At 45.5% G+C, this 71,402-nt stretch overlaps 2 protein-coding genes across 2 annotated transcripts; one reads left to right on the top strand and one right to left on the bottom strand.

The window, feature by feature from the left end:
- Positions 1-15,139: 15,139 nt before the first annotated feature.
- Positions 15,140-32,071, top strand: TMEM221 (transmembrane protein 221). Its single transcript, XM_051972310.1, has 3 exons — positions 15,140-16,120; positions 27,152-27,237; positions 31,162-32,071. The coding sequence occupies exons 1-3, from the start codon at positions 15,828-15,830 to the stop codon at positions 31,647-31,649; spliced, it is 867 nt and encodes a 288-aa protein (XP_051828270.1). The 5' UTR covers positions 15,140-15,827; the 3' UTR covers positions 31,650-32,071.
- A 10,696-nt stretch (positions 32,072-42,767) lies between these two features.
- Positions 42,768-66,163, bottom strand: MEX3D (mex-3 RNA binding family member D). Its single transcript, XM_051972281.1, has 2 exons — positions 65,299-66,163; positions 42,768-45,352 (listed from the first exon to the last, which is right to left on the bottom strand). The coding sequence occupies exons 1-2, from the start codon at positions 66,020-66,022 to the stop codon at positions 44,040-44,042; spliced, it is 2,037 nt and encodes a 678-aa protein (XP_051828241.1). The 5' UTR covers positions 66,023-66,163; the 3' UTR covers positions 42,768-44,039.
- Between the last annotated feature and the right edge of the window lie 5,239 nt (positions 66,164-71,402).

The raw sequence follows: 71,402 nt of genomic DNA, 5'->3' as shown, positions 1-71,402 counted from the left end.
ATCCAAAAGATGGTTTTAATCCTAAACATAAACCCTATCAGTTACTTTATGCTTAAATAAAATCCTAAAATGAATCCTAAAAGTATTACAGGGCTGATATCAAGTCCTAATACTAATCCCTAGCTGAATTCCACAATAACCCCATTCCCCCCTCAAAGAACTGATCCTAACCTAGTTCACTTTGAGGTCAAACTCAATGTTTTAGTGTCATCAAATCAAAATCAACCTTAACTCTAACTTTACTTCTACCCAAAGTCCCGACCTTAATTACCAATATAATCAATCAAAGGCTAATTCTGAATGTCCTCATCCTGCCTTTTATTTTGTGACTTTGAATAAATCACTTCTCCTTAAGAGAGTTTAATTTTTCCATCTAAAAATTAGAAGGTGGAATAAATTATTTCTAAGGTCTCTTCCATCTCTGACATTCTGTGTTCTTTGCTCTCAGGGATCTTCTAGCTCTTCTTAAATTCTGTATTAAGGGTTGAGAATGGCCTTAAAATATAGGCTATCAAGGTTAGAATGAGACCTTTGAAAGAGTCTAGTCCAATTTCTGCATTTTACAGATTGGGAAAATGAGGTTCAGAAAGGTGAAATTACTTAACCACTAACTAGAGGTTAATTATAGCAAGGGGAGGGGGGCTGTAGTAACGAGAAGGAGGAGCCCTAGCCAGTGGTTCTCAAACTTTTGTTCTCGGTATCTTCATGTTGTTAAAAAACTATTGAGGATCTGTTCAAAGAGTTTTTGTTCACATGGGTTATATTTATAGCTATTTACTCTATTAGAAATAAAAATGATTTTGAATTTGTAGACCCTCTGAAAGGGTTTCAGAGACCCCAACAATTCTTTGGACTACACTTTGAGGACCACTGCCCTAAACAGTTATTGAAGCTTTGAGGGGGATAGCAGACTTGAATAGAGAGGAGTCCTAGCTCCCATAAAATCTGATTATAATGACTTTAGCCAAGGTCATGGAACTAGTTTATGACAACCAACACTCCAACCCAGTTTTCTTGTCAGTCTGATTTCTTTTTCCCCTTATACTGCCTTCCACCCAATTCTAATTTCTGATAAAACTACCAGACTAGGCCGAGTTCAGTACTTCATTCTCTCCTCAATCTAGGTTCAAAATGTATAAACTATGTGATCTTTGGCAAATCACTTGATTTCTCTGAGGCTGTTTCCTCATCAGCGAAATGTATCTCTGGGATTCTTTAAACAAACTATAATATTGTCTTCAAGTAGAGATGATTTTGCCTTTTCTTTGCCTAAGCTTAGCCCCTTAATTTCCTTTCTTTGTCTTCTTGTTTTCACTAGCATTTCTAGAACTCCATCTGTTTATAACCTGTGTCCAATCCCTATGCCCTCACTCCAGAATCATAGGACTTCATGAAAGGTAGCTCAGTAGTCAGCATCCCCATCTGTGCAATAATCCCCTTCATGGTTTTTCTGTAGGGGATCCTCTAGCTTTTGACCTGACCTCTTCCAGTAATGGAGAATAAGGTCACTCTTAGGTAGTTGGCTCAACAGAGGCTGGTGACCCTCCGTCAGAGAGACTGAAGAGGGGATTCCTGCAGTGGCGGAATGACCTCTGAGAGTCACCTCTGGCTCTGAGAATCTCTGATTCTGAGGGCGGAGGGAGAACGGAGGGAGTTAGGCTAAGCTGGCTGGAGCTGGAGTTGGGACTGGGGAATGAGTGGAGACCCCAGGGAACCCTGGTGTTTACCTCCCACAGCACAGGGCTCTGATGCAACCCACAGGCTCTGGTTACATGAGGGCGGCAGATGGAGAGGCCCAGGGACCAGCTGGGGGACTTGATTGTGAAGGGCCAGATAGGGAAATAGGCCCCAGCACAGATTCTCCACTTTGCTTACAGTCCCTCACCCCTCCATCACCCCATTACCCTAGGTCTTTTCTGTTCTCATTGGAAGGGGATGCTCCCAATTCCATCCCCCCCCCCTTTACCACTCTTCCTCCTCCTTCCCAGTTCTGCTTCCTTTTCTCTTTTATCCCTTTCCACTTGGATGATGAAGATGGATCTGGAAGAAGATTGTCCCAAGGATGGAATCCTGAAGTGCAGAGTGGGTCAGACTACTCAAAAACCTTGTGCACCATTCATAAATAGAGGCAGTAAACACGCCCCAATCTCCTGCAGCATCCTGGGACTAAGCTCTTTTTGTCCCTTACTAGTTATGACTAGTTATGATAGTTAAGACTATCTAGTCTTCTTTGTCCTCACTCCCACCTCATCCCACTCTATTCCTTTCACTTTAGCCCTTCTTTCTCTTTTCCTTTCCCTTCAAACTTCCTCCCACTTTCCTCTTCTTTCATTCACTTCTTCCTATTTCCCCTCCCCCCTTCTTCTTCTTTTAGCCAAGCTCCCATCTTCTTCCTCAAGCTTCTTTCCTTGTACCTTCTTCCTGGTCCCTCTTGCCCTATTGTCCCTGCCTTTTTTCTTCCCTCATAACTTCCTCCCCAATCCTCTCTCTTCTCCTCTTCTCTTGAATTGACCCCTGGAGAAGGAGGGGGAGGGAAATGAAAGTGGGATTTAGGATCTCTCCTCTGGACCCCAGAGAGCCCAGGCTGGAATCTTTTCCCCACCAGGCACAGTGGGATGTGACCCTTTTGGCCCGGAGCCAAAGAGTTCCTTTGAATCTTCTTAGTATTTTCTGGGGCAGTCCTTTTTCATGACCTTTCTTCCTTATGGACTTCAAGATGGAGGACCCTCAAACTCTCCAATGAGATGAAATTCCATACCAGTGAAATAAACCAGAAAGGACTGTTCCCAGATGAAAATCTGGAGTCAACTATTGCCTTTTTCTTAAAAGTTAGAGAGAGAGGAATTTAAGGACCCGAGGATGTTCCCTTGAGTTAATGGGGTTGGGAAGATCCAAAAGCCACCCTGTGACCTCCCTGGTTTAGGATTACTGAGAGGAGGTGCAGCAGGATGCATAAAGCCCTGGCCATGGGATCAAGAGAAATCAGGATTCAAATCCAATCTTTAATATTTACTAGAAATATAATCCTGTATGAATCTATTTATCCCTCTGAGACAGTTTTTTCATCTGTTAAATGGAGCTGATGGTACCTATTCCTACATTACCTCATAAGGCTACCAAAAGGATTAAATGGTGCAATATCTTACGACATCATATATCTTAAACCTAATATAAATAAATACCAGCTCTTTTTTACTATTGTTATTAGAAAAAGTGGGAAGAGCCCTAGACTGAAGGTCAATCGATTAGTCAATCAATAAATATTAATAAACATCTACTATGTGGCAGACAATGCAAAATACTGGGAGTACGAAGACAAAAGGGAAACAGTCTCTTCTGAGGTGCTTACATCCTAGTTTGGTGACACAGGTATATATGGGTGTCCCAGAAGTTTTAGCCTTGTTTTAAGCTATTAAAGTAGATAAAAAATTAAAATAGACCTTAGACTAAAAATTAAAAAATAAGATAAAATAAGCTATTAAAATAGCTATATATTTACTAGGCTACATAATTTATATATTTAACCAATAAAACAAATATAAGAAAAAAATTTGGAGGCAGTGGGGAAGCACTAGCAGCTAGAGAAATCAGAAAAGAAGCACTTTTCTTATTTGATTTGAGACTTAAAGGAAAGTAAGGATTTTCAAAGGCAGAAATAGAAAAGGAGAGTGTCCCAAGCAGGGAGGAAAGCCATAGAGAGAGATAGAATGGTAGTAGGTCACATTAGGATGTAAGGAAGAGCCTTAATTGTAACCCTCTGCGTGACTCTGGACAAGACATTTCCCTCCTCTGGATTTCTATTTTGTCATCTGTGATGTAGGGATAATAATATAGTAGTTATTCAGAAAGTGCTTTAGAAAAAATTTTTTTGGACAAGGTCAATGCAGGACTATACAATAGGGGAGGAGGTTGGAAGGCAAAATGAGAAGGAGAAAAGGCAGATCTTCATTTGAATATAAATATATAAAATATATTTATATGCAATATTTATGTATAAAATAGATATAAAATAAATTTTCATTTAAAAAGGAAAAGTTCTTCATAAATTGTCCCATGGAAATATGCATGATGATTATATTACTTTTATTGTTTCTCCTCTATCATTATTGACATTTCAATTCAGTTCAATACAATAAGTACATATGAACAACTACTAGGTTAGTATTTATTCAGCTTCCTATATGCCAGGCATATATTACATATTAAATATTATATTACTTACTAAACTTAATATATGCCAGACACTGGAAATACAGAAAAAGGCAAAATCAGACCCTGTCCTCAAGGAGCTCCCAGAAGACAATAGGCAAACAACAATAAGTAGATAAAATATGCACATGATAAATTGAAGGTAATCTCAGAAAGAAATCACTAGCAGTGAAGGTTTTGTTGTTGTTGATTTTCTTTTTCTTTTTTGAACTGGAAAAGATCAGGAAAGACTTCTGATAGAAAATGGGATTTGAGGACATCTTGAAGAAAGCTGGATAGTAAATATACATACACACACACACATATGTGTACACCTATATAATTAATGTTAAATAATTGTCTTTACATGTAACTGGAGGAAATCAAATATTATCTTAATAAATTAAAAAATAAAGATAAAAAATTCTAAGAAGAAAGCCAAAATGGAAGAGATAAGAAAGGAGAGGTACATTCCAGGGATGGTGAACAGACAATGAGAATAAAATGGATGGATGTCTTGTCCTAAGAAACAGCAAGAAGGTCAGGATCACTGAATGGCAGATTGTTGAAAGGGGAGGGAGGTATAAGAAGATGGAAAAGTAGGAAGAGCTTTAAAAGCCAAACAAGATTTACATTTGATTCTGGAGATAATAGGGAGCCCACTAGAGTTTGTTGGATAGTGTGATCTGTGCTTTAGGAAGAACATTTTGACACCTGAGTGGAGGACACACTGGAACTGGAAGAGTTTTTTAGCAGGGAGACCAACCAAGAGGATGTAATCATCCAGATGTGAAGGGATGAGAGCCTGTCTCAGGGTAGTATTAGCATCATAGGAGAGAAGAGGCTCTGTGATTGTAAGTGAAAAGTCAAAGAAATAGGGAAGTTGGGAAGAGGAGAGGATTTTGGGGAAAATCAAGAACTCTGAATTGTGTTTTAGACACGTCAGGTAGACAGGCATCTGTGTCCGACTCTACATAAGCCCGTAGCAAAAAGATTTGAGATTCATCTTCAGAGAGAATGAATTTTGGGAAGCTGATGAGATCATCAAAAGAAAGAAGATTTTAGAAGAAGAAAAGAGGGTCCAGGAAAGACCTTTAGGGGTACCCAAAGTTAATAGGTATGACTCAAAGATAGTCCAGAAAAAGAAATCAAAACAAAAAGATCAAACGGGAAGAAGAAAATTTATGTGCCAGCTACATTACTAGATTTTAAAGATATAAAAACTCAAAACAATTCCTGTCCTCAAGGAGCATACAGTGTGTGTGTGTGTGTGTGTGTGTGTGTGTGTGTGTGTGTGTGAGAGAGAGAGAGAGAGAGAGAGAGAGAGAGAGACAGACAGACACAGAGAGACACAGAGAGAAACAGAGAGAGAAAAACAGAGACAGAGACAGAGAAAGAGAGTGAGAGACAGAGAGATGAAGAGAGACAGAGACAGAGAGAGAGAGAGAGACAGAGAAAGAAAAAGAGACAGATAGGCAGAGAGAGACAGAGAGAGAGAAACAGAGACAGAGACAGAGAGACAGAGACAGAGAAAGAGACAGAGAGAAAGAAGGAGGAGAAGGAGAAGAAGGAGAAGGAGAAGGGATGGAAGGAGGGAGAAAAGGAGAGAGAGCACTAATGCAACTGAGAGGTCTAGAAAGGTCTTGTGTATAAGGAAATATCCAAGTAACACTTAATAAAATCATGAAACTATTAGAGTTGGGACAGACCTTAGAAAACCATTTTATCATTGTGCCTTTGAGAGAAAGGCCTGTGTTTTTGTGCCATTCAAAAATTGGGTATACTGTCTCCCTCGGTTGCTAGAACTTTTCCTTCTAAGATAACCTTCCATGCACTCTGTTAAAATGTACATAGAAATCTCTTCAAAAACCTGTGTTGAAGGATTAACTGAACAAGGGATGATTCAGCCTGAAGAGGAGGCACATGATACCTGGTTCCAAGTACTGATAGGATCTCCATGGATATTCTGCTTGGCCCCAGAGGGGAGGATTGGGAGGAACCGACTAGAGACAGAGGCAGCTACATACGGCAACTAAACTTGGTCATTTCCAAGCTATCCAAAAGTGGAATGGGCTTTCTAGGGAATCATTCCTCCCTTCCCCATTCAGAGTTAGTTCTGATAGATGTCGTCTAGAATGTGACTCATGCAGACTCCCCAAGTGTCAGAGTTGGAAGGGGCTGTCCTGGGTTATGCCGTGTGGAGAGACGTTAAATGGATGGAAACCAGTTCCTGCCCTTAATGAATTCCTTACAGCCTGCAGGGAGATGATAGTCATACTCACCTAAGTTGGACGAATGGCAGGATGTTATAAGGGCCAGCTGAGAGGGATAAGCTTAGGATTGTGAGGATGCAGGAGAGATGCTTTCCAGAGAAGGGGATAGGTCTGGAAACCAGACCCCCAGTGTGAGAGCATATGACCACCAAAGGGTCAAAGGGCATCAATCAACATTTTTCAAGAAGGAAAAAATAAATTCTTAATAGTCACTTGGGAAAAATGACTCAACTTCACCAATAATAAATAAAAAGATATAAATTAAAATTATTTTGAGGTGCCACCTCTCATCTATTAAATTGGCAAAAAAATAATTAAAACCTATGAAACTCAATGTGATCCTGCTGATGGAGAAATAAGTATACTTTTAGTTGCTGGCAAATTTGGAAAATCATAGTCTTTCTGGAAAGCAATATAAAAAAGTATGCAGTAAAAGTTACTAAAAAAAATTATAGGGCAGTTCTCAGCTATGTAACTCTGGGCAAGTCACTTAATCTCAATTGCCTCAGCAAAAAAAAAAAAAAAAAAAAAAAAAAGAAGAAGAAGAATTATACCTTATGACAAGAAGAAAAAGAAGAGACGAAGGGAAGAAGAGAAGAAGAAAAAGAGAAGAGGAGAAGAGTAGAAGAAGAAAAGAAAAAAATCCCTCAGTTGTACTGAGTGTGTTCTCTCTTGCACTCTCTCTCTAATTTATATTTAATTTAGATGTGAATTATTACCAAGGAGTTTTAGTTGGTTTTATAGATGTTCAATGTTAAGTTTTACATGATACATTGGAGAGTGCCTGGCTGCTCTGTGTAAGTATTTAACAACTGACATTTAAACAACATTTTTTTTTATTATAGCGTTCTATTTACAAGATATATGCATGGGTAATTTTTCAGCATTGACCCTTGCAAAACCTTTTGTTCCAATTTTCCTCTACTTCTCCCCACCCCCTCCCCTAGATGGCAGGTTGAGCAATACATGTTAAATATGTTAAAGTATAAATTAAATACAATATATGTACATATGTCCAAACAGTTATTATGCTGTACAAAAGAGTCAGACTTTGAAATAGTGTACAATTAACATGTGAAGTTTCTGCCATACTAATTTCCAATTTTCCCAGCAGTTTTTGTCAGTGTCAAACAGTCTTATCCCAAAAGCTGAGGTCTTTGGGTTTGTCAAATACTAGATTATTAAAGTTATTGACTGTTTTGTCCCTTGAACCTAACCTATTGCACTGATCAACTACTCTGTTTCTTAGCCAATACCAGATGGTTTTGGTGATCACTGCTTTATAATATAATATTAGATCTGGTACAGCTAGGCCACCTCCATTTGATTTTTTTTTCATTAGTTCCTTTGAAATTCTTGACCTTTTATTTTTCCATATGAACTTTTAAGCAACATTTTAGAGAGAAGGAAATCAAAAACACAGGTGGACAAAAATAGAGGAATTGGGAATTCTGTGTAGTGGTTCACACTCATTTCCCAGAGTTCTTTCACTGGATGCAACTGGTTCAATTCATTACTAATCTATTGGAACTGACTTGGTTCATCTCATTGTTGAAGAGGGCCACGTCCATCAGAATTGATCATCATATAGTATTGTTGTTGAAGTATATAATGATCTTCTGGTCCTGCTCGTTTCACTCAGCATCAGTTCATGTAAGTCTCTCCAGGCCTTTCTGAAATCATCCTGCTGGTCATTTCTTACAGAACAATAATATTCCATAATATTCATATACCACAATTTACTCAGCCATTCTCCAATTGATGGGCATCCACTCAGTTTCCAGTTTCTGGCCACTACAAAGAGGGCTGCCACAAATATTCCTGCACATACAGGTCCCTTTCCCTTCTTTAAAATCTCTTTGGGGTATAAGCCCAGTAAAAACATTTCTGGATCAAAGGGTATGCACAGTTTGATAACTTTTTGAGCATAGTTCCAAATTGCTCTCCAGAATGGTTGGATGTATTCACAATTCCACTAACAATGTATGAGTGCCCCTGTTTTCCCACATCCCCTCCAACATTATCTTTCCCTGTCATCCCAGTGAATCTGATAGGTGGGTAGTGGTATCTCAGAGTTGTCTTAACTTGCATTTCTCTGATTAATAATGACTTGGAACATCTTTTCATATAGCAATTTCTTCATCTGAGAATTGTCTGTTTATATCCTGTGACCATTTATCAATTGGAGAATGGCTTGATTTCTTATAAATTAGAGTCAATTCTCTATATATTTTGGAAATGAGGCCTTTATCAGAACCTTTGACTGTAAAAATGTTTTCCCAGTTTATTGCTTCCCTTCTAATCTTCTCTGCATAAGTTTTGTTTGTACAAAAACTTTTCAATTTGATATAATCAGAATTTTCTATTTTGTGATCAATAATGATCTCTAGTTCTTCTTTGGTCATAAATTCCTTCCTCTTCCACACGTCTGAGAAGTAAACCATCCTATGCTCTTCTAATTTATTTATAATCTCATTCTTTATGTGTAAGTCATGAATCCAGTATTAAGTCTGATAGGTGAGAGAGGAAGGGAGGGAGGGAGGGGAAGAGATGGAGAGAGGCAAGAGACACAGAGAGAGGAAGGGAGGGAGGGAGGGAGGGGAAGAGATGGAGAGAGGCAGAGACAGACAGAACCAGACAGAGACAGACAGACAGACAGACATAGAAACAAAGAGGGAGGGAAGGGAGAGAGAGAGAGCGATTGTAAGCGTGACAGCCATGTAACCCCCTGAGTCTTTATGCTGTGGTTGTGTGACTGTGTCTATGTGCTGCGGGTCTGAGTGCAGGGGGGGCTGCCTCCTAGACTCTTCATCTCTCAGGTTCCCCCCGCCCAACAGTCCAGCTTCCCTCCTCAGCTTCCCCCTCTCCCCCTCTCCCAGATTCCCAGTCCTCCATCCTCCCGGCCTCCCGGGCCACCTCTGCTGAGCCTCGGGGTCCCTCTGGTGCCGTTTGGAGGCCGCCTGCCAAACGGACGGACAACTTGGCCCCGACGCCCTCGACAAGGAGGAAAAGGGTCAAGGGAACAGCCGAAGGTGCCTTTAGGGAAAGGAAAGTGGATGCGAAATAAGGGAGTGTTCCCCTTTGGGAGACAGCGGGCGCAGAGGGGTGGCTGGAAAGCGGGGAGACATGCCCCCCCATTCCGTGCTGCCAGGGAAAGAGCGAGGATTCGGGAGGAGAAGGGGCAAAAACGAGGGGCTCTGAGCCTTAGAAGGAAGAAGCGCGAGATCTCGGTCCCTTCCACGCGTGGGAACCTGCAAAGAGGCGTGCAGCGGGAGTCAGAGCGGGCTTCCAATGCTGGCTCGCTGTGATTGTGGGCAACCCCTTCAACGGCAAACCTCAGGTCCAGACCTCTTTCCAGCGCACCTGGCGGCACCCCGGCATGCAAATAACATGCAAATAAAGCCCCGCCCCCGGCTTGCTGAGCAGTTTCGGTGGGCAGCTGGTTTTTTTTAAATCCCGCTTTGGGCAGCAGTCCCAGCGCTCCGAAGATCCGCGGTGAAGCAGCGCCTCCCGGTGTCCTAGTCTGGGGAGGAAGCTCCGCGGGCAGCCTCCCCGGCTCCGCCCCTCTCTTCTCCGCTCCGGCCCGCCCTCCCTCCGGACCTGGCCTTAACCCGAGCCGGGTCTCCATAGGAACCGTGAGAGGAAAGAGCGGAGGCAGCCTGCGGAGGGTCACGCGAAGGCAGGGGCGCCCGTTGGGAGCCTGGCGAGACGGTGGGTCGGGGCCCGATTCTCCCCGCCCCCTTCCCGACTCTGCCTCTCAGAACACGGGATCGTGTGATGTAGCACGGGAAGGGACCTGAGACGTCAAGGAGAACAATCCGCTCTTTTATCACGTCCGGAAACTGAGGAACGAGCGGATGAGTTGCCTTGCCCGGGGTCAGTCCGCTAGTAGGGGTCTGACTCGTACTGGAGCCTTCATGCCTCCAAATCCGCCTTCTCTTATCCCATAGCTCCTATCTGCGGCAAGTCTGGCTCGCCAGCTCTCACTCCTCCCATCTGAGACCCTCCGGATCCTAGAATCCGGTCTGTGAGCTTTCTTCTCCCCCTCCCCAGAGTCCAAGTCTGGCCCAGAGGGAGCAGCAAAAGAAGGGGAGGGCAAATGGGGCGGGGGGTGGGGCACTGCCTCCCGGAGCATCCAAGACCCGACTGCCTTCCTCTGGGATCGGGGCCAGGGCTCAGGCTGCCAAGGCAGATAGGGAACCGGCCCCTACCAGGAGAGACGGGCAAGGTTCCTTTCACAGCTTCTAGAGCCCTGAATCGATCAGGAGAAGCTCCTCGCCAGGGGAGCGTCAGGGTGATTAATTTTTCAGCCAGGGCTACCCTCCAGGCCTAGGACTGTCTAGCGAGATGTAGAAAGACAGTAGAAAGTCTTTGTTTTCCTAGGGAGCATTCACATTGATGAAAAATCACACAAATCCCCGAATTTAGTTTGGTTGAGATTATTATTGTTTATAATACAACATATTTATTTTTTAAAAGCTTTTTATTTACAAAACATGCGCGGATAATTTTTCAACATTGACCCTTGCACAGCCTTGTGTTTCAGATCCCCACCCCTCCCCTAGATGGCAAGCAATCCAATATAACAACATATCTATTTTTCTAAATTGAAAGGAGGGAAATTGATTCTTAGGTACCTAAAAATCTCCTTCTGCTGCTGGGGATTGCATCTCAGGGGCTTTGGTGAATAAGAGGAGATTTGCGTAAGATAGGCCTTTCTACATAACTTCAAAATTCCAGGCAAAATTCTAGACCATTATTTCTAAAAGGACTGCTACTGAATATTTAGAAAAAGGAAGTATTCACAAGTTATGTCAGACTAATCTTATTTCCCATCCTCCACCATTTTTTTTTTAAACTGGAATAATGGACTGATAGATGGGAGAATGTTGTAGAAAGCGTTTAACCTAGATTTTGGGCAAGTCTTTAGCAAAGTCTATCTTGCTATTCTTGTGGAAAGGTAGTATGGTTTAAGCTAGACAAGAAATAGTATGATGAGGTGGATTTGGAACCGGTTGAATGACCAAACACAGAGTAGTTATTAATAGTTTGATGCCTGTTTGGAATGAGGCCTCCCTCCAGTGTGGGCCCCAGGGATCTGTGCCTGGCCCTGTTATAACATTTCTGAAGTAAATTATTTGGGTAAACGTGGAAATGGCACACTTATGGGATTTGTAAATGACATAAAGTTGGGAGGAATAGCTAACCTAATGAATGACAATAAGGATCCCAAAAGATCTCAAAACATCAGAATCTTGGATTGAATTTATTAAAATGAAATACCATCGAGGCATAATGTCTCAGAATAAGGAGGTGAGAATCCTTTTGTACCCTGTCAAGTGCAGACTACATCCAGACAACTTCATTCAGTTAAAGGCAATACATTTTTATTTTATTTTTTGTTCTTGAGGAGAATCATGACATTCTATCCCTTCCTTTCCCTTCTCTTTCTTTCCCTTTCCTTCTTTTCCCTTTTTTCCCTTCCCTTCCCTTGGTCTTGTCTTCCTTTCCTTTCTTTTTTTTCTTTTCCTTCTCTTCCCTCTGCCCAGAATAGGGTATCCTACCCTTACATTCAGATGTTCTATTCAAAGAAATGTAAATTTGATTGATGAAACTTTGAAAGACATCTTGGGATTTGCAGGCTAGAACTATGCCTTAAACCCAAATCACTCTGTCTGTCCTTGATTGACCAACAATAGGTCCCAGGCCAACTCCCCTTTAGTCATTGTTCAGGCCCTGGTTAGCTCAGAGAAAATGTAAATAGCCATTGTTTCTGTTTTGTCCAGAAACCTGAGGGTCTTGCCCTCCCAGATACACACACGTGTATATATGTATGTACGTACATATGTATGTATGTATATATGAGACATCTGCACTTCTGTCCCTACCTCAGATGTCCTAAACCGCAGATGCTTACTAGTTGAGTAACCTAGGCAAGTCATTTAATCCTGTTGGCTTTAATTTCTTCACTTATAAAATGAGCCATTCCAGTATCATTGTTAGGAAAGTCCCAAATGGGGTCCTAAAGAATAGGACACAACTGAACAATAACCTGGCCCTTCCCGGGCTTTTTAAACTTTTCTTCCTTTCATCTATTCTATCTTCCAGGGACATTGGCATCTTGGATTGTTCTTCCTATACTACGCTCCATTTCCTGACTCTGGGCCTTTTCTGTGGCTGCCTCCAAACCTAGAACACTCTCCCTCCTTTCCTCTGGGTTATCTTTAGAATTCAGCTCAAATCCTAATTTTTAGGAGACTTTTCCTAGATTTCCTTCACTCCACTCCCATACTAGTACCTTTGTTTTACACCTTGTATGTGTAATTTTTAGCACATTGTCTCCCATGTTAAAGTGCCAGCTCCTTGAGGACAGGAATTGCTTCTAGCTTTTCTTTGGATCCCCAGCACTTAGCATGGTACCTGGTACACAGAATGTGTTTAATAAATGCTTGTTGAAAGTTATGATACTTGAATATAATGGAATGCTATTGCTTTATAAGAAATGATAAGCAGGAGGATTTTAGAAAAGCCTGAAAAAACCTACATGAATTAATTGATCCTGAGTCAATTGAGCAGAACGAAGAGAATACTTTACACAGAAATAGCAACATTTAATAGACTTAGCTCTTCTCAGGAATGCAGTGACCTAAGATAATTTCAATAGACTTGTGATGAAAAATGCCATGTACATCCAAAGAAAGAACTATGGAGACTGAATGCAGTTCAAGCCTACTACTTTCATTTTTTTTCTTTCTCATGATTTTTCCCTTTTGTTTTGATTTTTCATTCATGTGACTAATACTGAAATAGGTTTAATATGATTGTACATGCATAACCCATATCAGATTGACTGCCATCTTGGGGAGGGGGGAGGGAAGGGAAAAAGAAAAATTTGGAACTCAAAATCTTACCAAAATGAATGTTGAAAATAATAAATAAAAATACAATTTTAAAATGTGTAATGACTGACTCATTTTGTTACTACAAAGAATACTGCTATTTATATTTTGGTAAATATTGGTCTTTTGTTTCTTTCAATGACTTAATTGAAGTGTATGTCCAATAAGGTTGCTGGGCATAAACATACTTCCAAAGCAAAATCCACAACAATTGGATAACTTCACAGCTCCACCAACAATGCACCAGTGAAGCCTAACTTCTCACAGTTCTACCACGCTGACTGTTCCCATCTTTGGGAACTGAACATTTTGTGATTTTTAATCTTTTTCCTTCTGCAAGATAGGAAGTAAAATCTCATATAGTTAATTTTTAAAATATTAATTTTTTTCACTACCTTGATTCTAAATAAAGCTTTCCTTGCCCTCCTACCTATCAAACCATCTGTTGTAACAAAATAAAAAAGAAGGAAAAAACCATTTCAGCAAAACCATCATCTTGAATTTGGCAGTTCCATGATCCATGGCTATAGTCTCCCCCCCCCCCTTTTTTTTTTCAAGAAAAGGAGAGAGGTGCATTTCCTCATTCTTTTCTGGAATCAGGCTTGGACATAATTACACAGCTTTCAATTTCTTTTTGTGGTTTTTTGGTTGTTATTTTTACTCATTTGCCACTTTTGTAATCTGTGTACATTGTTTCCCTGGCTCAGTTTACTTCAATTGTATCAGTCCATTTAAGTCTTCCCAAGCTTCTCTGGAGCAATCATACTCATAATAATCTCATGTATCACAATTTTGTTTAGTGATTCTTCAGCTGATGGGCATCTAATCTGATTTTCAAAAGGAGTCTTGAGTTCCTCCTTCCCTAGGATACTGGGCACTCAAGCATGAGCGAATTTACTTCACAGCTGCTATTGCCTCCCTCTGGAGAGTGCTGGAGAGTGAGGTATGAGCTTGCAGATGTCTGGTGAAACATCAATGTGACTGGTTCAGGTTTTTTGCTTTATTTTTCTTTCTCAGTTTCACCCCCCATCCCCTGCTCCCATATTTGACTGAAAAATTCTTGGGAACTGGGGCCTTGCATTCCCCCCCTCCAGATATAGAAGAAACAGAATCAGAATGAAAGAGACAGAGATTCAAAGAGACAGATAAGAGGAAGGAACATATAGACTGAGACACTGAGATAGAAGGAAAGCGACTCTCCCCAAAGGCACTGACAGAGATTAGTAAGACTAAGAGACATAGGGAAAGACTCAAAGAGAGAAAAAGAAAGAAAGCAAATGCAAAGAGGGAGAAATACTGAGGATGGCACAGAGAACACTCAAAGATAGAGGAGAGGGAGAGGAGGAAGAAAGGCACCAGAGTGGAGACAGAAATGGATGCCTAAACATCAGAGAAATAAACAAGGGAAGATACTAGCTTTCTCAGACCCAGAGACTGAGACTTACCAATTGGGTGACCGTGGCCTGCGCACCTCTGAGCCTCAGTTTCCCCATTTATAAAGTGAAATGATTGGATTAAAAGACGGTCTCTAATAGCCTTCCCAGGTCTATACTTTGTTTCAGAAGACTGGGAGAGAGAGGGAGAGAGGCTCTCACAGACACTGAGAGAAACCCAGAGCGAGCCGAGACAAAGCCGGAGTGCACCGAGGCAGGTGCGGCGGCGGCGGGGGCGGGAGCAGTGGTGGCTGCCCACTCCTTCCCCGCCCCCTGGACTTCAGCCTTAAGTTTCCCGGGTCCGCATCCTGAACTCTTTTCCCCTTATCGCCCCTCTCCCCTTCAGGTGGCTCGGGCTCCGCCCTGCGGCCGCCCAGAGAGAGCGCTCCACTTTGGATCGGGAGGCGGGGGAGGATTGCGAAGTTTCGACCAAAGTTTCTTTGTCACTTTTTCTGCTCGGCTTCTCCGGTCGCCGCCGGCTCCTCCCTTCTCTCCCGATCCGGTCCTTGCGACTTCCCAGCAGCACTTTCTCCTCTGCTTGATCCTGTCCCCTTTTCTCCCTAGCCCCGCATCCTGACCTCCCCACCCCGCTCCGAAGCCTCTCCATCCCGGACCTCCCCCGTTCCTACAGCTCCACTGTACCCCGACTCCTCTCACGCCCCCGCCCAGAATCCTATCTATAGCTCAGACTACACCTTCGGCTCCACGGGCTCCCGGCATCCTAAGGCATCCCCAACCCCTAAAACCTCCCCCCAGCCCAGAGTCTGCCCTTGCTGCCCCACTTTCCCTCTGCGCCCCTCCTGGCTCGGACTTTTAAGCCAGTCCCCTACCTCGACCGTAGCCTTAACCCAATACTCTCCCTTCAGCCCAGGCCCCATCTTTGCACCCTTGACTTCCAGCCCCTGCCCTCCCCCTTCCCTATTCCACGAGTGTTTTCTCCATCCCTGCCTTCTCTCCCTTCTTTCCTGCTCCCCTCCCTTCCCCAGCTTCTCAGCCCCAATTCTGCTCCTCCGTGCCCCTGCCCAACTCCGGCCATGCCCTGGGCATCCAGCGGGCCCGCCCTGTCAGTCTTGGTACTCCTGGGAATCCTGGCGGCGGTCATGTCGCTCCTCTCGTCGCAGCTGCTCTTCCAGCTCCAGGCGGGCCGCGCAGAGCTGTGGGGCCGGTCGCTGGGCATGGAGGGGGCAGCCGAGGATGCCGCCGGGATCCTGCTGCCCCTGGCCTCGGCGCTGAGCGCGCTCTGCCTGGTGCTTAATCTCTGTGCGGTCTTCTTTTGTCTCCTGCTGTGCCATCTCAGCGCCGAGCTGGCCCGGGCCAGCCCAGACAGGTAGGGACTCAGGTGTCCTCAGCCGACCAGCCTTGGAGAGTCCTGGCTGGCTCGCAGCTTCTTGCGTCTCCAGGGGCAGAGTGCTCCTCAGAACATGGAATAGGACATAGAGATGACCTTACGAGAACAGAGAATGTCAGGGCAGGGAGGGCCCTTAGAACCTAGAATGTAGGAGCTGGGAAGGACTTTAGAACAAAAGTCGGAGCTGGGAGAACCCTTAGGGGCTGGAAGGGCCCCTTAGAACACAATGTCAGCTAGAAGGAAATTTAGGACTAATTTGAGAGTTTAACAGTTAGTCCAAATCTCTTCATTTTACTGACTGGGAAAGTGAAGCGTAAAGAATTAAACTGATTTCCTTAAAATCATTCAAGTTGCTAGCAGGTCCAGGGCTTGGACCTCAGCCTTCCAGCTGCCCTTGGACTCTGCCATGCATTTTACTGCCTCTCAAAGAGAGTCAGTTTCCACAGCTTGAATGGAAGCATATGCAGTTACTTCAGTGGAAAGAGCCCTGAGTAGGGAGTTGGAAGGCCAGGTTCAGATCTCCCTTCCCACTGGGCTTCAACTTTACCCTATGTAAAATGAGAGATGGAGAGGGTCAGACTCTAAAGTTTCTTCCAGCTCCAAATTTTTGGTCCTCAAAAAAAAAAAAGAAGTACCCCAGTATAATAATAGTTCTCCCCAATTATCAAGCATAAGTCATCATGCAGATCTATATTCATTGAAAAGCCCAGGCATAAGGATTGGGGAGGAGGGAAGGAGCATATAGTGGTGAGGAGGTTGGGGGAATAAGGAGAACAAAACAAGGGGAACTTTTGATTTAGAGTGATAGATTCTCAAATGTTTCAGTTTTTGGACCCCATTATGCTCTTTAAAATTATTAAGGATTTTTCCAAGAGGTTCTGTTAAGGTCATATCTATTGCTATTTATAATATTAAAAATTAAAGCTGATCAGTTTTTTAAATATTTACATTTTAATTCATTTGAAATGATAATAAACTCATTACATATTAATATGACTAGTATTTTATGATAAATAACTATTTTCTAAAGCAAAAAAATAAGAAGAGTGGTATTGTTTTACATATTTTCTCAAATTTCTTTAATATCTGGCTTAATAGAAGCCATCTGGATTATTTTTTCTGTTTCCATATTCAAATTGTTGTGACGTGTTGTTTTGGTTGAAGTTCATGAAGAAAACCTGGCCTCCCATAGATAGGCAGTTGAAAAAGGGAGCAATATTGTAATAGGCAAATGATGTCTTAGTGAAAAGAGTTTTAACCTGTAGAAATCCTAAAAGTGTTTAGGGGTTCCCAGGGTTCCCTAGAACACTCTTTGAGAACCGATGATCTAGAATAATCCCATGTTTTATGCTGAAGAAGTAAATAAGTCTCACAGAGGTTTAATAACTAGTTCAGAATCTCAGATGCAGAGCTGAAAAAAATCTCCAAATCCATCTACCCCAAACCTGCTGATTTTTATAGCAAACTGATTTTCAGGGAGTTTAAGTGATTCAAGATAACACAGGTAGGAAACATCAGAAGCAGAATTTGAACACAGGTCTTTTGACTTCAGCCATTGCTGTTTTCACTGTGGTGTATTGCTTCCAAACAGATTATAAAGATGTAGAGCTGGGGATTAATAAAATTACAGGGTCCAAAAGGAGGGAAATGATAATGCTACTCATTTCTCTGACCTCATTTATGTTCCATTCTGAGCACCAAGTTCCAAGATAGACGCTGGGTGATGTCTAATATAGGAGGGTGTCCATAGGAGGGTATATGATTACTAGGGAGAGGGGATTGGATATCATGACATTGCTTGGAGGATTTAATGATATTTAGCTTGGAAATATGGGAGAATATGTATGTGGAAGGGAGAAGAGTTATTTAGAAGACAAAGATTTTTTTTTTTTTCTTAGAATGGCAGAATCACAGAATATTAGAGGTAAAAGGTACCTCAGGGAATCATCTAGTCCAAATCTTGTCCTAGAATAGAATAATGAAAGGATGGTTAGTGCACATCTAGAAAAGAAAATAAATGGTACAGCAGATAGTGTTTGACCCAGAATTTAAATCTGGCCTCAGAAACTTACTCTCTGATCAACTCTGGGCAAGTCATTTAACCCTGTTTGCCTCAGTTGATTCATCTAGAAAATGAGCAGGAAATGGCAAACCCCAAATGACTGAAAACGACTAAAGGAAGCAGTTACCACAGAGAGTCTATATGACTTCATCAAGCATAGGTCATGCCAGATTATCTCATTTCTTTTTTCTAACAGGGTTACTAGACCTGGGAAATGCTCTAGATATTTTATTGTTGTTGTTGTTTGCTCATTTTCAGTCATGTCTGACTCTTGGTGACCCCATTTGCGGTTTTCTTGGCAAAGACACTGGAGTGGTTGGCCATTTCCTTCTCCAATTGCTCTAGATAGTTTGCCTTAATTTCAGGAAAACATTTGATCATTACTCGTGCTATGGAATGATGTTGGCCAAATGGAGCAAGTGAATTAATATATAAAACTCTTTGTAAACTTTTGAAACTACTACGTAAATGCTAACTTGTTATTATCATATTATAAGACAATTAAATGTATTTGGAGCTGTTTGAATGACCAGACTCCAAAGTAGAGATTAACAAATTGATGTCAGCTTGGAAAGAGATCTCCAGTGTAGTGCTCCGGAAATTTCCCTGACATTGTGATGCTGACTATTTTTATCAATGACTTGAATAAAGTCAAAGATGGAACACTTATTACATTTTTTGGTTGAGACATAGCTGTGAGAAATAAGCTAACATGTTGGCTTGAGTGAGGATCCAGAAGGATCTTGACAGTTTAACCAGGGTCCTCAAACTTTTTAAATAGGGGGCCAGTTCACTGTCCCTCGGATTGTTGGAGGGCCGGATTATAGTAAAAACAAAAACTTTGTTTTGTGGGCCTTTAAATAAAGAAACTTCATAGCCTTGGGTGAAGGGGATAAACATTCTCAGCTGCCACATCTGGCCCGAGGGCCGTAGTTTGAGGACCCCTGAAGACTATGGGGCTAAATTTAATAAGAGAAACTTTAATTTTAAAGTCTTAGACTTATGTTTTTAAAAAAAATCACCTTCATTCAAAATATGAGATAGGGAAAATATGGCTAGGCAGCAGTTTATCTGGTCTCGGGGATTTTTTTTTAGGGGGCAGCAGTTCATCTGAAAGAAATCTGGGCTTGTAGTAGACTGCAAGTTCAGTGAGTTCACAGTGCCTTGTTCTGACTGGTTTCTGGAACGTTGTGTTCCATTCTTTGTATCATATTTTAGGAAGGCCTTGATAAGGCAGAGTTCTAGAGTAGGGTCAACCGAATATTCCATAAGATGATTGGCTGAAGAACTGAGAGAAAAAACATTACTTTTCATCAGGTTTTTGAAGAAAGATTAGTCTTGTTCTGCTTTGACTCAGAGGGCAAAAGACCAAAAAGTGGATACTGAAGAGAGGATTTAGGTTCAATATAAGGAAATACTTCCGAATAATTCAAGTTATCCAAAAAGGGAATAGGAGATAATGAATATTCCTTTCTAAGAGGTCTTCAACACTTATCAGGAAGACTGAAGAAGGAAGTTTCTTGTATGGGTCTACTAGGTGGCCCTTGAAGGCTCTTCCAAATCTAGGAGTCTATGATTTTACAGATGGGTAAACTGAAGCATAGAGACAGGAAGTGATTCATAGAAGCTTTTACAGTTTGAAGTAAGAGGCAGTGTGGACTCTGGCTCATCTGGCTTTAATTCTCCGCACACCACTATGCTGACTTCCCCCTTGGGTAGCCATGGATGGAAGTTGTAGAGAGGACAGTTTCATCATTGCTGCTCTCTAAAAACTGATTGTGTTGTCCCTTAAGGGAGTGAGAGCCCATCACTGGGAGTATTCAAGCGGATGATCAAATAAACAGTATTTCTGTCCAGATAAAGGGTAGACTAGATGCCATCTGAGGTTCATCTTAGTTCTGAGATTCTGTGTGACCACTATTATGTCTTTATGATCTTGTATCAGTCAGTCAGTCAATGAGTAATTTATTAAGCACCTACTATATGCTAACACTGGGAATAAAAAGAAAGGGAAAAACAGGGTCCCTGTCTAACAGGAATGGTGGATGCAAACATGTCTCACACATAACATCTAAGCAGGAAAAACAGACGGTAACCTCTGTGGGAAGACACTTGAGACAAATCATCTCAATTTAAGTCAATTGACAAGTATTAATTAAGGAGACAGTGGACAGAGCTCTGACCTTGGAACCAGTCTGCCACATACCTGCAGTGTTTTTTCAGCCATGACATTGAACCTTCAGAGCTTTGGGAAACCCCTAAAACCACAAGTTGAAGAAGAGGTGCTAACCTGCCAGACCCTCCTCCTGCCATCACTCCTACTGGATCCTTCTGCCATCTCTGTAACATCCTCATGGTAATGCAGATAGACTGTTAGATTAGGTACCTACAAGGCGAGGGTTAGACTCCCCAAACCTAGGGCAAGCTTTGAAGGGGAGAAAGATTTGGGATTCAAAAATGGACAGAATATCTGAGCAGGGGAAAGGGTAAAAGAAGACATCTTGTGGAAAGGAGGTCAACAGGAATCTCCTCTTTAACTTCCTGTTAAGTAGACTTTCAGCCTCTGCTTGAGGGCTCCCAGGGATGGCCAGAGTATATCCCCCTAGTTCTCTTCCACCAATGAAGGCAGCCCATTCTAGAGCTCTTATTGTTAGGAACTTTCTCCTTCCATTAAATCTAAATTGCCCCTGGTTAGTTTCCCTCCATCATTCCTCTCTCCCCACCCCAATCTGGGGCCTCGTAGAATAAGTTGTTGTTCTAAACACTGCAGCTACTTGAAGGCAGAGATTTTACTTCCTCCTTGGAGATCCATTACTGGATCTGATGGGGACTTTCAGCTTTCTGGCAGGATGGGGGTGGGAGGTGTGGGAAGGTGGACATACCAGGGCCTCATATTTCTGCGGGTCACCTTGCAAGATGAAGCTAATGGCCTGGTGAAATCATTAACCCCAGGCTGGGAGGCCGCTGAAAGCAAGGGCAGAGGTACTGCCAGCAGGACCACGTGGGAGGTGCATGTTGGAGGGACTGGGCTTTAACCTGCTTGGCTCAGTGTAAGTAGGGGCCTGGAACTCATTTCAGGGAGTGGGAGAAGGACATACATCCAGAAATACAAACAGGATCCCAAAGGAAAGCTGGAGATGTAGCATAGCTTTAGAACTGGATGCCATCTAGTCCCAACTCCAGCATTTTTCCCATTCAAAAAATTTTTTCCACTTAACAAAATCCATTTTTCTTCTTCCCTGAGTTTAAAAGAAAAAGAAAGTTCTTGTAGTTCAAATATGTACAGTTGAGTAAAACAAGTTCCTGCACTGCCCATATCCCAGAAAAATACAACTCATTCTGTGCCCTGAGTCTATTGCCTCTTGCATATTGCATCATTTATCCTCTGGAACCCTGGCTGGCCATTATGTTGCTTAGGGCTCCTCGGTTTAGCTATGAAGAAATTTGAAACACCCAGTGCAACAGGTGCTGCTATTATCCCCATTTTGCAGATGAGGAAACAGGCTGAGAAAAAGTTAAGGGCCTTACCCAGGCTGATTCAGGCAGTCAGTATCAAGCACCAGATCTAACTATCTGTTCCACCATGAGGACATTAGAGTTTCAGCTGATGGATTGAACAGGATTGATTCCAGAATGGGGCAAATATGACCTTTGTAAAATGATAACTCGCAATCATAAAGGGAATCAGGGTGTAATAGTGGACTGAGAGCTGACTTCAGAATAAGGAAGATGGTTTCTGTTCTGTCTCAGATATATTGGCTGTGTGACTCTGGGCAAATCATTTCCATATTCATTGTCCCCAGGCAACTCTCTGGTCCTATATAAGGGGTAGACCAGGTGTTATTGACATTGGAGGAGTGAATTTCCTTATTGGGAGTCATCTCTACAAGTATGGCCCCCCTCAAATACTAGTGCTTAGAGCATTTTAAAGTTTACAAAGTCATCAGACATTGTATGGGCTAGAGCTCCTCCCAACTTTGACATTCTATGTTCTAAGATCCCTCTCAACTCTAATGTTCTCTGCCCCAAAGGGCCTCCTAAAGTTCTAACCTTCCATGTTCTAAGGATCCTCCCAGCTCTGACTTTCTGTTTTCTGTAAATTCTGGCTTTTTATCTGGTGGGACCTGTTTGTCCAGTTAATAACACGCTAATCTACCAGAAAAAGGCTTCTTTTATTTCTCGGGGCTGCAGCTAGCCGTCCACCTTGAAGAACGAATAATTGTCCATTGGTGGCCAAATCAGGACTAGAATTCAAGGATCTCAGAGTCATGGTGAAAGCTAGTTCTGGGAAGCTCTCTATATTATTAGCCAGCAGCCCCTTGGAGTGCCTTTAAAAAAATCTAGTGAAGGGTTTCTGGGGCCTGCTCTGTCCTTCTCGGGGAGTATCCCCTTGCCTCTCTCCTCCCTGGCCATACTGGTTCTCCCTCAAACACCATAACCTCCTAGTTGCCCCACTTCCCCATTTCCCATGACTTCCATCCCACCTACGTCAGACCCTTCATCTCATCATCACTCACAAAAGCACCACTTCCATTTTTGCAATCTCCAAAATGCCCTTATTGTATCACCGTTTGTTACGATTACACCTCTCCTGCCTTACAACCATGGTCTTCTCTCTCCTCACTCAACCCCTCAGCCCTTTAGTTCTTTCTCAGACCATTGGCTTTACAAAAGCTTCCTTCTCCTTTCTTCCCCAAACTTCTTGGTGAACCAGCTTACTCCACACTGCCCTCTTCCCTTGAGGCTCTTCTGCCCTTCCTCATATTCTGTTAGCACTCTTGTCTTGCCAAACCCTAGCCTTGGATTATTCCCCCCATTTCCTGCCTTCACTTCTACTTACATAATATTGAATGAAGATGGAAAAAATCACAGAAACCTGTTAATTGGATTCATTATATATGTGTGTGTACATATATATATACATACAAGTATATATATATATATGTTTCTGTTAATTATATTATATATATGTGTGTGTGTGTATGTGTGTGTGTGTGTGTGTGTATCAATTGGTTCCTTATTTCTACAAAGCCATCCCTTTAACATCTTTTGAATTGGTTTACCACTTGGTTCTTCCAAATCTTCCAAAACTCCTCAAATTTCTGTGGTTTCCTTTTATCCATCTTCTCTACTAAGAACTTCACTTCATATTTCATTGAAATATTGAAGCCATTCATTGAAAGCTCCTCTTCTACCCTTCCTCAATTCATTCCACTCAGAGACCTTCCTTCACTATCTCTTTACCCCGATCTTGCAAGAAAAAATGACCTTTCTCCTTGCCAAGGTGAACCCCTCGATTTGCACTGATGAATTTGGTCCATTCCGCCTTCTCCAGCAGATTGCCCCTCTGTGATCCCCCCTCTTACCTTCTCTTCCTCTCTGCCTCTTCTCTACAAACATACCCACAATCTCTCCCTTCTTCAAAAAACTCTCATTTTCTCCATCCATCCCTGTTAACTCCCTTTTTATTCAATTATCATCTCAATGTTGATGATTCTCAAATTCACTTATATACATACCCTTTGTCTTTGGGAAAAGTAAGGGATTATGGGTGTGAAACATTTCAGATTTAGTTGACGATTCACTTTTTTGCCTTTCTTTTTAAATTTTTTGCTATTAGAATAGCTTAATAAGTAGAGAATAGTTAAAAGTTATATTTGGAAATGATGTTATAAAGACAAAAAACATACAATAAAATATTTTAAGAATTATTTTTAAAAAGAGAACCGAGCTCAGATACATAAAAATGCTGATTTCCACTCTCCCATCTCTCACTGTCCCTTCTCTCCTCTGGCATTGCCCTCATTTTCTTCCAGGGCTTTACCATCTAGACAATTGAAATAACCCATTGGTTGGTCTGCCTTACTCATCTCTGCAGAAGTGCCTCATTCTAAATCACAGGTCTGACTATATCACCCCTGCTATAAAGTAAACTACAGTGGCTCCCTATCACTTCTCGAGTCAAAAAGAAGGGGCGGCTCCATTGCAGTGGATAGAGCACTCACCCTGGAATCAGGAGCTGAATTCAAATGCAGCCTCCGACATGTATCACTCACTAGCTGTATGACCGTAGGCAAGTCACTTATCCTCAAAAAATTCCAAAAAACAAAAAGCCAGAATAAAATAGAAAACCCTTTATTTAGCATCCAAATCCCTTCATAACCTGTCCCGTCCCACTCCCACCCTTTTATCTTTATAGTCTTTTCACACTTACAGTTCTGCTCCCTCCAAGTACAATTATCTCTTCCACATCTTGATTTTCCCAATTGAATTTTCAGGATATCATGGATCAGCATAAGAAATTAGTGGGAATTTCGGGAGAGTTTTGCAGAAGCTGCAAACAACACACATTAAAAAAAAATTAGAAACTTAGAAATGCATAAAATATAGGCATAGTTTTGCATAACATCAACATGTTTTATCTTTTGATGCTATAATAGTTCAGACTTCTCTGGTACAAAAGAAGCGCCATAAATGTTTACTCGGACTCTCCAGATCACAGGGCACTGAGCCCCTAGTCCCCCAGCACATGCTCTGCAACAATGTTCTCGAGTTGCCTGGGATCATTGAGGGACTAAGTGACTCCTCCAGAGTCATAGAGCCAGTGTGTGTCAGGGTCAAGGCTTGAATCTTGCTCTGACTCTGAGATTGGATCTCTAGGCAAATAGGCTGGGTATGAGAGCTGGACTTTCTGTAAAGAACATGAGTCTGAATGCTGCCTCAGATACTTACTGGCTGTGTGACCCTGTGCCAGTCAATCAGCTCCTCTGTCTCAGTTTCCTCATCTATAAAATGGAGATATTGATTGCAGCTTCTTCAAGTGCTTTTCATCAGAGGAGAGTAGTTCAGTCATGTTCAGTCATACCCAGCTCTTTGTGACCCCACTGGAGGTTTTCTTGGCAGAGATACTGCAATGATTTGCCATTTTCTCCTCCAGTTCATTTTTACAGATGAGGCAGCTGAGGTAACAGGGTGCAGTGACTTGTCCGCAATCACACAGCTAATAAGTGTTTGAGGTTGAATTTGAACTCAGCTTTTCCTGACTCCAGGTCTGGAGTTCCATACACTGCACCTAGCTGCCACTATATAAATATTTATAAATAGCCTACTATGTGCTAAACACTTTATAAAAAATCACCTCATTTTATCCATAAAAATCCATACAACAACCCTGGGAAATGGGTGCTGTTACTGTCTCCCTTATGTGGATAAGGAATTGGAGCAAACAGGATTAAGTGGCTTACTCAGGGTCACACAGCTAGTCAACATCTGAAGCCAGATTTGAACTCAGCTCTTCCTGATTCCAAGCCACCTAACTGTCCATCATCATCATTATCATCATCATGTATATCCAGGATGCTGTGGTTGCTTTTCCTGGGTCTCAGTTTCTCTGAGTTGCTCTTTACACCGTCACAGATCTCTTCCAGCTCAGACTTTTGCCATTCCGTGCATAGAGCAAGCGTTCAGAAGGAGGGATCTGATAAAGTAGAAGTAGAGGGTCTCAGAGACCTTCTAGTTCAACCCTCAAATTACAAAGGAGGAAATGGAGGCAGGGAGCCTTTAAAGGACAATGAGTAAAATATTATAGAGGACTTTTTATGTATCATCTCACTTGATCCTCACAACAACCTTGGGGAGCAGGTGCTATTTTATGTCCATTGTGCGGATGAGGAAATATTACAAAGGGGGAAACTGAAGCAGGGGGCCTTTAAAGGCATGTGAGCAACACAGTATAGGGAAGTTTATACATATCATTTCACTTGATCCTCACAACAACGTTGGAAGGCAGGTACTATTTTATGTCCATTGTGTGGATGAGGAAATATTACAAAGGGGGAAACTGAAGCAAGGGGCCTTTAAAGATCAGTGAATAGCATATTATAGGGAAGTTTATACATATCATTTTACTTGATCCTCAAAACAATCCTGGGAGACAGGCTATTTTATGTCCATTGTGTGGATGAGGAAACAATTCAGAGGAAGAAACTGAGGCACAAGGTTTATAAAGTACAGTGAATAAAATATTATAGAAGAATATATATATATATAAAACCTCACTTGGTCCTCGAGGAGGCGGGTGCTATTTTATGTCTATTGTGTGGATGAGAAAACTGAGCATCAGACATGAAAGAACTTGGCCAGGATCTAAGGAGGGATTTGAATTTAAGGCTTCCAGAACCAATACTTATCTATTGCCCCACGGAGCTGTCCCTGGGTGAGTGAGTATCAGAGGTGAGACACCAACCTGCTCTGCTCATCAGCGTGATTCCCACTGTTTCTGCCTTCTGCTGCATTTGGGATGTCCAAACTGGGTGATATCTTCTTCCCTAGAGGTCTTCTGGGTGCCCACCTGTCAGCTACTTCCTGGTGGGGATTTCTTTCACGGATGGCTCCTAGGATTTGGCCCCGGAGGCACTTTCTAACTCTGGTGCAGCGACTGATAATCCTCGGGGTGTGTCCGGATCTGGGCGCTGCCCGCTGGGATGGACACTGACAACATCACTGGAATGATAGTTTGAAAAGTGGCTCTGCCATGTCCTGCTTGGCCCCAGGGGGCAAAACCAGGGTGGGCAGAGAGGCTGATTTCACAGGATTAGTGATTCCAGGGTCTAGAGATGGAGGGGATCTGAAAGCCCACCTAGCCCAGCCTTTATTATTTTATTAACTTATTTTGCAAATAAGGAAACAGGATAAGGAAGGTTAATTTATTTGCTCAAGGTCACACCAGAAGAGAGAGATCTGAACTCAGAGCATATAGTTTCAAAACTTCCTGCAACAACAGGTAACTACTGTAGTGTTAGATAGACTATAGTAAGAGATGGTAAGTCCTCTGTTCCTGAAGGACCTAAAACAGGCCTCTGGACTGCTATGTCTCCATCTTGTCCCTTTACCTTAATTTCTTATTTGAAAACTTTCCTTATTTAAAACCCTTTTTTTTTTTTTAACAGGGCTGACTGGTTCCTGTTGGACAGCCGCTGCCTCCGGCACGTCTCTATTGGCTTCTTCTGCTGTGGGGTCTCGGTGTACTTGGCAGGTAGGTGCCCATCTCTTTTCTCAATATCCTATGAATGGGCAAGGACCAGAAGCTAACCCTTAACCCAGTACTCAGTGTTGAGTGACCCCTGAATAACTCCCTCCCTCTTTTCTCTACCCAACCTCCTCCTCCCCAAGGCACCTTCTCCAACCCCTAGGCCTGGGCTGGGCAGCAGGATGGCCTGTCTCAGATTCACTTGTCTTGTCTGTCGCACCACAAGGCTGCCCATGTGGTCTGAGATTTCTCCCAGGCTCCACATTCTATAACCACTTATACTGAGGGAATGCTTTTAAAAAAACTTTTATTTATTAAAAAAAAAAAAAAGAATTATTTATTTTTTATTTATTTTATTTTTTAAAAAGAATTTTAAAAAAGAAAAAGAGAAAAAGGAAACAAAACAAGACAAAACAGAATATTGTCATGTGCCCAGCAGAATATCAGGGAGGATTGAAAATATATAATATTTTATATGTATATATAACACAATAAAATACTGGTTCAAGAAAGGCTATATAATAAAAAGAAATTTCATTGCTTGAAGGTTTGTAATGGGTTTTCCCTCCAGCAACCCCATGAAGTAAGTAGTACAAATGTTATTATTCCCGATTTTATAGGTGAAAAAATGGACACAGCTGTGTATTTTTTTCCTGACATAGCTAGTAAGGGTCACTTGGCATTTTAACCTGTGTCTCCTGACTTCAAGTTCATTGCTATTTCCTATAGACACTACAATGATATTTTGTAGCTTCTCCTCAATTCTGATGTACTGTGTTCTAAGGGTCTCTCAGCTCTGACCCCCTGGGTTCTCAGGGCCTTCCCAATTCTGACCTCCTGGGTTCTAGGGGCCCTCCCAGCCCTGACCTCCTGGGTTCTAAGGGCCCTTCCAGCTCTGACCTCCCGGGTTCTAAGGGCCCTCCCAGCCCTGACATCCTGGGTTCTAGGGGCCCTCCCAGCTCTGACCTCCTGGGTTCTAAGGGTCCTCCCAGCTCTGACTTCCTGGGTTCTAAGGGCCCTCCCAGCCCTGACCTCCTGGGTTCTAAGGGCCCTCCCAGCTCTGACTTCCTGGGTTCTAAGGGCCCTCCCAGCCCTGACATCCTGAGTTCTAAGGGCCCTCCCAGCTCTGACAATCTGTGTCCTAAGGTAAAGTCTTGTAAAAGGTGGGGTTTTAGCTGGAATTTGGAGGAAGTCAGGGAAGATCAGTAGTTGGAGTGGAGAAGGGAGAGCATTCTATGCATGGGAGCAACCAGGGAAAGTATTCAGATCAGGAGATGGGAGTGTCTTGTTCAGGCTACAGCCAGTAGGCCAGGGTCACTGAATCAGGATACAGGGGAGGGATACCCTGCTACTAAATTATAAGAAGACTGGAAACCCATGGGGATGCGTCACATCCAATGAGAAATTATTTATACTTGATCCTGGAGGTAATAGGGAGCCACAGGAATTTACTGAATGGAGAGAGGAGTAACAGTCAAATGAGGAATGATGAGCGAAGTTCAAGGCAAAGGCTTGGTCAAGTCTCATTGAGTCCTTTGACAAGAAGCTAGGTACTCGAGGGAGGAGGATGGTATGGAGCTGAATTGTTTGAACACAGGGTCAAGATGGGGAGAAGAGGAAAGAGTGGTTAACACAGAGATGGTCTGGGAGAGAATTGAGGAGTCAAGAAACTGGAAGTCCTGGTGTGCAGAGAGGAAGGCAGGCAGAGGGAAAGAGAGGTGATTAGCTTATGATTAGGTGCCCAAGGTGGGAGCATTTAAAAGTGTGGACTGCTTGCATACATTTGCAAGTATTTCTATAGTATTTTACAATTTACAAAGTATTTTACCTGTTATATCATCTTGGGCAAACTCTATCCCCTCTGAGCCCCAATTTTCTCTTCTGTAAAATGGGGAATAATTCAGTACTTGTAGTATTCACCTCCCAAGATTTATATGAAAGAGGCACTGTGGGACAGTAGTAAGGGGTCTGGATTCCGATTCTGGCTCTCACCATCTGGGTGACATCAATTAAGTCATTCTCTCTATACCTCATTTTCCCCATGTCTGAAATGAAGGGCTGGCCCCTTTTCACTCTCAATCTATAATTCCATGTGAAATTAAATGCTCAGAATTTAAGTTGCTGTTTCTATAGTGTTTTAAAATTTTCCCAAATACATGATTTCGTTGGACTTTGACAGCTATCCTGGGACAGAGGCACAACAAGCATAGTTAGCTCTGTTTTAGGAGACCAAGGCTCAGAAGGGTAAACTGATAGGCCCATGGGCTCATAGCTAGGAAGAGGAAGAGGTGGGACTCAGGAATTTCCTGACTCCTCGTCCAGCTCGGATACTGAGACCCCAAAGAGGGGTCTCCTCTAAGACCACCCAGATTACAATGGATGGAGCCAGCTGTCTTGACCTAGATTCCCAGGAGAAAGGAATCTCACAGGTCTTAATTCTAGGTTGTGGCCCATGGGGTCACCTAATTGAATGTGGACATGATGAAATTATGATTTATTATCATTAGTGTCTGATTTGTGTAACTCTTTTATTACCAAATATCTGGAGGACATAAAACTGTTTAGGGCCAAAAGGGGCCATGAGTGGAAAAAGTTTAAGAAATCCTGATCTAATCCAACGCTCCCACTTTACAGATGAGGAAACAGCTCAGACAAGAATCGTCACTTACCAAAGTCAGCTGTGACAGAAGCACCGCGTTGTGGAGATTGAACCCAGTCTTGTCCCTCTGTCATTCTGTCATGAATGTGCACCCGTGGCTATCTTGTTCTCCTCAAGGACAAGTCAGGGTCCTGCCAGGATGCCTTACTGTTAGCAAAGCATTGCAGAAGGGAATAGAATGCCTGCTTTTTGTGCCTGAATAAAATATTAGGATGTACACTCACCCTCTGTGGGCCCAGTGACAGCAGCGCAGCAGCAGGAATGCCACGGGCCTCACCCTGTTAAAAATAACAATAACAATTTTTTAAATGGGATAACACAATATTATCGAATACTGGCTAGTACTTAAATAATATTTTAAGGTTTGCAAAATGTTTTATGTCACGCAAGCCTCACAACAATGCTGGGAGGCAGGTGCTCTTATTATCCCCATTTTTCAATGGGGGAAACTGAGTCAGACAGAGAATGAGTAACTTGCAAAGAGCCGACGCAGGCCCAGAATTTTAGACACCATGCTACCTATGTACTTCTTTTTTTGTTTTTGCTCTCCCTGAGGCAATTGGGGTTAAGTGACTTGCCCCGGGTCACACAGCCAGGAAATGTTAAGTGTCTGAGACCAGACTGGAACTCAGGTCCTCCTGACTTCAGAGCTGGTGCTCTACCCACTGTGCCACCTAGCTGCTCCTACCTAAATACTTCTGTACACTTAAAGCATTGGACCAGATGGCCTCTGATTTCCCTTTCAGCCCTAATCTTGGGTCACCTACTACTGCTACTACTGTTACTACTACTATACTACTAGTACTACTACTACTACTACTATTACTACTATTATTACTACTACTATTACTACAATTATTATTACTACTACTGCCATTACTACAATTACTACTACTACTACTATTACTACTATCATTACTACTACTACTATTACTACTATTATTACTACTATTACTATTACTACTATTATTACTACTACTATTACTACAATTATTATTACTACTACTGCCATTACTACTATTACTACAATTACTACTACTACTACTATTACTACAATTATTATTACTACTACTGCCATTACTACTATTACTACAATTACTACTACTACTATTATTACTAAATTATTACAATTACTACTACAACTACTACTACTACTATTACTACAATTATAACTACTACTACTACTACCACTACCACCAGCACTGCTGCTGCTACCCCTGCTACTCCTCCCGGCAGTAACATGTCCATTCCTTCCCCGTTCTCCCTCCCAGCTCTGTCTATCTACATGCTGCTGCTGTTTGAAATGGAAACAGGGATCGTGGGCGCTTGTATCCTGTCCTCCGGGATAGTGCTCCTCCTGGTCACCCTCATCCACGTCCTGCTCAGGGCCTCCAAGGCTTCCCGCCATCGCCTGCCCGAGCCGGCCCACACCCTCTATGAGAACAACACAACCCGCTCCGCCAGGGACCTCTACAAGCAGACCCCGAGTGTCCGGGCGCGGCCCGACATCCACCGCGAGTTCTCCTACCCCCCGTTCCTGGAGGCCCAGCCTCACGCGGCCTCCTCCTCACTCGCCGCGGGGAGTCCGGCGCCCGCCGAGGAGGGTGACCGCACGGCCCCCAGGATGCACCGGACGCTGTCGGCAGAATCGGGGCTGCTGGGGGCCCGGGCCAGGCCCTGGAATGGGGTGGCTCAGGAGATGAGGGGGGTGCTGAACCGAAAGACTGGCAGCTCTGGGAAAGACTCTACCCTGGTGTGAGCACTCCGTGGCGGAGGGTCCTCGGTGTGAACCGGGCCAGGGCTTCGGGGGACTAAGACTATGGACCGATGAGTCGCCACCCGTGACAGCCCCTGAGAGTCCTGGACGTCTCATAGAATCATAGGATTTAGAACTGGGAGAAGCTATCTAGTCTAATCTCATCTCCTCAAGTAGGGAAACTGAGGCCCAGAAAGGATAAGCAGGCTCATCCAAGCCTAGTACATAGCAAAGCTTTGATCCAGACCCGGCCTGCTGCTTCCAGACCCTCTAGAGAGCACTCTACTCCGGCATATTGGGGTCAAAACTAAGCCATCGGCTAAAGTCTGAGGGACTTGGGGGAGTGCACTGAAGTCAGAGGGAATGCCTGGAGCCAAAAAATTAATCTTCTGCTGCATCGAGAGACAGAGACAGAGACAAAAACAGAGAGAAACAGAGACAGAGATAGAGACAGAGAGACAGAGACAGAGAGAAACAGAAAGAGAGAGAGAGACAGAGACAGAGACAGAGAGAGAGATGGGGGAGAGGGAGACAGAGACAGACACAAAGACAGAGAAAGAGACAGAGACAGAGAAAGAGACAGAGACAGAAAGAGAGAAGAGAGAGACAGAGAGAGAGAGAGAGAGAGAGAGAGAGAGAGAGAGAGACAGAGATAGAGAGAGAGAGAGACAGAGACAGACACAAAGACAGAGAAAGAGACAGAGACAGAGAAAGAGACAGAGACAGAAAGAGAGAGACAGAGATAGAGAGAGAGAGAGACAGAGACAGAGAGAGAGAGAGACAGACACAGAGAGACAGAGAGAGGCAGACAAACAGAGACAAAGACACAAAGAGAGTGTGTGTCCCACTGGGCTCTGCCCTGCTCAGCTCTACCTGGAGGACTGGGAGTATCAGACAATCTGATAAGGACAGAAAGAGATGGGAAAGATGAGGGGAGAACTGGAAACCAAGCCATAGGATGAACTTTTGAAGGACATTTCACCTGGGAAACAGACGGTCTGGGAGAACCCTGGGAGCTGACTTCTAGCCTTCATAATTGTGCTTGCCCCAGAGGGCAAAACCAGTAGACAAAGTAGCAGAAAAACTACTTTTTGGCTTAATCTCAGGTCATCCTTCTTCCCAATTTGAGCTAAGTGCAATGGACAGCTCTGGGAGGGAGTGATACCCTATCAGGCTGGGCCTAGATAATCCTTCATAGAAAGGGGATTTCCACTCAGATCCAGATGTCCTCTGAGGTCCCTTCTCTTCCTGAGTTGATGAGGTCTTAATGAGAGATTTCATGGCTAGAAGCTGGGACTTAGTTCCCCATTTTTACTAGGACAAGGAGATTTTTGGTTTCATTGATTAAAAACCAGAATAAAGTAATCATTCTTTTTTTAAAAATGGCTGGAGAAAGAAAATAGGGAAGCAGCTGGCGAGCCCCATGCCCCAAGATGCCCCCATACACATAGAGCCAGGGCCTGGCCTTGTGAGCCAAGGAACGAGGAAGAGGGAAGGGAAGAAAGGAGGGCAAATTCCAGGCTTCACTTTGTCCCTGTGCTGACCTGTGCATACCAAGAATAGTCTTACAGAAGCTAAACTGATCCTTGGCGCAAGGAATGTGCCCCACGGTCACCATTTCTTCGTGTTGGAGTGGAGAGGGTGAGAGGGAGGGGAGAGGGACAGGGAGAGAGGAGAGACGGGGTCTAGAGAACACTCCTGAGCCTGAGAAGAGATGGGCCTGGGTAGGACATTCCCCCACTAACAGGGCATCCATGTGCTCATCACTGAAGGATTTGTGCCATCCTACCCTTGTTCCTTACGGTTTTCCCCCTCCCTTATTATGGGCCTGGGTTGGAAAGGATTGGTCAGTTAGACCTGAAGAACAGTAGGCCTTCAAAATTATGACTCAACCACGTAGGACCCTCTCTTCCCATGGACTGAGGGCGGGGGACCCTGCAGGAGAGCTCTGTCTTGTAGGAATGATGGAGTCCCTCCCACCCCGGGCCCTGTGAAATGACAGCAGCTGTTCCTCCCTGTATTGCTTAAGCAAACCTGAACCCGGGCCTAGGCTGCTGGTCAGCCTTTCTGCTTTGTATTTCTTTCCTGAGCACAGGTGACTGAATAATGATCTCGAGATAGATGTTTCCAGCCCTGACGACAGCTCCATGACTTGAGAGATCAGAAGGGCCCGAGTCCCTCAGCTCGAGTGGAGGAGCACAGGGAGCTGTTGTCTGTAACTTTACCTTCCTTGGAAAAGATGATCACAGCCAAGTGGATGAGCCCCAGACAGCCAGAAGATCCGGACCTCGAGGGAGTTGTTTGGACAGTGCAGAGCCACGTGAAGGTGAAATGGCTGTTTGGCCAGTCTCATTACACGTCTCAGTTTTAAGTATTCATGTCTTAGGAGTTACAGTTTTATTGTTTCATGTTTTCAGTCTGTCAGTGCATACTTGTGACACTTTTGTGATTTTTAACATTGCTTTTAAGTGGAGGAAATAAAAATAAATAGTTATGGAGTAGCTCATCAGCTCATCAGTCTTGTACACTGGTATCATTCCAGTGCCTCATTTGGGGAGACCCTAAATGGGAACCAGATCTAAGTTTTCCGTTGTGATTTTCCTTACTGCTCAAAGGTAGGAATAGAGTGTGAACCAGTGAGTGTGAGAAAAAAGCTACAATCTTCTCTGCAGAGACCCTGTTCCCCTAGGACTGAATCCAGGCCACAGATAAACCTAAAGTTGAGGGTCTCTAAGGAAGAGAGAGACTCCCTACTCCCCTACCCCAGACTAGCCCTGATCTTTTATTACACATTTAAATGCCTTTTCATAAATCACCCACAGTATACTGAATATGGAAGTGCCATTAGGCTATAATACAGAGAGTTGAGAAGAACTTTTTTTTCTTTTAAAAAGCTTTACTAATTCCTTTGATTTTTTTTTTCAATATTCCAGTCATTCTTTACCCTGCTCCCATCTGAGCCTTTTTTGTAACACAAAAAAATTAGGTAAGCAGAACTGACCTGATAAAATGAAAATTTCTGATATAGCATATGCATAGTTGGATGGTCCCTTAGAACAGAGTTGGGAAGACTCTTAGAAACTAGGATGTCAGAGCTGGGAGGACTCTTAGAACCCAGGAGGTCAGAGCTGGGAGGGCCCTTAGAACCCAGGATATCAGAGCTGGGAGGACTCTTAGAACCCAGGATGTCAGAGCTGGAAGGGCCCTTAGAACCTAGGATATCAGAGCTGGGAGGACTCTTAGAACTCAGGATGTCAGAGCTCAGAGGGCCCTTAGAACCCAGGAGGTCAGAGCTGGGAGGGCCCTTAGAACCCAGGATGTCAGGACTGGCGGGGTCCTTAGAACAGAGAATGCCAAGGGCTAAGATTTTTACTAAAGCACATAAAATTAGAGCTGCAAGGTCCCTTAGACCAGAGTCAAAAAGGAGCTCAAAGGTTAGTTAAATTCTCTTCTTTTACTAATAAGGGAATGCTTAAAGAGGTTATAAAATTCACCCAAGCTCATGCAGCTCATGCAGGGCTGGGGCTTAATCTTTGATCCCCGGCCAAGGCCTTTTCCTGCTACTAATTGAAGAAATAATAAAACCATAAAGCTTCCCATCACTGTTCTCTTCTCAAGATCATAAACACACAAAAAAGAATTTATTTGTGTTGAAAGAAATGTAAAAAGCTCATTTTATAGCTGTTGCATTATAGTAATTATTTATAGTTTCTATAGTTTATAGTTGTTGCATTTGATCGTTCTGCATGAGGACCTCTGTTTGTTCAAAGGCATCTCATTTTCCGAGTGTGTCCTCTATTTGGGGGCAGCCTATATTAGAAAAGAATGGGAGGAAATGGAATCAAATGTCTTTGTGCAGAGGGGCAGATCTCCAATCTCGAGAGGAGACTCTGGGGACAGAGAGGCTGGCCTGCTTGGGGAGACCACGTGGACGGGCCTCGGAAAATGATCCTGGGTGATGGTCCCTGGAGGATGGGCAGGGCTGGCTGGCCCTCATATGGCACAAACATCCATCCTCCTGCCCAGGAGAGGTATCAGATTCTATTTACTGGTTTGGAGAGAAACCTTCGATTGGCTTCTTGGATGGAGGCAGAAACTTAAGGAAAGGTTCTGGAATTCACCTGTTCACCTCTCAGAAACAGATCAAGGCCAGGCATCTGAGATCCGGAACCCTGTATTACTGTCGTAGGTGCCGGGGAGAGGGCGGGAGAATGGGAAATCAATAAGAGCTTGGGTAAAGTTGGCAAGGGGAAGGACAAAGGTTTTATAGGAGAAAGCGCCTTTCTCTCTCTAAAATGTATGATCTTTCCCGGGCTACCATCCCTGAACTGGCTGCATTCTCTTCCCTTCTCCATCTTGATTCCTTGGTGAGCCAGGTTAGCTTTTCATTATCCATTTCTCTTGAGTGTTTTACCCCCTTTATCCTTCTGAAGATCTTGCCCAGTCAAGCCTCAGTGTAGGATTACACCTCCCCTCCCCTGCTTTTGCTCCTGTGCATGGGTTACTGAACAAGGAGAAGATCAGGAAACTCTGCTGATTGATTTATATTTTTCATAATCTCAACTGAGCCCTGGCTGTCTGGAGATAATGCTTTTGTGCCTCCCTAATTGCCTCACTGTCCCACTCACCATTTCCTCAAGTCTCCCATAGCCTCTCCTCTTCCAGCTCAGCCAAGAACCTTGCCTCAAATTTCACTGAAAAAATCGAGGCCATTAACAGTGAGCTCTCGCTTCCTCCCTCTTCCTCATTTCACGACCGCCAGACGCCTTCTGCTGTTAACTCTCCTTTCACCCCGTCTCACATAAAGAAGTAGATGGTCCTTCTCCTTGCCAAGGCAACCCCTCGACAAGTGATCCCTTTGCAGCCTGTCTCTCTTTCCCAGAAGATTGCCTCTTCCATCATTCCCACTCTCTCACTTATCTTCAATCTGTCATTCTATAGTATTTCCCGTGACGATTTTATCTGCTCCCATGGTTTCAATTATCATCCCTTTGAGGATGACTCTCAGATCTTCTAGTCCATCCCTAACCTCTCTCCCAACTTTCATTCAAACTACCTTTCAGACATCTTGAACTGGATGTCTAGGAGATATGTTAAATTCAATGTCCAAAACCAAACTCATTAACTTTCTCCTAAAACTTTCTACTCTTCCTAACTCCTCTGTAAAAGATACCATCATCCTTTTCCAACCTAGATATCATACTTGATTTCTCATTTTTACCACACTAATCAATTCTCAAGTCCTGTTCATATATATATATTTATGTGTATATGTATATGTATATATACATATATTCTGTTCAACCTTTGATCCCTATTCAAGGGCTTTTCCTGCTACTAATTGAAAAAATAGTAAAACCATATAGCTTCCCATCACTGCTCTCTACTCAAGATCATAATCTTATTTGTGTTGAAAGAAATGTAAAAAGCTCATTTTATAGCTGTTGCAGTATAGTAATTATTTACTGTTTCTATAGTTTATAATTGTTACAATTGATCATTCTGCATGAGGACCTCTGTTTCAGTATCTCTGACACTGCCGTCGCTCTGGTGTAACCCTTAACCCTCATGCTTGGACTATTACAATAATCTTTTGGGTGGTCTCTGCCTCAAGTCTCTATTACAATCAATCCTCCACTTAGCTATCAATTTTGAGCTTTCCTAAATGCACTTCCAATTACATCCTCTGTCTTACTCCCTTTCTCGATAAATTCCAGTGTCTTCCCATCACTTTTAGGACCAAATACAAAGGCTTGTTTGGCTTTTAGGGACCTTCCTAACCTGACTGTTTCCTACCTTTTCAGTCTTGTTTACTTTTAATTTCCACCATGTACTTTGGGACTCAGAGTTGCTCCTCACACAGCATACTCCATCTCCCCATTTTAGGGATTTCTCCTGGTTTTCTCCCATGCTTGGAATGTACTCCTTCCTCATCTCTGCCTCCCAGCTTCCCTGGCAAGTGCTGGGGATGCTGAGAAAAGCAAACACAGTGCCTTCCCTCCAGGAGCTTCTATTCCAATGGAGAAGAGGTGTATATAAATAGGCTCTATAGATTCAAAGTAATCTTAAAGGGAGGAGGTATTAGTAGGTGAGACAACTAGTATCGTAAGTAAATTTAAAATAAAATAAAACATGATCTAAATCTTGAAGCAAACCAGGAAATCCAGCAAGTGGAAGTGAGGAGAAAAATTCCAGAAATGGCAGACAACCAAGGATGGAGACCAGAGAGAGCACAAGAATGCCAGTGGTGCTGAATTGTAGAATTGGTGGAGGGGAACAAAATGTAAAAACACTGGAAAAGTAGGAACACTCTGGTTTGTAAAGGTCTTGAAAAGGATTTTCTATTTGATCTTAGAGGTCATAGGGAAGTCCTGGAATATTGAATAAGGAGGTGACGCTGGCAGAAGTGGGTTTTTAGGAAAATCACTCTGACAATTCTGTGGAGAATGGATTGAAGGGACTGGCGTGGAAGTCTTTGAATCTTGAAAAGGGAGAGAAGCCATAGAATTGAAGAGAAGGGGGAAAACAAAGACTGAGGGAGGACCTCATGGGTGGCCCATGTAGATCCAGAACTATCTGGCCCTAGAAATAGCAGCAACCAGAGGCAGTGGTGGAGTATCAAGAATTCCCAGACCAGACCTCTTAAGAGAAATGATAGGATTCTTGTTTAATGTTAAGTGTTAGGTCCAGCAACAGTAGCAGGAAGTGGAGGAGCAAACCTGGACTTTGTCCTCTATTGGTAACTCTTGGCCTCGAGGGCTCTCTAGGGAGAGGTAGAGCTAATTAGAGAGAGGAAGGTGAATGGCCTCCACTGTTTTGTATAAGCTCTTGTGCAAACGCTGTGTGTTTTATATTTTATTTTGGGGCAGAAATAAAAAATATTGTTAGCCTGGATGCTTGCATGGGAGTTAAAGGATTTTTTATCTTTTCTGTAGCTATTCTGATATTCCCAAGGGATTCTTGAGGAAGGGAAAGAATGATTCACATCCTGAATGTTCGGCTACTAAGAGTGATTGTGAAAAGCTCCCCAAGTCTAAACCTGGTCTGTGTAAATTCATAGCAGAAGTTCTAGACCGTGAGCTACAGAAAGATAGACACAACCCAGACCTTGCTCTTAAGGAGGAGTTTCATAGATGTGAAGAAAAGCTTCCTAAAAATGTGAGCTGTCTCAAAGTGAAAGGGCTACCTGGGGAAGGAGTGAAGTTTCCAGCCCTGGAAGTCTACAAACTGGATAGCCACTGCATAGGGATGTTTCAGAGGACCTTCTTGCGCAGTAAGGGGCTGAACATGATGGGCCCAGAGGTCATACAATACATCTCATCCAGCCCAGAGTCCTCTAGAGAAGGGAGCCTCCCTCCCTCCCGAGGTAGCTCATCCACTTTGGGACAGCAGAAATTCTTGAGAAGTTTTCCCTGATATCAAGCTTAAGTGTATTTCTTGGCAGCTTTTGCCCCTAATTTTGCTCTTTGGGACCAAATAGAATAAAATCAATCCCTATGCCAGATATTCAAAGACTTGAATACAGTTATTTCATCCTCCATTCCCCAACCAGGCTAAATCTGCCTGGTTCTTTCAAATGATCCTTACATGGCAAGACCTGGAGCCCCTTCCCTGTCCTACTCTAGGCCGTCTCCTGCTGACCAGAGTCCTGGATCGGCTACTTACCACCTATGATACCAGATGGTGTTTGATTTATTCTGAATTAATAGAGGTGAAAAATGAAGGATCGGCCACATGACCTTGAAGAACTCTCTGAACTTTAAATCGATGAAGAAGGTGATCAAGGGTTTGGGAACCTCTCTGAGTCTCAGTTTCCTCATTTGTAAAATGATAGAATTGGATGAATGACCTCCAAAGTTCCTCTCAATTCTAAATCTTATCATTCCCGATGGATACTTGTCTTCTGAGGTTTCCAACGGGACCCAAACCTAGGAAGTTACAGGATGCTTCCAGACCAGCAACTTCCAACCTCCATCTGAAGGACCGCAAGCTCAGTCCGCCCGGACGGACTAAGCAACTTTCCTATGAAGGCCCCCGCAGGCCACGGTCAGTGGAACCCCCAAGCTCGGTCCTCTGGGATGTCCCAAGAAAACTTCCTGTGAAGGTCACCCAGGCTTCCTTGACCCAGATAGAAGTCTAAAGCCATGTCCCACTTCCCAAAGAGTGGACTCTGGTGCCTCCTGGTGGGGAAGAGCCTTCCTTACACGTATGCACATGGGATAATTACACCTATAAATGCACATGTGCATCCAACATCCACCCCAGGAACACTGGTTCTGTGGGGCTGGGAGGGAGGCAGAGGGGCAACCCTGAGCCTCCGTCGCCCTGAGTGCAGAGCAGACAGGCACTGCAGCGAAGGAAAATATAAGATTTAAAAGTCAAGATGTTCTCAGAAGCTTTCTAGCTGGGAAGATAAAGCGGAGGGTCTCTGGAAGACCTGAATTCAAGTTCTGACATCAGATACTACTAGCTGTATGATATGGGGCAAGTCACTCAACTTGTCTGCCTCTGTTTCCTCATCTGTAAAAATAGCACTTACCCGTGAGGCTGTTGAGAGGATGAGATCATTGTAAAGATCTTTATAAACCATTAGTTACTGACATTTCTATAGCACTCACTATGTGTCAGGTACAAATGTTATCTCATTCAGTCCTCACAACCCTAGAAGGTAGGGGCTATAAATGATCCCCATTTTATAGATGAGGAAACTGAGGTCACACATCCAGTAGTTCTCTGAAGCTAGATTTGACTTTGGTTTTCCTGATTCCAAAGCACTCTATCCCCTGTCCCCACCTCCCTACCTAATGTTTGTCCAGGTCTCCAAATCAAGTCCTAGAATGGGAGAACCTGCCTTTTCAGAAGCACCTCAGGGCACCCTTAGATTCTTTCTCCTCTCTGATCCAGGTTCATCAACTCCTTTTAGACCTGGTTCCCCTCCTCACCTCTGGGAAGTTTGCCCAGTAACAATTCATAGGCTCTCTGAATTTGGAAGCTACCTTCCAATCCCTCTTCAACCTGAGCAGGAACCCCTCTAGAACTGGATTTTAGAAGTTGTTTTTATCAATTTTAAAGATAAGGAAATTGAGGAAGGAGGAAGTTGTGGTTTGTCCAAGGTCACACAGACACTGAGAAAGACACCTGTGTCTTCTGATTCCAACTACATTGCACTTTTGGAGACCCATTCTGCTGAATCTCAAAATACCCCTTTTAAAATGAACTAGGAAGTAGAAAAGATCTCAGAAACCATTCTTTACAAGCTAGGCTATTTGCCAGTCCAGGACCTGTATTTCTTTCTACTCTTATGGAACAGAAAATTCCTCTAGACCTTCTTATATTGTATGGTTCTGGGCCACCCTTTCCCAAAAACCTTCACGGTTGGAGGCTCCCCCTGGTTCAATTGCTATTTAGGATGGGATTGTGGGAAGAGAACATGGCTAGGCTGTGGCCCCTCACAGCTAAATTTGGAGGAAAGGCTGGCTGGAGGCTAGAGAGGAGAATTTGAAAGTGGGGTTCCTTGGAAATAGTGCTGGAGTTTGATTTCAGGCAGACTTTGGAGCAAGCTAATAGACCTCTCTCTTAACCTTGGAGGGGGTAGGATTTGATTTTGAGGAGCTGTTCCAATTCTAAACCCTATAAAACCATAACAGATGGGTAGGTCTTTTCTTTGAAGTATTCGTTCCCAGCCTGAATCCTATGGTCCATGATCTCTCCAAGTTTTGATGTGACATTGGATGTTCCAAGGTCTTTCATAGATAGTTCTGACATTGTAGATACTTTGATGGTCTCTCCTCCTCTCCAAGCCCTTCCCCCTGACTCCAGTTCTTATCATTCTAAATTGTCCCTCCTTTTGGAGAAGCCCATGCCAAACAGGACCTCTGTCGAGGACCTGAACCACCTTCTGGCTACCCTCCGCTTCTGCTCCTAGGGGGTTGAAACAAGATGGAGGAAGCAGCCCACAAGGACCTTCTCACCTGTTTCACTATCCTTTCTGAAGATCTCCATTAAAGAGCATCAAAACACTGGCCCTCCCCACTATATGGGGCACCCACTGAGTTGGTTTTTACTTTCAGGTGGAAATAAAAAAGACATGAACCCAGAAATACAGTAACTCCCTCATATTTAGGAAGGTAAATTTTTTTTTTAAACTTTTCACTCACTTGCTTATGTGAACTGGGCTATGCTACTGCCCCATTTTAGACTTGTTTTCCCATCTGAGAGCATAAGATTTGATCTTTGGAGAGCCTCCCTACTCAGCTGTTCCATGTTCTAAGATCTTACATCTCCCAACTAGACATTGTCTAGCTAGCGCTGACACCTTTCGCTATAAATAGCTTTATTATTGCAAAGCACTTCATAAATATTTCATTTTATCCCTACAATAACCATGGGAGGTAGGTGCTATTAGAGCAGAATCATGTTGTTCAGTCATTTCAGTCATATCCGAGTCTTCGTGACCCTATTTGGAATTTTCTTGGCAGAGACACTGAAATGATTTGCCATTTGTTGTTTCTCTAATATGTCCATTTTACAGATGGACAAATTAAGGCAAATTAAGTGACTTGGTTAGGATCACACAAGCTAGTATCTGAAGTCATTTTTGAATGCAGGCCTTTCTGACTCCGGATACAGGGATCTTTCCACTGTCACCTAGCTGTCTTTATGATTGGACCTCCCAACTCTTAAGATTCTAAGAGACAAGATCCCTCCCAGATCCGATTTGATCTGATTATGGATAGTATGATGCCATCCAGCTGTCTTTATGTTCTAAGATCTTAGATCTTGGAGCTTCCTCCCAGATCTGATCTGACTTTGGCTAGTATAATGCCCCTGTCTCTTGTGTTCTAAGTTCTAAGATCTTGGACCTCCCAACTCTTAATATTCTAAGAGCTAAGATTCCTTCTAGGTCTGACCTGACCTTGGATACTCTGATATTAGGTTCTAAGATGCTCTCCAAGGTTTAAGGGTCCAAGTTTCTAAAGTCCCTTTGGGGTCCAGCATCCACTGGAAATATGTGTGGGAGTGAGAAGAGACCATGGGACTTGTGTCCCTTCACCTTTCAATCCCTCTGCAAACCCCACCTCCTCTCCCCACTGTGCCTAAATAAGACTCCAAGCAGTAATGTTTATATAGAGTAAAAAGACTTTATTAAGAAGGCTTTGAAGTCAAAAAATAAAACTCTTGATACAATTTTCTTAACCGTCAAGTCAGCTCAGCAAATATATAATCAGTACTTTAGCTGTGTAAGGTTAAAGGTCCGTTATTTTCTTTAAAATAAAATATATTTTAGTTCTTAAAATTTATTCAATAAAGTACATATTTTCCTATAAATTCCCTACATATACACAAGGTAAAAAATAAAAAAATAAAACTAAAAAAATAATAAAAACTTAAAGACATAATCAGCAAAAGGAGAAATTTTTTTCTTTTTAAAAAAAGGTAGGTTTCTTCTGTTCGTGACATGACAGTTCTGTCCCCTCCCCACCCCAAGTGGCCCCTCCCTCCCGCCCAGGTGTGGTCTGTACTGCCTCCCCGCCCCCTGCTGTCCGATTGGTTGAGGTTCCATCCTGGCTAACTCCCCCTCCCCCGCCCAGTGGCACCGGAACCCTCCTCCTTTCTCCTCCTCTTCCTTCTCCTTCCCCCTCCCCTTCCCTCCCCGGGGCCAGCTGGGGCCTCGTCCCGCTTTGCCCAGGGACCCCCCCAAATTGAAAGCCCTCCCTTAAAAAAGAAAGAAGGAAGACGATGTTCTCCGCAGGCAGGTGGGCAGCCCGGCGGAGGGAGCCCTTGGCCCTCCGAGGAGAGACTGAAAAGCCTAGCAAAGAATGCTCCGTACAAACCCCCCCCACCCCCGAAGGTTTAGAAATATAAAAAAGACAACCCTTGTGTGTTCTAAATAAAAAGTGCCATTGGACCTCTTCTCTCTGTTTATTTTAACTTTTCAACTGAATACTGTTATTTGGAAATAACTGTAGGACAGCCAGTCTGCCTAGTGCCGGCAGCTTCCACACCTGGGGTCCAAGTTAAAGCTATTCTGTAAACATTGGAGGTTTGTTTTTTCTCTGGTTTTCTATTCCCCCCTTCTTCCCCACCCCGAGCCCGATTCACATACCTCCCCCGTTCCCCCTGACCAGCTCTCCCTCCCTCCCCCCGGCCCCGGCCCCCCTCCCCCAAAACTCCTCTCCCCTCCCCCCATCCCTCCTCCTCCTCCTCCCCCTGGGAGTCATGTTTTTTAAATAAAAAAGGTCGGAGCGGACAGGGGTTCTTAAAAAGGGGTGCTTGGGGGAAGGCAGGGGGAGGAGGAGGAGCGACGGGCGGGGAGGTTCCCCCTTTCTCCTCTCTTCTAAGCTGGCCCCTGCGCCCTTCCCTCCCCTCCCCCGGCTGAAGGGCGGGGGGCAGCTAGGAAAAGATATGAATGGCCTGGGTGGCTGGGGTATGGCAGGCAGGGCACTCGGGCTCAGCCTTCCCGCAGATCCGGACAGCGCACTCCATGCAGAAGAGGTTGTGGCCGCAGGGGACTAGGGCGGCGATGACTTCGCTCTCGTAGCACACCATGCAGTCCCGGGAGGCCTTGCGGGCGCCCTCGGAGCTGCTGGAGTCTGTGGGAGAGCCCGACGCTGCTGACACACTGCCCGGCAGGGAGGATGACGAAGATGACGAATAGCCGGTGCTGTTGGAGAAGGACGAGAGCGAGCCCTGCGGCCCCGGGAGCCAGGAGAGGGCGCTGACGGGCTCGCTGGGGATGCGCCGGGCCAGCGGGTGCTCCAGGCTGATGCCCCCCGGCTCGGGCAGCGTGGGCGAGTGGCGGGGGGTGGCGGCCCCGCTGAGCCCGCTGTTCCTCCGCTGGGGGCAGCCCGGGACCGAAGGGCAGCCTCCGAAGGCCTGCAGGGGGTTGGTGCGCTCAAAGGGGGACCAGATGGTAGCTGGCGTGGTCAGGTCGAGGGCCAGGAAGTCAAAGCCAAAGTCACAGTCCTCGGAGCCCAGCGGCGGGGCGGGCGGGGCCCCGGACTGATTGTCGCCCCCGAAGCCGAAGCCGCCGCCTCCCCCGGGGCCGGGCCCGGGCCCGTAAGGGCTGGTGGGGCCCGGCTCGGCCGCGGGAGCCCGGCTGCCGTAGAAGGCCTCGGCGGGGGCCAGGCTGTCCGCGCGCAGGCCCGCCGAGGGCCGCCGGGCCGGGTTGGGGGCTTTGGCCCAGAGCCCAGCGGGCCCCCCCAGCAGGTCGAGGCAGACGTCGGTGCCGTTGGAGTGAAAGTCGTTCTCTGCGCCAGCGTCGATGAAGGAGCCCGTGCGCATGGTGATGTGGGCCTCGATCTCCTCGCGGGCTCGGTCCACGTTCTCTGGCATGCCCGTCACCTCAAACACGGGCTCCTTGTCCCGGCTCGGGGTCACGATGTACGTGTGGGTCTGCTGCTGGATCCGCTTGATGGTGGCTCCCTTGGGCCCCACCACCAGCCCCACCACCCGGTAGGGCACACGGACCTGGATGGTGGTCTGCCCCGGGAGGTTGGGGGGCCCTTGCACGGCCCCCGTCAGGCCGTTCACCTTGTTGCGGGTGGCTCGGATCATGGAGAAGTGCTCCGCAGCCGACAGGATCTCCCGCTTAGCCATCTCCACGTCCTCTTTGCGCCCGGTCACGATGAAGATGGGCTCCTCCCCCCGCACCGGGGTCTTGATGTACGTGTTGGTCTTGGCTCGAAGCGCCTTGATCTTGCATCCTGGGTGGGAGAGGAAAAAGAATGATCGGACTCCCACTCCTGCAACAATCTCCAGCCACCCTCACCGTGCTGGGGCACTGCGGAGTACAGCCTCCCCACCCCCCAAAACAGAGGAGCCTCGGGACCCTGCAAAGTGCATCTGGAGCCAGACCCTTCCCCTCCCTGGGCCCCCACATCAGCGAGGGCACCACAAATGGGCACCGCAGGGGGGTGCTTAATGCGTAACCGCAGACTGGTAGAAGGGGAGGTCCTCTGACTCCAAATTAAGCACTACCTACTTGGCCACACACGGTAGGTGATTAATAATTGTTTCAGACTCACTGGCTATCATTTGTAGAAGGAGAAGCCCTCTGACGCCAAATGAAACCCTACCTATTTGGGCACACAGTAGATGATTAATAAATGCTTACTATCATCATTTGTAGAACTGACTCCAAATTAGGTACTATCTATTCTATATTATACCATGCTGGCTCTCGAATTCACAACCAGTAGGCAGCAGAACACCCTGAGGTTCACACTCTTCACGGACTAAAATATTCTTAAACCCTCATTGAAAAGTCTTAGTCCGACCCACCTATCCAGACTTAGGTTATTTATTACCCTTTTTGCACAATCTATGTTGCGGCCCATTTGCTGATCCCCAAACTCAGCAGTGCACCTCTTACCCATACCTTTTTGCACAGGCATTTCCCTCATGTCTAGAAAATGACCCCATCTATTAGAATCCTTAGCTTATTTCAAGACAACTTGGGTGCTTCTGGGAAGTCTTTCCCGAGTTAAGCTTTTTGACCTGGAGCCAGGAAGACCCTGCCGCAGACAATTACTAGTTGTTTGATCCTGGACAAGTCCCCTAACCACTGCCTGACTCAGTTTCCCCATCTCTAAAATGAGGATAATAGGAGCCTCTAGCTCACAAGGTTGTCCCATTAAAATATAAATATTAAAGCACTTTGCTAATTTTAAAATACTACAGAAATGCTACTAGTGTTATTTTTTCAAGCCATTTTATCTCCTCTTTCAAGCTAAAGTCCATTTATGTTTTTAAATGTCACATACCCCCTAGGAGAATGTAGCAATAACTGACACAAAGATAGTGCTTTTAGGTCCACAAAGGCTTTCCTTACATGGTTATCTGATCTTCACAATTATTCCAAGGCAGTGGGATTATCATCTCAATTTTACAGATGGGGAAACTGAAGTTCATTAAGGTTAAATAACTTGCCCAGGATCACACAGCCAGAAAATATCAGAATAGGCAACAAATCCAAGCTAATTTGGTGACAGGGACAGGGCTCTATTCATGATGCCAGGCTTTCTCAGTGAATTCAGGGAGTGATTTTCAGAAGGCTTTTATATCCCTAGCTCCCAAGTACAACAGCTAAACAAGGGTTTTCAAATTAAGTATCTGATCCAACTTGACTCATTTACAGATGAGGAAACTGAGCTACAGAGGGCTGAACCCAAGCCCCAGGTCACAGAAGCGACCTTGTCAGGAGTAGAACTTAGCATACCTTGGATTCCAATTCAAATTTCAAATCCTGGCTATCCCTGTTTATGGGACCCTGGGATCTCCTCTCTGGACCTGTTTCCTCATCTGCAAAATGAGGGACGGTGTTGAGTTAGATGATAGCCGAGCTTTATGTACCACTGTAAGGGTTACGAGGCCTTTTATCCAGATTATCTGACACACAGGAGGCCTCTGGCATCTTGAGCAAATCACATAACTTTCTCAGTGATCTAAGTATCAAACTCAACCAGAAACATACCCCTGTGAGCTCCATGTTGTGAAACCACAAATTAACAATGTCTATGTTGCATTGTGACTGTTCCTCATTTCCCAATTACATTTTAATCCAGTTTGGGTTACAGTTCTCAGTTCTGCAGGCCTCCCAGACCCAGGGGAGCCTGACACTTCTGTTCTATGCAATTCTCTAAGACTGAGGATTACCCAGAAAGTACTGACCACCACCGACTGGTAGAAAATTGTCTCACTTAGAAATTTCTCTTATCAATGAAATCCCAGGCCCAGAAAATCAAATATTTGAGCCCCTACTCCAAGCCTGAGAGCTAAGCATTAGAGACAGAATTAGTCCCATTTTACAAATGAAGAGTCCCAGAGACATCAAATGATTTCTGCAAGGTTATACTTCACATGTGATAAAACAGTATTAAAATTCAAGTCTTTCAAACCCTAAGCCCAGTAACTATCAAGCCTTAGGTAGGCCTTTTCTAGCTCTGTCATTGTCCCTAGTTCTGACACCTAAGAGCCCTCCCAGCTCTGACATTCTGAGTTCTATGGTCCTTTCCAGATGACATCCTACATTCTAAAGGCTCTCCCAACTTGACATCCTATGTTCTGTGGGCCCTTCCGGCTCTGACATGGTGTTCACAGAATATCTGAGCCATTGGAACAGAAAACAATCACAACTTAATCTAACCCATAAACTGATTAAGTTTCTGGAGAAATATCCAGAAGGCCACCAGGAAGGAAGAACACCCCCACCTCTCTAAACAGCCTAATATGCAGTTGGGCAACTAATTGTCAGGAAACTCTTCCAGATATAAAATCTCAGTTTATCTCTTTGTCATTTACACATCCATTACCAGCAATTTTGCTTTGAGGCCAAATAGTCTAATCCCTCCATATGAAGGCCCTTCAAAAACTTCAAAGTAGCCCTGAGTCTTGTCTTCTCCAAGCAGATCATTCTGTTTCTTCAAATGACTTAAATCCCATGGATTCCAGTTCTTTTACCATCATATTTGCCCTTTTCTGGATACTCTTCAGCTGATCAATGTCTTTCACCCATAGTGTCTAGAACTGACCTCGATAGTTCAGATGAGGTCTGACATACATAGAAAGCAGTGGAACTATCCCCTCTCTCCCATCCCAAGTTAGGTTGTTCTTAATTATATTTGGTTTTGGCTTTGACATCACACTTCTGCTGACTTAAATAATGAGTTTTAAGTCCACTAAGGCCACCAGATCTTTTTCAGGACTGCTGTCTAATGGTGCTTTCCACATCTTCTTAGGACCCTCCCAACTCTGACAAGCTTAGGGCCCTTTCAGCTCTGATGTGTTCTAAGGGCCTGCTCATTTTGACATACTGTGTTCTATGGTCCAAGGCTCATGCTATTAACAGGCTGTCAGTCAACAAACATCTATTAAGTGTTTACTGTGTCCCGGGCATTGTGCGACATCCTGGGGTTACAAAAGTTACAAAAATGAAAATCTCTGCCCTCAAGGAGCTCATATTCTACTGAGAATAGCATGTAAACAATTAAAAACACACACAATACATAGACAGGATATACTGTAAATAATCAGAGGGAAAGCAGTAATGGTGTATATGTGGAGGGGAAAGGAAAGAAGGAGAGGAGGGAAGGTCTCGAGGGGGCCTAGGAAAAGTCTCCCCCCAAAAGAGTTTGAGTTGAGTCTTGGAAAAAGCTAGGGGGCAGTGTGAGGGGGCAAGCATTCTAGGAATGGGACAAAATCAGGAGACAGAGGAGTCTTGTTCCAGAGACAGTATCGGTGGATTGTGACATATAAGGAGAGGAGCAAAGAATGAGATTGGAAGAATAAGGGAACAGGTTGTGAGGGCTTCCAGTGTGACACAGAAGTTTTGATCCTGGAGGTCATAGGGAACCACCACAGCTTACTGATTTGGGGTGAGAGTGTGATACGTGACTGAGGAAAGTTACTGTGATAGATGAGGGAAATGACTTTTAACAGATTGGAGTAGGGAGAGGAACGAGACCAACACCAACCAGAAGGCCACAGCACTCAGGGTGATAGGGGCCTGTCCTAGAATGGCAGCTACGTGAATGAAGAGAAATGGATCTTCAAACAGACAAGCCTGGATATGAGTGGTGAGAGCAGTGGAGAACAATACTCCCTGTTATGAGCCTGATAACGCCCCTGATGGTAATAGAAAAACTAGGAAAGACGGAAGAGTTTGAGAGAAGAGGATGAGTTGTGGCTTGTTCAAATGTCTGAGGTGTACAAGAAGCAGCTGATGGGATGTGAGCAGCAGAGGGGGCAAGGCTGGATATAGACATCTGGAAATCAGCTGGTTCCATGGAAGCTGATGGCACCAATTGAAGAAGAGGCCTGGAAGTCAGCCAATTAGTGGGCAGACCTGGGGGAAGACCAGCTGGAGACTGAGAGAAATGAGTCAGACACAAAGGAGAACTTAGGTGAGTGATCCAGAAAAAGGCGATCTCAGCAGCAAAGACTCTAGAAAGATGCACGTTGGAGAAAAAAAAAAAAAAAAACCATGGGATTATTTGGCCATTGCTTGATACTTTGATGAGGAGGCAGATGACAAAGAAGTAAGCAATGAGGAAGGAAAAAGGAAAAGGAGACACAAGATAACTTTCTCAAAAAGTTTGGCAGAAGAGGGGAAGAGAGATAAAGAACTTGGCTAGTGGGCAAGGCTGAATGCAGGGTTAGGGTTTATTTAAGCATTAAGGGAAATAAAGGTACATTAATAGCAGTAAATATAAACCAGGAGTTAAGCACAATGGAAGATTAGAGAGAAATGTTAGAGGAGAGAGGGGACAGACTTAGCAAAGAGATGGGCCACCTCTTCACATGAGAAGGAAGGAAAGGAGATGGGGCAGAAGACATTAGGAAAGGACCTCAGACCTCCTGAAGGGCTTCAGTTTTTTTTCAGTGAAATATGAAGTAAAGTCCCCAACTAAAATCTGTATTTTGAGTATTTCTTTCAGGAGTACTCTTGATTCAGTGTTCACAGTATGAAAAATCACCCATCTTCAGCACCAAACCCTGCATCTGCCCCAATGAGAGTGGGGTGGAGGATGGAAATAATGCTGCTTTGGCATCTAGCTTCCCAGAGCTGTTATAAGGATCAAATAAAAGAATATTTATGTAGTGATTTACAAAGGTTAGCAGTATATAAATGCTAGTTATTTTATTATTGTTGTTAGGACTCAGGACAAGTCCTTTAAATCAGTTTCCTCATCTATAAAATGATGATAAAGACACTTGCCCTACCTGCCTCAAATAGGTTCGTTACGGAAAAAAAAAAAAAAAAAAAAAAAAGGCTATCTGTACCTCCTTAAGGCTAAAGAAGGAGAAAAGAATAAGAAGCCACTGAATTAATGGAATTCCTTCTGGTTTTTGTTCTGATGAAGGAATCGGGACCATGTCTCCAGAGCTGGAAGAGAGACTCATCTAGCTCATCTATCTCTTAGGGAACTAAGACCAAGACAGATAATGGCTTGCTTAAAGCTGCAAAGAGCATAAACATCCATAAGATGGATTTGAATTCCAGTCATCTGAAGCTAGAATCACTCTTCTTTCACTGGACCATATTGCCTCCTTGCTCAGGCAGCAGAGACAGCACAAGCATAGGGTCCATGGAGGAATTCTGCCTCTGGAACAATAAGACCCTGGGCAAGGTCCCTTCCTAGCACTAAATTCATGAGAACTTAGAAGGTCACTCACAACTTCATGCAAGTGTGCTCAGTCAAGGGTGGAGAAGGGAAGTCCACTCATTGGCCATCAGTTTCCATCTCTAACACGGGGAACGAACACCACTATTTATTTGACAAGACTACAGTGACCGTCACATGAGATTCTCCCATCACTCCACGGGGGACGAGGGCTGCACTTGGAATGTCATTGGTTAAGGGAATGCCCTGCTGAGGCACCTTCTCCGCAACCTAAGAGAGCCTCAGAGTATTGACTCTGACTCAGGGGTTAAGAAATTTACCCAGTCACACAGCCACCATGTTGCTACAGATGAGCCTTGAAGCTCCAGGGCTTCCTGGCTGATTCTACCTCTTGTGCTAGGGCTGCCCAAACTCGGGGGTTTCCTAACACCTCCAGCACCACAGATCAAATCTGGCTCGGCATTTAATATTTTTACCTCTTTATTACCTCTAGATATCTCCAAATCTTTGCTGGCACCCCTCCACCCTGCATCCATGCATTCTGACCCTAGGCCTCTTGGCTCCTCCTCCCATTAATCCTCATCTGCAGCCTCTGGGTATTTTTTTCTGATGTCCCTCATGATTCCTCACCTCCACCTCCCAGTTTCCTTCAAGCCTAATCTATAATCCTTCCTTCTACAGGAAACTTTCCCCAGTCCCTCTTAAAGCTCGTACCTTTTCTCTATGGAATATTTCCAATTTACCCTGCAAATAGCTCATTTGTACAAAAAGCAAATAAAATATGTCTTCCCCATTACAGTGGGAGCTTCTCGAGGGCAGGGACTGCCTTTTGTCTGTCTTTGTAACCTCAGTGCTTTGGTACACAGTAGGTGCTAGGACAAGTCACTTCCCTTCTGTGGGACTTGGTCTCCCCAATTGTAAAATGAGGAGGCTGAACTCACTGGCATCTGAGCTTCCTTCCCACTTGCCAACTTTCTTGACTGATAAAGGCAAGCAAAGTAGCTAGCTGCAGTGGGTCAGGGTCAGGCAAGGGCTGCTGGGAAGAGGGAGGCTCTCTCTGCCGGGCAGTGGCTTCCTCCTCCGGAACACACTGTCTCCGATGGTCACAGGGGCCTCCTCCCCCAATTTCCAACAGAGAAAAGGACCCAGAGAAAGAAGCATCATGGTTTAGAACAAGTCCTGACTCCAAAGTCAGAGGAACTGCTTCAAGTCCCTTCGGACCATATTTCCCTTCCTTGTAAAATAACAGGGTTGGACTAGACAGTCTTGAGTCCCTCTCTCTCTGCACTGCAGAGGGGAGGCTCCATCCCAGATATCAGCTGGAAGGGGGCAGGAGGAGGCACCTAGCCTGGGGGTCCCACAAAACCCAAGCAGGTCAGCTCTCAGACCCCCAAAATGCTTCGCAAGGATTGGAGACTGACATGAGCTGGAACCCTGGGCAGAACGCAGCCCAGAGCCGCGGGACTGAGAATCTGCCTGGAATCCCAGCTTGGCAACTTAGTAGCAGTGTGACCTCAAGAGAAAGTTACTTAATACCTCAGGGCCTCGATTCACCCAAAGGGGAGGGTGGGATCAGACTTGCTCTAAGGTCATTTTCAGTAAATACCTTATCTAAATTTTGCCTGGAGGCAAAACTAGGAGTCTCTGGGAGCCTGGAGTAGGTGGGCGGAAGGGTTAGGATGAAAGCAAGGGAAAACTTCCGAACACTTATCTCAGTGAAAATGGGCTGCCTTGGGGTAATTATTGCATCTATTTCACTGACTTAAGGTGAGAACTGAAGGAGACAGAGACAGAAAGAAACACTGACAAAAAGGAGACAAACAGTTAGACAAACAGGAGGGAGAGAGACAGATGGGGAGGGAGGAGAGAAACAGGAAAAGACACAGACAGACAGACAAGCAGACAGATAAGGAGGAGGGAGATGAGACACAGAAAGAATGTATGTATGTGTGAGAAGTGCTCTGAAAATCTTATTTTATTTTATTTTTTTGTATTTGTTAGAAAGGTAGTGAGTTTCCCATCACTAAGTAGGAGGCCTCTTGATGAGAGAGGGGCTAAACTGGACAGTCCCCAGGTAGCCAGCTATCTAGGTCGTCCCCCATCTTCGCCCTGCTCTCTGTTCCCAATGATCAACCCTTGCTGGGCCATCACACCCTGGGCCTGCCCAATTCTAGTCTTTTCCACTCAAGGTTTCCCAGAAACAGGCACAGCAGAGTGGACCGGGGGCTAGGCTTGAGGACTAGGAATATTTAATTTTCAGTACATGCAAAAAGTACATGTGTGCCCTGGGACAAGGCACTTTATTACTCTCTGCCTCAGTTTCCTCCTCAGTAAAAAGGAGATAAAGTACCTCGGTATTACTCCAGAGCAACGAAAAGGATTGTCAAGGATAGAAGTGAAAAACTTGGCAAACCTTAGGTAGCTTACAGAAATTCCAGCCATTATTACCTCCTTTGTAAAAGGGATAATCCTATCCCTGATACCTAGTTCCCCTGAGGGGATCAGGAGGCTCTCGTTAGAATTCTAATCTACCCAAAGCTCAGCAGGAGAGAGCTTGGAATGAGTATTTGACTAAGTCACAAGACCAGCACCTAAGTGATTTTGGGCTAGTCACTTCCACTCTGGGAACCTTATTTTCCACATGGATAAAATGAGGAGTGGAGGGAGAAGGATCTTGACCTAGATGACCTTTAAGATCCCCTTTCACTTCCAAATTCCATAATCACATCTTGCTGATACCACAGTGGGTCACCTAGTACTTAGTCAAAGCTTACAGTGCCATCAGGCACTTTGCTAAACAAAAAGAATGGCCAAAACACCCAGTTTTGCTCTCAAGCAATCACAGGCTAATTAACTAGACTAATAACTGGGCACTGGGAACTGGGAGGGACCAGCAAAGGCCTCCTGAAGCATGAGAGACTGAGCCCCGAAAGCCAAGAGGTAAAAGTCAGAGAGGGAGAGCATTCCCAAGCATGGGTCCAGTCAGGGTAAAGGCTTGGAGAGATGGAGTCTCTTACAAGAATAATATAGCTGAATCCTAGAACCCAGCCTGTAGGAGGGGAGTAAATTCTATGATTGGAAAGGTAAGAAGAAAGCTGGTTATGTACTTTTAAATACTAACCAGAAGACTCTAAAATTGATAATAAGGTAACAGACAATGGATTTAACTGATTAGAGGGAAATGATACCATCAGTTCTGTACTTTAGGAAAATCATATTCTAGGGCTTAACACAGTACATAGTCATGTGTTTCAATAAACATTTACTGATTGATTGAAAACTTCTCTGTCTGGCATTCGAGGCCTTCCACATCCTGATCTGGCCCTCGTTCTCCATCAGAGCCTTCATCTCTCTGCTGTCACCAAGCTGGTCTGGACTCTAGTCCACGAACACAACCTCGACCTTGCCTTGCTAAACCTGATCCCATCCCATCTTCAAAGTCCACAACCCTCAAGAAACCTTTCACACTTTGATTGGAACTGTAAACAGCCTATTTTGTCTTGTACACAGGCCTAGGCAAGAGAGGCTAAGGCAGAGAAGGGAAAGGGAACTTCCCATGTGGAGCTGGCTGGCAAGGTAGGAAGGGGACAGTTAGTTTTGAGCTTTAAATGTCAAGTTAAGTTTCTACTTGATTCTGAGGATAAAAGAACCACTGAAGAATTAACAAAGTTAGAACTTTTTTAGTGGCTGTGTAGTAAACAAACTGAAATAGGGGGAAACTTGAGACTGAGACCCTTCAGGCAGCTACTAAACAGTGCAGATAAGAGAAAGACTGACACAAACTAATGCAAAGTGAAGTGAGCAGAGCCTGGAGAACACTGTACATAATAACAGCAACATCACATGATAAAATGCCTGTAGCTCTTCTCAACAAACACAACAATCCAAGATAATTCAGAAGGACCCACGATGAAAAAAGTTGTCTAAAAGAACTGGTGGAATCTGAATGCAGATAGAAGCACACTATTTTCACTTTTTTTTTTCCATTTTTTCTTGGTCTGTTTTCTTTCACACATTACTGATATGAAAACACTTTGCATGTTTGCGGATCTATAACATATACACTATATATATTTATAGCAAATTGCTTACTGTCTTATTAGGGAGTGAGAATTTAGAATTCAAAACTTTTTTTCAAATGTTAAAAATTGTTTTTACATGTAATTGGGAAACATTTTAAAATTTTTTGAATATGGAAAAAGAGATAGTCCCGATGAGAGGTAATAAAGGACTGAAACTAGAGTGGTAGTAGTGTGAAGTTGTGAAGGAAGGAGGAGGTGTAGAGGCGGGGTGAGGTAGAAAATGTGGCAACTGCTAGCTTCATGGTGAGGACAAATGAGGAGTCATCCTGGAAAGATAAAAGATGACCCTGAGGCTGCAGATTTGTGAGGAGGATTCAGGAAAGGGCAAGGTTTGCTTATACTTGCAGATGTTGAATAGGAGATGTCCCTAGGACACACATCTAACAGACAGGGACAAGAGCTGGGCAAGGGTGCAGCTGGATGGAGAGTTGAACCTATGGGAAATGGTGAGACAATCATGTAAGAATGAAGAGATGGAGAGGAAGATACGGGCCTGAAGGGACACCCTAAACCAGGAGGCGTGCAATCAAGTGGCAGAGATGGAATGGTGAGAACTGAGGGAGAATGTCACAAGAAATCAGAAGGGAAGGGGTACACCCACAGTGGTACTGTTAGTTGCCTGAGCCCAAGGAGGACTTAAGGGGTAGGGTTGGAACTAGAGCAGAACTGACTTTGAGGGACAGCAGGACAGAATAGGCGTGGTGGGCTATAGATCACAGAGTGGGACAGGAACACCACAAGGGGGAGGATGTGTAGCCCCGACACCAGCAGAGAAATCTATAGTGGAATGGTCATCTAAAACTGACATTCCCTCCCCAAACAGTCCCCATTTCTAGAACTAGATTCCCTCTCTTCATGACTACTCTGTGACTATCCAGGAAACTGAGTCTAGGAGAAATGACTCAGCTAATAAGTGCTGGAGGGAGCTTTTGAATCCAGGTCTTTAAGAATTTCCCTTACACAATAGAGGCTCCTCTAGGTAGCTAAGATCTCCCCAGACACTCCAATCTCTCAAAGACCTCCTCCTACAATGCTTCACCTAGGACAGCAGTCTCCAGAAGAGGCTTCTACGGACACCTAGAGGAAGAAGGATCACCGGAGAGCTCAAAGCAGTCAGTCCCATCCATTTCACCTGGGAAGATTCACTAAATTGCCAGTGGCCACCTAGGCAATAAATAACCAAGGCAGGATTTGAATGCAGATCCTTACTCCAAAGCCACTGTTCTTTTCCACAGTAACTGCTGTCTGGAGCGCCTGCGACTTGGAAGTCTGGCCCTTTGCCTCCTCCGCCAATGCCCCTCTCTCCCTCAGACACTCCCTCAGTTCAGTAGCAAATAATAACAGCTTTTGTTTCTCCAAGCTCTTCCCAGCTGACAGAGCACTTTCCTCCTGACAGCCTTGGGAGACAAGGAGCACAGGAATTATTATCTCTATTGTACAGATGAGGAGACTGAAATCAGAGGAGGGGGAATTTGGCCAAAGTCACACAGCTAAGTGGTGAGAGGTGATCTGAACTAGTGCTCTAGGAGCAGATGAAAGGAAATTGTTCCCAGCTTTGAAGGGGTACAGGTTTGGAACAGGGAGCAAAGGGAGCAGCTTTAACATCTATAGTTTTTAAGGTTTTCAGAGCACTCTATGAGACAACAGAGTTCCTAATCCCTTTTCTGTGGCCTCCACACCTATGGCATCAAATAAAAATATAAGATATAGGGTAATCAATTATTTCGAAAGCAAGATGTCACTTTCAGGGAATCTCTGAAAATCTATCCAGAGATCCTAAGTTAAGAAGTGCTGCTGTCACTGAGGTACCATTATGATCCCCCCTAGATAGATGAAGAACCTGAGTCTGAAGAGTTAGCCAATGAGTGTCAGTTTGGGATCTAGTCTCCTGGTCTTCCCGACTCTAAGCCTAGCATTCAGTCCATGAGATCCCACCACACTGGCCTTTCCAAAAGGGCCAAGGCAGCCTTTTCTGATGAACAAGCCCAGACTCAGAGATCTTCTGACAGAAATGAAAGGACTGGGGCAAGAGCCCATAGCCTTGCAGAAAATCAGTCCACAGGCTTCAACTGGACTCCACACTATCTGCAAGGGCAGAAACCAACTTGCCTTCTACTCTCTCTTCCAAGTCATGATTCCTTCCAATGAAATGGGGCCTTAACCCCAAAGGTCATTTGAGTGACCTTTCCCATTTTACAGAGGCAGTAGGAACTCTAGTGCTCTCCTGCATGGTCATTTGACAGCTAGGGAGTTTGAACCCCCATCCTTTGATGGCTGGCCCCATGACCTTACATCTTCTGGGCATTATGTTGTTTAGTCCTCCAACAATTTTTAATTTGTAGATTTGTGGGCAAGTCCATAGAATCATGGGATTTAGGGCTGGCAGGAACCTTCAGATAAGGAAACAGAAGGACATCATTCAAGGTCACTGAGCAGGTTAACAGGGGAACTATGAATGGAACCCAGGACTTTTTCCAAGAAACACCCAGGATTCCTGAGATCTCTGAGGGAATTAACTGTGGGGATAGGCTCCTGACTAGGCCAGGTGGGCCCAGATTCAGCAGGGAGCCAAGAGGGCATCAATTGCTAAGCCCCTAACAAAAGAACTGCCCACATTTCCCACATCTATGGGATATATGTGGTCTGCTCTATGTGTATTGTTACATTTGATTTTATAAATGGCATCAGGAGGTAAGCTATGGAAGGATGAATATTCCCATTTTAGAGATGAGAAAACCAAGCTCAACATGACTGGGATTCAGGACATCTCTAAATCTCGTGTTTCTTCCCCTCCTCCAAGTGTCCCCTGGGTGTGAGCTGGACCAGGGCTCCCCATTTGGTCTGTGCCTATTACCTGTTACTCTGATCCAGTTCCCTCAAATGCAAGCTCCTCAAGCCATCTTTGCCTCTGCCTTTTCCACAAAACCACCAACACCTTTCTCTCTCCAGTCAGTCTCCAATAGACCTTTCCAGGACTCAGCCATCAAAACTGCCTCTTCATGGGTCTCCCACTCCAGCCTTTCTGAATGAGTAGCTAGAATCATCATCGTTACTACACTTCAGCCAACCCAGTGTATATACAGTTTTTGTGTATATATACAGTTTTTCCCATCTCTGGTCCTTGCCAAAGTTCCCTTTGGAGATACTCCCCCATCCTCCAAGGCCCAGACACTCCCTCTAACAAGAAAATCCAGGAAGCCAGTGAGTATTCTTCCTTCTGCCATTCTAACACCTTTTAGTTCTCCGACCGTCTCTCATATATGGGTATCTAGATGCAGTGTCCCTCCTACAATGAGCACTTAATACTTTATTGATGAGTGAATCTTCCATAAGTGTGGTTTTATCACAACTGACCCCTACTCCAAAATCAACACTAGCTCCTTTTAGCCCATTAAACCCAAAAATGTGAAATTCTCTTGGAACAAATTTGCAAATTTGGCCTAACTGCTTCTCCCAGAGAAGAAACTGAGGCACATAAAGGAGACAGACATTACTCCTTGTCCAAGGTAGCACAGTTAATGGCAGAAGTGATTTAGGGTTTAGGTTTCCTGCTTCCTCCTTCTGAAGCCAATTCAACCTGACTAGCACTAATTTATTAAGCATCTACCATGCTAACTAAGAAAGTTAAAGGAGAAACCATCCCTGTTCTCAAAGACCTTTCCATTCCAGGATAGGTCACATAAACAAGTATACATATGACATGGGAGAGCCCTGGCTGCACTGAGGGAACCAAAGAAGGCTTTCTTGAGCTGAGCTTTGAAAGAAATAAACAAGCATTTATTAAGTACCTACTGTGTGCACCTGTAAAATGAGCTGGAGAGGGCGATGGCAAATCACTCCAATATCTTTGCCAAGAAACCCCCAAATGTCAGATGTCACTGAAACAAATGAACAAGTATGCACTTACTATGCTAAGCTCTTTATAAATATTTCATTTGAGCCCAACAAGCAGCCTGTCATGGTAGATGCTATTATTACCCCCATTTTACAGATAAAGAAACAGAGGCAGAGGGAGGTGATCTGATCTAACTAGAAGTCAGGGTCTGAGACCAAATTTGAACTCTGGGGCTGACGCTCTAACCACTAAATCACCCAGGTGTCTTTGAAGGAAGTTAGGGATTCTCACAGGTAGAAGAGTAGGGAGTGAGTACATCCCAAGACAGCCTGTGCCAAGGGGCAGCCTCAGTCAGCTCCTTAATGGCACCCTCCTTATTCTCCCCCATCTACTTGCTGCTTCCCCCCACTTAGCTAGATCCCCTCCCTATCCCTACACACCCCAGCCCAGACTCAATATAGCCACAATGCCCCTTGAGACACAAGCCTCCTCCTCCAGAACTACCCCACCCTGCTTCAAGCTCAGTTCTCCCTCCTCCTGGCTAAGAGGGCTCTGCTCCTGCTAGCGTGTCTGGACTTTTAGTCTCCCGGTTTCAGGGGTAAACCTGGTTACTGGGGTGTAACCAGTAGGCACAAATGGTCTGCTGGATGCAGCTGTACAAACTGGCGTCCTGTGCTAGGAGCTAAGAGCGGGGAAAAAGGCCCAAAGCCGGCTGAAAGGAAAGCAGAGTAGTACAGATGAGGTTTAAATCCCACCTTTGGTCACTCATTCCCAAACTTCCCAAATCTGTTCCCTTCCTTTACCAGCCTCTGTGTATACATTTGGAGTCTGACTCCAGACCTATCCCAGATCCCCACTGAGCCAGTCTTGCCCTCAAGGAGCAGTATGGCATAGCAGAAGTACAGCTGTGGAAAGTTTTAATTTATTTATGTATTTTGGGGAGTGGGGAGGAAATCAGTAAATTACTGTGTTATCTTTGGTAAAAAAATTTTTAAAAATCACTTTTAAGACTCCTTAACTGTAAAATGGAACTAACTTTTACCCCACAAGGGGTGTTCTTTGCCTTCTCTGGGTCTCAGTTTGCTCACTTGTAAAATGTGGGAAAGGCCTCTTAAGGTCCCTTTCCCAGATCTGACTTCATCTCACACTTATTGCTACTAGGTAATAAGTCCCCACATCTCTGAATTGGGGCTGGCGGAAATGAAATCATGTATGGGGAGGGTTTTGCAAACCTTAAAAGCCCCAAACAGATGAAATGTTATTATACATTAAAGTGTGAGAGGCTGACGAGGAATCCAAGGAAGAGAAATACCAGGAAGTTATTGGGCAAAATTCAGTTTTTTCAAATCCCAGTTTCCTCTACAGTAAAAGAGGATTAACTTTATCTCCTTTGGGAGTGGTTGCCCAGAGACTCAAAGGAGACACTAGTAAGGAAACTGTTTTGCAAACCTGAAAGCTGCACACAAAGTCTGCTACTGCAATTATACAGATTAAGGAGGCAGTACCTACAGGGAATTCCCAATATACCCAGGCTGCAAGCCTGGAAGCTGAAATCACCAGGGACTTCCTGGGGGAGGTTGCACTGAAGCAGGGTCAGAATCTGGGGAGAAGAGGGGGAGAGGAAGGATGTTCTGGTGGAATTCTGCCCTCTGGAAAGCAGTGAACTTGGTGGGGGGAAGTAGGGGAACTACTTTCATCACAGGTAGGGGAACATAGTTATCCCGACTGTTTTCTCAGGGTTCCCATTAGAACAAATGGACTTTAAGAGGAGTACCTGGAAGAAGCTGGGGAGAAGAGGAAAGGTTCAAAGAAAAAGGTACTCTACAAGCAAGGTGGGCCTCAGTCCCTCCCCTGAATCTCACAATTGCCTCGCCTCTGTCAAGAATAACTCTTTCAAGGTCACTTTCCTTATCACTGCCTTGAGAAGAAAGGAACAGAAAAGTTCTCCTCCTACCTCAGAGGGAAATAGGCTCAAAAAAGGGAGCATATTTTCTTAAGGTGCAAGAACTAGAGGCTGGGTCTATACTGACTGTTTTGGGGGCATCTCCTCCAGGTCCTTCTAAAAATTAGAATCCTGAGGTCCCCTCCCTCTGATTCAGCCACCAGGAGTCCTTAAATTCCACCTCTATCCAAATAATCAAATGAGACAATATTTGTAGAATTTGCCTGGCACGCAGTAAGTGCTTAATAAATGTTAAGTCTCTTTCCTCCACTCTTCAAAGCCTAGTTCAACAGTCACTCTTCCAGGAAGACTTCCCTGATTCCCACCATTCTTCAGACAGCTTTCACTCCTGAGAACGGGGAATCTCCCAAGATAAGCCTTCCCTAGAGAGGTAGGGAGCTGAGCTAGGCCTGAAAAAAATCCAAGGATTTCCAGAAGGGAGAGGGCATTCTAGGCCAGGAGAGAACTGGGAGTTCAAAGTCAAGGAGAGGAGAACAAAGGCCTGTGTGAGTCTTTTACACCCGTGGGTGGCACATTCCTCTGAGGCTTTCCTCAGGCTAGGACACCAGCTCCAAGGTTAGAGAGCCCCCATCTCCTCCTCCTCCCCCGCACTTGGGGCTCTGCACTGATTACACCTCACATTTAGACAGTATTTTAAGGTTTGCAAAGGACCCTACAAAAACCTGATGGGATGGGTGCTGTCAACTATGCTCATTCTTGCAGAACACCTTTTGGGCAAATGTTAGTTTCATTTAACAGATAAGGAAATTGAGCCACTAAAGTGATTTTACCAAATATTGAGTAGTAAGTTGGGGTAGTAAAGACAGGCCTAAAACTGACTCCTCCCTCCCACCAAAAAAAAAAAAAAAAAAAAAAAAAACCTTTCCACACCCATAACTTCTGCCTCAGTGGGAGCCTGGCACTTCGGGGACAAGTCTGGAATCAAGATTTCAAATGTATACTTGGCTGGTACGAGTTTGGGAAAAGGGAACCCAACACCCTGACCTTACTGAGGCCCCTGACCTTTCATGAAGAAATCTTCCTGCTTAGAGTGAACAGAACATCCCCCAGAATATTACCCTAAAATACTCTGGGACCCTAGCTGCCTTGGTCCCCCCACCTTACTATTTGGGGAACTCCCTTCTGAACCCAAGCTATCTACAATGCCCAATGTGAATCCCAGATTCCCAGGGAGAGGTGACTTCATCCTTCCTAAGGTGGAGCCCATGAATTTCCTTGGGATTGGGACCCATGGGGAGCAGACTTGGTAAGCTCATTATTGCTGTACCTAACAGAAGTGTTTCTCCAAATCTTGTCCATAAAGAGAATTAATAAATGCTTGGTTGACTGATGTTATAAATTGTGCCTGCTTTGTGATGAAATTGAGGGGAGCTGGCCATTGCCGGTGGGGACTCCTTTAAGAAAGAAACAAAGCTTTTCTTTAGGGATTCTTCCCTGTAAATCTCGGTAACAGGACAGCCCTGCTCTCAGCATCAAAAGATCTGTGTTCAAATGATGTCTCAGGTTATTTACTGCCTTTTGGAAATTGTGCCTCGTTTCTTCAACATAAAATTGGGTTAATCCTTGTATTATCCATCCTGGACCCTCCTCAGGGCTGTGTGGAAAGTGCTTTTTATAAAGTAAAACACAGAAGGGGAATAGATTGTTTACTTTTTGTATAAAACCCAGATTTTCATAGAAAAAGTTTGCCTTTTGCTCAAAGTGGGAGTCACATTGCTGCCTAACCTAAAAACAGGAGGAAGAAGTCTGGGAAACAAAGCTTTATATGTTGGGCTGGGGTGAGGGGAAGACGGGGCAGAGTTTAGAGAAATTTAGGCTTCGGCTACAACACGGATGTCCATCAGCTTCTAGATACCAGAGACCTTGGGACCAGAGGACAAGATATGGAGAGAACTCAGGGGTCTGCTCCCAGATTTATTGGGATTCCTCGAATGATTTTGGACAAATTCCCAAGATAGATAGGGAAACTGAGGCTTAAATAAAGTTGTTTGCCCAAGGTCATCGAGAGAATCGCTAGCAATGGGTATGGGTGGTCTTGGATTTGAATTCATGCTTGGACCCTGCTAGACCCTAGCCAGGGCTGGCCCTGAAAACAAACTGGAGTCCGAAGACCCAGTTCATCCTATGCTTATGCTTATGACCTATGTGACCTTGGATAAGTGACTTCATCTCCCCAAAGGGTTTAGATGAGATGGCTTCTGGGGGTCTCTTCTGTCTCTGAAAGGGCCTGGATATCCACCACCCATAGGAGGCCAAAGGCCCAGGGGACCCATCCAAGGCTCCTGATCCTCAGACCTTGGGGCTGCTCAGCAGAAGCGCCCAGATTATTCAGATGGAAGACTCCTCTATGCCCACTAGGGTGGGGCCCCCACTGAGGGCAGGGAAGCTATAAGACACTTCAGAGATGAAGGTTTAATCCTCAATATCACCCCCACTTGCTCAGTGACCTTGGCCACGGGGTTACTGAAATCCAAACCAGCAACAAACTAGCCTTAACTGGACCCAGCTGCAGGAGCAACCATCCTGTAGGATCCTGAGGACCAGCCCCGGAAGGGTTTGCAAAACCATCTCCATACAGGGTCTCCTTTAAAGCTCACAACAACCTAAGGAAGGGAGGGCCAGATTTTACAGGCAAAAAAACTGAACCTGAGGGAGAAAACCCCACTCACCCAAGAGCCAGCCCACAGCTAGATCCGGACGGGGAAAGCCAATCCCAATCTTAGCCGTCTCTCTACTCTCTCTAGCCGTCTCTTACATTGGAAGCAAATTTCAAGGAGAAAAGAAGCCAAACTGGGCCAATTATCAGATATACAAAAAAACACAAAGTAAAACAGGTTCTAGATTGAGAAAAGCAGAGAACCTGGGTTCAAATACAGACTCCATCACTTCCTTTGGGCATCACTTCAACTCTCTTGGTCTGTTTCCCGATGTGTCAAATGAGGGAGCTGGACTAGAAGATCATTAAAGGTTCTGTGTCCTATCAGCCCGGGCGGATTCTATCCTCACACAGCAATAAATCTATTCTCACCATAATACGACGCACAGAGTACAGAGAAAAACTGGGAAAGCTACACGGAAACCAAGGTTACTGTCACTCTGGGGGCCAGCTTGACCTCGGGAGTTCTGTCCCAGGCCCGGGATGCCACGATGGAGGGCAGAAAGGCAGTTGGGCGGTCTTTTCCAAGTCCAAAGCTGTCGGCCCGGCCCCACCCTGGTTCCCTAACCAGCCCCCCTATTCCCACTCCACCCCCCCATCACCCCAAGCCACAAAGAAAGAGCTAGGGCAAGGCCGGGCAGGAGGGGGGAGGTTGCGGGAAGGGAAAAGAGAAAGTTGAGACCGGTAGCCAAGCAGGGTAGGGCTGGGCTGGGCCAGGGCGGACTGGAGCGAGGAAAGAGTGGGGAGGGGGGGAAGTGGGCTGGCTCAGGGCAGCCCAGCCACCAATGGGAAGCCTTGGGCCTGATGTCACCATGCTAATCACAGCATGGTCCTCTAACAAAGGGAACAATAGGGCAGCCAGCCACCCAGGCCCCTCCGACAATAGAGCCGGCCCCGGCCTTCCAGCCGGGATGGAACGGAGACCACCCCTCCTTCCACCCCAGCAGGAACTGTCCAAAGCTAGGTGGGGGTGGGTGGGGGATGAAGGCACCATACTCCAGAGACCCACCAGCTTAGCAGATCAATACGTTTGGGACCACGTACAACCCCAAGTGGAATATCAAATAGGCGTGTAAGAGCTTAACGATCTCTTCAAAAATATCAGCGCGCGGCGCCCCCTCCCCCCAAAACAACACACCCCCTTCATTACGCCCGTAGCATCCCTAGCTGCAGAGACATATAGGGTCTTTGTGACTGATTCTTTGCAAAGCGGAAGATGACAACAACCCCCCTATTTCAATCACTATTTTTTGACAGATCCCAATGTGGGGGAGAGGGCGGCGCGAGCAGGGGTTCGTTGAAAAAGACCTAAAACTGAACAAAACCTGCCTTTCCTCTCCCTCATCCCCTGGGAGTCCCTCTCCCCAGATCACTAACAAGATCTCAAACTTTGGCCGGTCCCTTAGAGGCAAAGTCCCCGGGCTGGGACCACCCAGCCCCAGGAGACAGACAAAAGGTGGAGGGGCGCCAGGATCAAGGGCAGGAGGATGCGATGGGGAGGAGAGAGGGTCCCAGCTGTCGAGGAGAGGAGGAGGTTGAGGGTCCCGGGAAGCAGGAGGGGAAGGCTGGGACCGACCGGCTGGGCGAGAAGAATTTTTCCAAGTTAAACTCTCCAGGCACTGCACAAAGGGAACAAGAGTGACCCAGATACAGAAAAGGGGCGGGGGATGCACATCTTTCTCGGAGAGGCGAGAGCTCACATCCTAAACTGGGAGTGCATGTCATGGCAAAGTAACTCTGAGCCATACGACGACCCCACAGCTCCGCTGCTAGGGGCTTGCCGCGGGCCCCACCTAAGTGTTATGCCCCCTGTCATTTCCAGCCCCCCGATTCTAAAGGGAGTGTCAGAGTGGCAGCTCGCGGAACTTCCACGCTAGGGGCGTCCGAGCGACTTTGCTCAGTGTCACTTTCCAGAGACTGGGATCCCGGGAGCCGCGGGGGACGGGGGACTGGGGAGGGGGGGAACAGACCAAGCCCAGGGAGGGAATTTACCTTGTCTCCCCACGATCTCGGCGACGTGCTCCGAGCTGGGCACGGGGACACACTCGGTCATGTTGACACTCTTCTTCCGGCTGCCGATCACACTCATCTGCTCCGCCAGGATGGAGTGGTGGCTCAGGTGTGGGTGGTGGTGGAAGTTGCTGAACACATCTGGCGGGGACGTGGTGTTGGAGGCCGGGGGACTCACGTCCGTGTCCAACATCTGGAGGGCTCCCAGAACGCCCCCCGTCCCGACGGCCACCCCTCCGGGGGCGTCCAGCCCGGGCCCGGTGGCGGGGTCCAGGTCTTCCAGGGCGCCGTCGGCTGCTTCTTCTTCCTCTTCATCGTCCTCCTCCTCCTCCTCTTCCTCCTCGGCGCAGGCCTCGCCGTTCACCCCGCCTTCTTCCTCCTCTTCCTCTTCCTCGTCGTCCTCCTCTTCCTCCAACCCCAAGATGGAGAGCTGGTCCAGGGCGAACCTCAGGGCGGCGGCGGCCGCCTCCTCCTGCTCCGGCGGGGCTGCCCCCTCGGCACCCTGGTCTGGGATCGGGGGCGGCGGGGGCGGCGGCGGGGTAGGCGGGGGCGGCGGCGGGGGCGCGGGGGGCTGCTGCTGCTGCTGCTGCTGCTGCTGTCCGGGGCCGGGGCTCAGCATCCCCAGGCCGCCGCCGTGGGGCGGTCCCGCCGCTGCCGCCGCCGCCGCCGCCTCCCCTCCCTCGGGCTGGTAGATGGAGCTAGGCATGGCCGGGCGCGGGGAGGGCGGCGGGGAGCCGGGCTTCGCTAGCCCCGGAGCTGCTGCTGCTGCCGCTCCTGCTGCTGCCACTGCTGCTGCAGCAACGGGAGCCGGGCCCTCGGGGGGGAGGCGGCCAGCAGCCCGGGCAGGGCTCGGGGCACCGATCCTCGCCGCCGCTGCCGCCGCTGCAGCTGCTGCTGCTGCTGCCGCCGCTGCCGCCGCTCCCCGGGCTGCTGCTGCTGCTGCTCCTCCTCCTCCTCCGCCGCCGCCGCCGCCGCCGCCCCCTCCTCCTCCTCCTCCTCCTCCTCCTCCGCCGCCGCCGCCGCCCCCTCCTCCTCCTCCTGCTCCTCCTGCCGCCGCCCCCCGCCTCCTCCTCCTCCTCCTTTGTCTCCTCTCCAGCCGGCCGCCTGCATTCAGCAGCAGCGGGGGGAAGAAGGGGGCCGGAGGAGCGGCAGGAGGCTCAGCTGCGCCCGCGGCCGCGGCCGCCGCTGCTGCTGCTGCCGCCGACGACGCCGCCGACGCTACCGCGGCCGCTGCTGCCGACGCCGCCGACGCCGCCGCGGCCGCCGACGCTACCGCGGCCGCTGCCTGGCGGGCTCGCTCCGGGCTCGGGCTCGGGCTGGGACTGGGGCTGGGGCTAGGGCTGGGGCTGAGGCTGGGGCTCGTCGCGGCGGCGGCGGCGGCTACGTGGGGCTGCGGCTGCCGGGGCGGGAAGCGGCGGCGGTCGCGGGGGCTGCGGCGGCGGCGGCGGGCAGGGCGGTGGGCAGCGCGGCGGCGGCGGCGGCTGGAAGCTCCCTCCTCCTCCACCTCCTCCTCCGGCTGCCCCCCCCCCCGCCCCGCCTTTCCCGGGAGCCCGTGACGTCACCCCCCAGCCCAACAATGGGTCAGGGGACACGGCGCACGCGCGGGCTCCGCACCGTCCCACATGTCCTCGGAGAGGCGGCCCGGCGCGGCTGGGCGGGGCCGGGGCCGGGGCGGGACAGGGCGGAGTGGAGGTGGGGAGAAGGAGCGGGGAGAAGAGGGAAGTGTGGGGAGTCATGGGAGTCGGGAAGGGGCGGGGCGGAAGGGGGTCCGCTTTGGCTTCGGGTCTGGCCGGCGGGGACGGAGTGGGCTGGCCTTAGGGGCCGGACTTGCGGTCAGTCAGTGCTGGGATCACGCCCTTATGGCACAAAGACTGGTGGGGCAGATGCCCTGAGAGCCCCCCGACACAGACGTGACCTCCTCAAGTGGAGCAGACACCCCACTACCCCCAAGCCCCGGGGAAAGGAAATCTAGGCTGCCCCCATCACCCCAGCGCCCCCCAGAGACACCAGACACCCGACTCTTCATTCCTCCACCTGGGGCTGGGAGTAGGGCTGGAACGAGGGTCCCCCCCGACTCATCGTCCTCGGCCCAGAACCACCCTAGTGCACACATACACTTTGGCGCTCCTTGAGAAGCCGCTTCCCAACATGGGCCCAATTTCTGACCCGTTAATCCCGGGCCGACTCCCTCGTGTCCCCTGTTCTCCCTTCTGCTGCCTGTGGGTGTGGAGCGGGGGCTCACGATAGGCAGATTCGCTGTCCAAAAGGAGAAATGTATTTTCCCCACCCCGGGATCCCCCCTCTAAAACAGGACCGGACCTCGGGGGCAGCCTAATCCAACTCTCGTTTTTTCACTTGAGGAAAAAGCTTCAGAAACCCAGGGATTAAACAACTTGCCCAAGATCAAAGAGGTAGTAAATGGCAGAGGTGGGTTTTGAGCCCCAGACTTTTCAATAGCAAGATAGTATTCTTTCCACTGACCCGTGCTTGCCCTCCCCAAGGTAGGGGTGTTCTAATATCCCTGGGAAACTTGGCTCAGTGTATTTTAAGTCCAGGACTTTCTTCCTCGGATCACCTTTGTGTCCCTCTACTTGGAGAATAAATGGTGCCTAAGAAAACTGGCTTAAAGGATCTAGCTCAGTGATTTCTTTTAACTGGAGGCGCTGAAAGGCCTCCATATTTTGGTTTTAATCTCTTTTACTGATTTCCCTCCCTTTCAGCCAGGACCTCAGACACTGCTGTTTTCTGTTTCCTTGGCTGGGTCTGCCTCACCAAGATTAGAATACAGTCCTTTCTGATTTCACGCCTTAGAATGCTTAACTTTAAACCTCAGCCCAGGCACCCCCACCTAAGTGAAGTCTGTCTAGGTTTCTCCAGGCTTCCCATGTATTTGTACTGTTCTGCACTTCCTCAGTTTCCCACCTATTAACTCATCCATGTAAGCCTCCAGTAAAAACTAACCAGGGACCATTTCATTTTTCATCTTTATGTCACCATCTCCTGGCAATGTACCTTAAGCAAAAGCGCTCAATAAATGTGAGTTGAGGCCCAGATTGGGGAAAGGACTTGGTCATGGGGCAAAGTTGTGGCAAAAAGGATTTAGAGCCCAGACATCTTTCAAAGCATGTCTTGAGTTCCCTACTGTATGAATTAGGAAATTGTACAACAGCATACAGTTTGGTAGGGAAGATAGGATGCGCTTCAATATGTATAACAGAAGGCTCCCAATCTTCCAGCTCTGACCCTCTGTCTCCTATATTTTAAGGACCTCCTTGGTTCTGAGCCATTCTTGAGTTTCTTCTACCTCTGTATTCCAAGTTCTATGTTCTAAGGTCCCTCCCAACCCTGACATCCTATCTTTTTATCTGCTGATTTGCTTTCTCCCTTCATTCATCCTATATATAGCTGCCATTGTTACCAAACATTGAGCATAGATAAACGACAACACTATACCTTGGGAAGGGGACAAAGTAGGGGTGAAGGTTGGGCGTTGTTCTGTGAGGAAGAAGGCAACCCAAATCCTATTAATCTGGAGCCAAATTTCCATCCCTTCATTAACCTGGACAAGTCACCAGATGATCTTGGTCCCAACTGGTTATATAAGCAACCAGACCTGCCCCAGGGGTCTCAGGAATGCAATTCACAGTGCAGACCAAGAACATGCCTATTGAGTGTAAAGCATCTTGATGAAGAAGATAACCAAGAAGGTTAGCCCAGAGTGCATCCTGCTCCCAGGCTCCAAGAGGCTTAGAAAGCAGTCTCAGCTCCGTACCCCCCCCCCCCCCAAAAAAAAAAAAAAAAGGTTCAAGATAAAATATAAGTATGCTCAACTTCTAGGGCCCTTACTTCCCACCACCATCACTCATCACTTATAATTTCTTTCAAAGCTGTCAGGAGATTCATTTAGGATTTTAGGGTCAATGAACTAGAAGGAACCTTAATCTAAGCTTTCCTAAAGAGACTTTAAGAACTTGATAATGCAAATTCTAAGTACCTAAATGGCTTCTTGTCTCCATGGATAAGAGGATCACAGAACTAAAGATGTAAAGGACCACCAAGGTCATTTAATCCCAATCTTCTCGTTTTACAATTAAAAATAAGCCTCTGAAAGATTAGCTAATTTGCCCAAGGTCACAGCAAAAGTGTCAGAGGAAGATTTCAGTCCAAGGTCCTCTTTAACTCCAAAGTTGTTACTCTCATCCTGCATTCTGGGACCTGCCTCTTGGGTAAACCATGAGGGCCTCCCAATTCTAACATTCTGTAATTGTGTCTCTTGTAGTTCTGAGGGTCAGTGACTATCAACTTAAAAATCATCTCTCAGATTGGATAAATGGAAATTTACATCCATGAAGTTTTTCTAAAAGGCTGTTTTAAGTTAAACATAGTTTTAAGCAAAATTTAAGTACCTGTAGTCAGCCAATCACAGAAAGGTTTGCTTATCCCTGAAGCCATCAGAATTGTCCAGTAGTGACAAAAATTGTAAAAAGATCAAAAGGAAAAGAACTAAGAAAATGTCATTATGGCTTCTGAGGATACCAGAGTTACATGAAGGCTTTTAAAGGGCTGCAGCTGGGTATTTTGGTAGGTGGCAAGAAGGAATCAGGAGATGAGAGATTAAAGGTTAGAGAGGGACATAGGGCTGGAGGGAATGAAAGGGATGAAATCAAGCACTCAAAGAGTTTAGTCTGGTGGAGAATCTTCCAACCCCCGTCTGGAAACGAAGGAGAGAAGAGAGAGCTGGTAGCAAATAAACTTCATTGTTTCAGTAAAATATGAGTCTAGGTTCTCTGGGAAGGCAGGGTAGTGTGAGGAGAGCAATGAACATTTGGAAGAGCCAGCTTGGGGAAGAATGGTAGTCAATAACATATTACTCGATGGTGTCGGAAACTCTGGGGATTTTCTTGACACTTCTTCCTCTCATTTTCAGAAGAGTAACCTGAGGCAGAGTGAAGTTACTTATCCAGGTCACACAGCCAGTAAGTGTCTGAGTTCAAATTTGAACTCAGATTTTCCTGACCCCAGGCTCTTTGCTCTAACCATTATGCTCACCTAGCTACTCTGATGGTCAATTAGGGAAAAGCAAAAAGAATTGTTGGCTGCAATAAGAGCCCAGTAGTAATTACATTAACAAACATTTTTGTGGACCAAGTCTCTACACAGGAGTGGGGAAGGTAGACAGTAGGAATAATTAAGGGTTGGTCATTTCTAATTATTAGAAAATAGAACAGATATTTGTCTCTCTTTACCATATAACAATTATCCCCTGTCTCCACCTCAAGCTTTACCTTTATTTTATATGTATCCTGTCTTGTCTTATTTGTGAATATCATGATGGCTGCTCCACTCATCCATCCAAGACTGCAAATTTCTTGAGGACACTTTCATATTTATTTCCTTAGCTCGGAGGAAGGTACTTTGCTCAGAGTAGGTATTTAAAGAAGCTTTTACTAAATTAATCAAGTGATTGATATATTACTGTCTCTGGAGTATATATTTCAAGATGGATGGCTTCTTGATTCCTGGGTAAGGTCAGTCAGATAATGCTATGAGGTCAGTCTGACCCAGTCTGAAAATGGGTTTGTTCCTTTCAGGAGAAAGAAGTCAAGGCTGTGGCCTGACTTCCAAAAGGCACCTGGGTAAGGCTGGTTCAGTGGGAAAAGAGGGAAAATGCTGAAATGAACAGATCCCTCTAATCACTTTGTTCTTAATAGAATTTAGGATTGCTGAGTTTAATATTAATCAAATTGACAGGGAAGTCCCCTTTCCTGTGCTAATTTCAGGCTTAATGTCAGTCTATATGTGTGTATGTATATATGTGTATATAGATACACACATATATATGTATGTGTATATATACACATACAGTAACAGCAATATTATTTAAAAAGCAGCTTCTACAAATACTTTATAATACCATAAATATGTTAAGTATAAAGGACCTATGAAGGAACACACTACTGCTTCCAAAGAAGGAACTGATAATATGTATTAAATGATTTATGTACACACATTCATATATATGTATATATACACATATTTATCTCTAATGGTAGCCATCTTGAGAATGGGAGAAGAGGGAGTGGAAA

Source organism: Antechinus flavipes, chromosome 1, assembly GCF_016432865.1.
Source record: "Antechinus flavipes isolate AdamAnt ecotype Samford, QLD, Australia chromosome 1, AdamAnt_v2, whole genome shotgun sequence".
Classification (NCBI taxonomy): domain Eukaryota; kingdom Metazoa; phylum Chordata; class Mammalia; order Dasyuromorphia; family Dasyuridae; genus Antechinus; species Antechinus flavipes.
The sequence above is the reverse complement of the archived record's forward strand: the minus strand, read 5'-3'. Positions and strand labels throughout refer to the sequence as shown.

Bases quoted from the DNA above. Each gene is read 5' to 3' on its own strand.
- TMEM221 (XM_051972310.1), top strand. From the start codon at position 15,828: ATGCCCTGGGCATCCAGCGGGCCCGCCCTGTCAGTCTTGGTACTCCTG. The intron at 16,121-27,151 runs GTAGGGACTCAG...TTTTTTTAACAG, and splicing joins GCCCGGGCCAGCCCAGACAG to GGCTGACTGGTTCCTGTTGG. The intron at 27,238-31,161 runs GTAGGTGCCCAT...TCTCCCTCCCAG, and splicing joins GGTCTCGGTGTACTTGGCAG to CTCTGTCTATCTACATGCTG.
- MEX3D (XM_051972281.1), bottom strand. From the start codon at position 66,022: ATGCCTAGCTCCATCTACCAGCCCGAGGGAGGGGAGGCGGCGGCGGCG. The intron at 45,353-65,298 runs GTAAATTCCCTC...TCTCCCACCCAG, and splicing joins CGAGATCGTGGGGAGACAAG to GATGCAAGATCAAGGCGCTT.